Here is a 72,089-nt window from a genome sequence, read left to right as displayed (position 1 = left end):
GAGGAGTTTTTCAAAAAAATTGGTATCTAAAATATTTGATGTTCTTTCAAATGGTAAAAACCCTCTTGAACACTAAGAGGAGAATTTCATTAAGGGGGAGTTTTGTTTAGTCAAAGGAAAAGCATTTGAAACAGGGGGAGAAAATTTCAAATCTTGAAAATGCTTCTCAAAATATTATTCATATACCTCTAACTATTTGCAAAAAGTCTTTGAAAAGAATTTCCAAAAAAATTTGCAAAAACAAAACAAGTGGTGCAAATGTGGTCCAAAATGTTAAAAGAAAGAAAGCAATCCATGCATATCTTATGAAAGTACAAATTGGTTCAATTCCAAACAACCTTTGCACTTATCTTATGCAAACTAGTTCAAATTCTGCACTTATATATTTGCTTTGGTTTGTATTGGCATCAATCACCAAAAAGGGGGAGATTGAAAGGGAAATAGGGTCAAACCTTTTCCTAAATGATTTTGGTGGTTGAATTGGCCAACACAAATAATTGGACTAACTAGTTTGCTCTAGAATATAAGTTCTACAGGTGCCAAAGGTTCAACACAAACCAATAAAAAGATCCGAGTTAGGGTTCAAAAAGAAGGGAGCAAAAGAAACCAAAGAGAACCCTGGTCTGGCGCACCGGACTGTCCAGTGTGCCACCGGACAGTATCTGGTGCACCAGAGAGGATCGACCTCAAACTCTTCACCTTCGGGTTTCTCTAGGCGCACTCCGCTATAATTCACCGGACTGTCTGGTGTGCCACCAGACTGTCCAATGCACCAAGCGGAGCAACGGCTATCAACGCAACGGTCGACTGCACAGTGCCCTGACAGAGCTACAGTTCGCGGTAGAAGTCAGTGCAGCGCCAGAAGGCGCACCGGACAATGAACAGTGCCTATCCAGTGCGGCACCGGACTGTCCGGTGCACCAAGATGTTAGAGCTCCAATGGTCAAAACTGTCAGAACCCTAACGGTTGGGTGACGTTGCTGGCGCACCGGACTGTCCGGTACGCCCATCGACATCAGCCCATCCCCAACGATTGGTTTGGTGGTTGGGGCTATAAATACCCCCAACCACCACCATTCAAGGCATCCAAGTTTTTCAGCCATTGCATTCAATACAAGAGCTCTATACTTCACTCCAAGACACAAACAAGAGATCAAATCCTCTCCCAAGTCCAAAATCACTCCAAACACTTAGTGACTAGTGAGAGAGAGATTTTCGTGTGCATTTGAGTTCTTGTCGCTTGGATCGCTTTTCTTCTTCCCCATTCTTGTTCTCAAGCAACTTGTAATCAACGCAAGAGACACCAAGTTGTGGTGGTCCTTGTGAGGGGTCTAAGTGACTCGTTGATTAAGGAGAAAAGCTCACTCGGTCTAGGTGACCGTTTGAGAGAGGGAAAGGGTTGAAAGAGACCCGGTCTTTGTGACCACCTCAACGGAGGGTAGGTTTGCAAGAACCGAACCTTGGTAAAACAAATCACCGTGTCATCCGCTTTCATTTTGCTTGTGATTTGTTTTCGCCCTCTCTAACAAACTCGGTTTTATTTCTAACGCTAACCCGACTTGTAGTTGTGCTTAAAGTTTATAAATTTCAGATTTGCCTATTCACCCCCCTCTAGGCGACTTTCAAACATCAATAAATATCAAGCCGAAACAATAAAATAGCGTGACAGAAAAGTTCGGTTGAAAAATATTAAGCTAGGACATTTGGTGCTTCGGGGAGTGGCCAATCCGGACACAGTAGGCAAATTGCAGCTGAAGTGGGAAGGACCTTTTCTGGTGGTATCTTCGTCGAGGCCCGGTTCTTACAGATTGAAGGATATGGACGGCAACGACATACCCAGATCTTGGAATGTGGATGAGCTTCGACGATATTATGTGTAATTTGATGTAATCTTTTTTCATTTTTTTCTATGACACCCTTTTCCTTTCCAAAGGGGGAGAAAGATTTTTAATGGGGCCATAGCTTGTAATTTTTCCTTTCTTATTTAGCTCCACGAGAGCCAAATCCCCCAAAAGGATGTAAAATGTAAAATCTGAGCATGCACCATCGAGTGCAGAGATAAAAAAAAGAGGAAAAGCAGGGAGAAGCTCAAAAGTCGTCCCTAAGGGGATGCAGAGCATGACGAAGCTACAAAAAGTCGTTCCTAAGGGAGCGCAGCGTAAGTTTTCTGCTCAAAAGTCGTTCCTAAGGGAATGCAGAGCCAAATACCACCGAAATACAAGGCGAAGAAGTTCAAAAGTCGTTACTAAGGGGATGCAGAACTTATACCACCGAAATAGAAGGTGAAAAAGCTCAAAAGACGTTCCTAAGGGGATGCAGAGCTTAAGACTCAAAAGACGTTCCTAAGGGGATGCAGAGTCTGGGTGTGGCTTCGTGTGCGTGTGTTTGGACATTCATTTGCACATTACATCACATCATTCATTGCAGTCATACACATCATGTAGACATTCATAGGATCATCATCATCATAACATAGAGTACAAACAGATGCTTCGGCTTTGATGACAAGGCTTCGATGAGTATAAAGAAGCAAAGATATGCTTCGTTGTGTACGAAAAGAAGGGAAGGTGTTTTTTTTGCCTTCGGCTCAAAACATATAAGTTTCATCCACATCAAAGCAATTCACACACGGATGAAAAGGTAAAAATATATTACAAGGTATAGACAAATTTACAGAGTAATGTTTGATTCCTAAATTACAATATCTTTTACAAAGATAATTCAAATGTCTCTAAAGCTTTGTGCAGCAGCTTCATCAGTCTCCGTCAAGCTTCAGATCATTGACCTTCAGCATCGTTATCCTGTACACAACAAAGCAGTAATAAGGTAAAAAGTGATCTCAGGAGAAGGTAAACAACATGTACAAGTTTAATACCGGCTTAAGATAACTTCAAGCTTCGTCACCAGCTAAGTCCCGCCCACCCTTCATCCAAATTTGTGTTATAAATCTATTCCCAATACTTCGGGCTAGGCTGAGGATATCAACTAAGTCCGCTGGTGATAGACTGAAGTTCGGCCTGTTTACAATCTTCCCGTGTGTCCAACCAGCCTTCATAAAAGCTACAGCTGTGCCGTGAGAAGCCAGCAGGGCACAGAAGTCGCCGTGCCCAGCTATAACTTCGCCAAGCGCCTCAACTTCGCTTTCAATATGCTCGCAGGTGCTTGGCAAGTCTTCAACCGAAGGTTCAAATTTTTCAGAGCTGGCTCCCACTGAGTTAAAGACTTGCTTTAGCCGTTGCACACAGCGGTTGCCGAAGTTCAAGCAAGCATTCCGAATCTCTTTTAGGGATTCTTGCATTTTTGAGTTCTTCTCGACTTCGGCTCCAAGCCTTGCATCAAAACTTTTCCTTTCTTGCTCGAAGTCTTCTGATTTTTGGAGGAGTTCATCATTTAATCTGGTAATTTCAGCTTGTGCTTCTGCCAATGAACCCTCCATTGTTTGAAGAAGAAAATCTTTCTTTTCTAGAGAAGCTTCATGATCTTTGATTTTACCTTCCAAGCCCTCAATTATAACCTCATTCTTCTTATCTTTGAGGTCCTGTTGCATTCTCAAGGCTTTGCTCAGCAGCATACTCTATGCAAAATAACCTTCATCAGAAATCTTTGCTTCATCACAAAACAGTAAAAGCTGAGGAAAAAACTTTACCTTAAAAATGGAATAGAGTAAGCTACCGACAATATGTTGTCATCGGTATCTGCTAATATCAACTTCAAGCTTCGGAAAACCAATACTCTTCGATAGAGTGCTGATAATCTTCGCCCCAGTGCGATCTCGAATACATCCTAAGGCTTCCTCATTAATTCCACCAAAGAGCATGGCTCCTGGTTGGTAGCCACAAGATATAGCATACTCCTGTAGCTCCTCTTTCTCGGCCTTGGATAATTCTTGATCAACTAGATTTTGGAAGCTGAAGTCTTTTTCTTCCGAAGCATCTTCGGCCATTTCTTTCCCTTGCTCAGGCACTGCGGCCAGGGTTTCTTCTACAGTCGCAACAGTCTCCTCTGCGGCCAAATCCAAGAGCACTTTATCAATAGCGGATAATGTACTCTCCAGATTGGTAGCTTCGGCAGTCGCAGCTTTGACAGAAGAAGCAGCTTCGGCAGCTGGTGTCATTTTTGATGCTGAGGCCGGCGGTGGCATTTCCTCAATGGCTTGCATAACAGTAACAATTCTTCGCTTTTTTGGCCCAACCACCTTTTTCTCTGCCGAAGGCTCGTCCTTCTTCTGTAAAAGCTTTGTTAGTTGTGGCCCCAGAGGACTTAGCAGCTTGATAGGTAAGGATTCAGCCATTACCTTTAAAATTTCTTCTACTTCAGCAGCAGAAGGCGTTGAAGGAGTTTCCTCTTCTATCTCAGCTGCTTTTGGCTCCGGAGTTGCAGCCCTTCTCTTCTTAGAAGTCGCCACCTTCGGCTCAGGACTAGATTTTCTCTTTTTTAGAGCTTCTTCGTCCTCTTTCACCATCCTAGCAGCCTGTCTGCTCAGAACACTGATAACCCTTTTTCTCTTTGTCCCTTCGGCGCCCTTGCTTAGTCGTTCATAATCAGGGTATTCAAAGTTTAAAGCGTCCATTACCCGATTCAACCTTCGTTTTGGTCGGGTGCCGAAGGCTGCAGTCATTAGTTGATCTTCTTTTTTGGTATAATTGCCCAAAATTTCGTTGCACATAGTCTCAATCATCTCTAGCCACTCTTGGCAAGGCTCTTTGAATTGTTTCTCAAGCTTGAAGCGATAGGGCAATCAAACAAGTTCATTTTTCTTCTTTGTTCCTTTCAGCTTCGGCATACTCCATTCACTCAACATTGGAGATACCCTGTTGGCCAAGTATTCTTGCACTAAATCCCTGGCGCTGATATGTTCATCCACCACTCTGAATTCTGCTACGGCCAGCTGGCATGGTGACCCTGGCTTCATGTTGCACAAGGGTCTGGTCATCCCGAAGCTTAAACTCAGTGGGCTCATGACCATCATCTTTAACTTCTCCCTCTTCTTTTCATTGACATTGATATAAAACCACTCGCTCTTCCAGCCAGTTAGCCACTTGGTGCGATAGCTGAGGACCGAAGCCTTCGTATCCTTGCGATACGCGAAGTTATAACAACCAAAATTTTCATGCAGCCCATCTTCTCTGGCTTTTGTTTGGTAATGCAGCTCATGTACTCGGCAAAAAGCTTCAGCATTTAGGTCCATCCCTTGGCTTCGAAGGGCCCAGATGAAAATGCTGAGCCTAACAATGGCGTTAGGGGTCAGCTGATGAAGAAAAATCTCAAAATTATCCAAAACCTCTCCAATCATCTCGTTCAAAGGAAACCTTAATTCTGCCCTGAAAAATCTTTTGAAAACCAATACTTCGTCGTCCTTCGGCTTTGGAGTGGTTTCTTCTCCGGCAAAATGAATAAGCTTCTTTTCAGCTTCTCCGAAGTAACCCAGCTTCATCATCATGGGCATGTCGGCTTCAGACACAATAGATTTTTCAAAATCCAAGTGGCTGGGTTTTGACGGGATCAGAATGCTATAATCCTCTTCTTCTTCATTAGCGTTTTCTTCCTCAACATCAGCTTGTTCAGCTTCGGTAGCAGGTGCACCTTCTTCAAAGGCTCCCTCCGTCACAACTAAGCCCGATTGTCTCATGACCTCGGAGATCGGGGCTGTCTCGGTGGCTTCAGTCTCCTCTTCTTCACGGGTCACCCTCGCAGTCGAGCGTACTCTGGCCATCTGATGATGAATCCTGTACGGTTTTTACGAAGCTGATGTTTTTTTATAGTTTTGACAAAGCTCCCTTTTTTGACAAAGCTAATTCAAAGTGACGGTTTGCTCGAGAATGCGGTGAAAAAGCTTTGGCTATGGTTAAATTTTTCAATAGCACAACAGTGCAATGGTAATGAATGCTGTGGTAACTTCACACCTATCCGTCTGTTTATATAGTGCTGTAGGTGGGAAGGTCAATCGCCAAGTCGCCCGCACCCGCCGAACAGTCACTCGCACCCGCTGAACGGTGGACCATTACCCGCTGTGTGGTCGGCCACCTCGCACCCGGAATACTTTAATCGTTTCTCGGCAACGAGCTCAGGGAAGGTGTTTTTCGGACCTTCGGCATTCCGAAGCCTTGAAGATTTTTCACGGATCAAGCTCGTTACGAAAAATGATCTAGCACCGCGAAGGGGCTACTGTTGGAGGCCTACTTCATCGCCAAAGGTCCTTTAAAAAGAAACACCTTAGGAAGATCAGTACATAAGCAAATACAGCGCGAAGGTGCATGCCGAAGCTACCATCCAGGGAGCTTCGGCATAGTGACATGCCTTGAGACGAAGAGCTGCACCGACTTAAAGAGAAAAAGACCAATCGGTCCACGATAATTTGTGTCATGATTGTAACTAGTTGTCGAGGACATAAATGTAATTTTGATCGGGCTATGTCCCGTGCCTATAAATAGGTGAACAGTACCCCCGTACTGTTCACGCTGGCTTGTATTCGCTCGTGCGTCACGCTTGGACTTTTGCCTTCTGTCAAGCTGAAGGTACAAATGTAATTCAATATTGTTCTTATTCATCCATGATGATATAATAAAGATATATTAATGATGTCATATGATTATTCATGTTATTTCTCATGTTTCATATGCTTCTTCTTTCATTAACATATAATGTGATGATGAAGGTACATCCTTCATGACCTTCATCCGAAGATCGTTATACCTTAAGGGAAATAATGCTTCGAAGGACGAAGTGCATTAACCATTAACCTCTTTTTGTGTTGCCTTGTTCTTAACTCATAGCATTTGAGAACAAGTCCCCAACAATCGTAATATATCGTACTACCATATCGGGCGGCTTAAGACTCATGTTGTAACCTAGCTTGAAAATAACTTATTTTTGTTGCTTATTTTCCTCTATTTTTGTAACAGATTTCGAAAATAGTTGAAAAGTGGGGGTCGAGTTGGTCATATCTATACTACTCCTCATTGACACTGTGAGTTTACACAAACTCAACAATTACTAACCCCTTATTAACTTAAAAAATCTCAACTTCTAATTCTATGTTTTTTATAATAATATCAAGATAAAAGGACGCCAAAGACAAATTGATATGGTATCTTAGCGTAAGGAGTTAAAAGATCACAGGTGGCCAGACCTCCGAGTTGCTTCTTGGCCACTTAGAGAAATAGAAATGGAATATGCAAAGCAAACAGATAGGTACAACATACATTCTTCTTAGTTGCTATTAATATTCATTGCTGTTAATCTTGACATTTTTATCATCTGGTTGATGTAGCTCCTCGTGTGGCCTCTTTCTACTAAACTATATCGAATACTGGATAGGGGATGAATTATATGATAATTTTACCCAGGTATATCATTACTACTATGACATAGTATGCACATCTACAGTCAATGATACATATAATTGCTAAATAAATTGTTTCTTATTTGCAGGATGACATGTCACACTTTAGGAAAAAATTGGCTGCTATATTACTATCTTCAGATATAAACAAGAGAAAGGGGTGTCCGTTATACAAGTATGACAAAGAAGTCGATGCTGGAAGCTCCTCTGATGTTCAGATATTAGATATTCCCACAAATCCTAAGAAGAGGAAACTACTTTGTGTATATGAAGATAGCGAAGTATTGATGGAAGATGATGATGTTCATGATTGGGATAAAAGAACTCCTATAAAAATCTCGACCGATGAGTGCACTAATTAATTTTTACTGAGTGGCCTTTCCACAAAGGACATGCCAATGACCAAAGCCGATTTAATATAGATGTTCTATGTGATTACATCATGACAATCCAAGATGATACGACATTAGAGTAAGTGCTCATTGTTTTATCTATTTTATAGGTACCAACTACGTAGAGTTTTGATATAGACTTTTGTCATGCTACATTACAGGATGACATGGGTGCGAAGTTTCAACCCTTTTAAGATAGAAATATCTGTCAAAGACCTGCAAAACGTATTAAGGGTAAATCTAGATATGACTCTAAAATGTTTTGATATGGCTGTTCGATTGTTGGCCATTAAAGAGTCACATATGTCGAAAGATGAAATGATAAAGGATAAAAACATTATATGGACATGCGCTTCTGGATAAGTTTGTTTCCAATCAATAATGTAGTAATATATAGTATCTATACATATATCCTCATGTGGACATGTATATATATTTATCCAGAGAATGGTTGGTTTTGGTAAACTTCCAAAGTACCACGAGGATCCTACAGCAGAAGAGTTAGCCAAAACACTCGACTGTTGGCCTTCATTGAACTATTATGTCACTGGTTGTAAATATGTAAGTATGTGTTTATTTCAAATGTATTTATAAAAGGCACTTCGTTGCAATCCTAATGACTGATATTTTGTAGGTTCTTATCCCATGGAAATTCAACGGATGCTACACACTTTTCGTGATTGATCATGGTAAAAAGCACGTAACTTTTATAGACTTTACACCCACTCAAGATTGGTGTAAACACATGCCATACAAGAGGTTTGCGGAAGCAATTATCATGGCCTCAAAGAAATATAAGATTGCCTACAACAAGAAATGTTCTAGATGGGTAGAGGATATTTTTAAGTGGGAACATACAATTCGGTCTGGTGTTCCAATTGACTTAAAAGGGTATTTTCTCAATACCATGTTCTCAACAGTTTAAATTTTTTCTATGATAACCATTGTATATAATATAGTTGGCCAAACATTATTCTATAGGGTTAATACCAGTTACTTCGTTCTACAAGCTATGGTCATGTGGAGACATTAGCAATTTTGCCATTATCATTTATGGGCTTCGCCAGTATGCCATCGGACCCACAAATCATAGACACAGATGGTCCCACCAGTCATACATACGTGATGGCATAATAACAGACAAACAAAATTGAGACTGACAAAATCACAAATTTCTCTGGTCATGTGGGGGAGTGCTAGACGAATGGAATTTGATAGGGTGAGTGGAATACATTTGTTTCATGTTCAAACATACATTTCAGTTACATAATATAAATTTGACGTTTTGTTCTCTTATGTCTTTGTGTGTAGGATGCAAAGATTCTTCGAAGGAACTTTGTAATTGATCTGTTAAGTTACGAGGACAATTCATGCCACTATGCCATCCGTACAAACATACAACAACGACTTATCAATATCGCTAAAAAGGATTAGATTAATGTACGGTTGTCGATATATTTGCCAATTATTAAAAATTCGATATTTACTCTTTAAAATAGTTTGTGCGATATTGATAATGTTTGTCACACGGATTCTGTATATTATAGAGACTATGCACGAGGCATGCAAATTAGTAAGACTCATACAAGCGCGGAACAGTGTGTTGATGGGGCACAAGGGTAACTCGTGCTCAGGTCTTAACATGTTTGGCTTCCGAGCAAACTTTCTCCAGACCTCCAAGAAAATATAAGATTCGATCAGATATGTGTCGATGCTCATCCTAGCGTACTCCCGTTGCAACGCACAGTCACTCACCTAGTACTCCTATTAAGACTCTAAAAAAGGCGTCCACAGGACCATGCCCTCGCCTACCCTCGCGCTCGTCCTCGTGATGTCCGCAGCAAGGTCGTCCACAACGACACCACGCCCCTGCCCCATTTTGCCCCACATCCCGCGACAGCCTCCACCCCCGATGACTGTCCCTCATGTGAGGCTCGCCGCGACAGCCGCCCGTGCCCCCGAAGACCGCCCCTTGTGTGATGCTCGCCGCAACAGCCACCCCTGCATAAAAAGGGAGGTATCAGATGAGCTGCTCTACGCGACACCGAGGTCTGGTGAAGAGGGCGAGCTGACGCGACCCACTTCGATGCTGACGGCTTGACGCCACTCATGCACACGGCCGCAGAGGGCACGCCGCTGTTGTGTGCCTCCTCCTCCACTGCAATGCGTGGGAGGGAGAAGAGGTGCTCCAGTCAAAACAACGACTGAGCAGGTTTCACCATGACCCCATTTGATAAGTTGTACTACCTTTTTGTCTGATAAAGAATTGTAGCTACGCTAGATGCAGAATTGAGGAGACTTATTGTTGTAATCCAAGAAATGTATGCGTCAGGTCCTAGCTCTCTAATGGATGAGCCTATTTATGGTTTTTCTTGTCTCTTTGAATAGGATGTGCTTTACTAAAGCACACGAACTGGCTATTGAACTAATACAACTTGGTGGGTAGATTTAGAGTCTATAATAGATTAAAATCACAAAATACATTTGAAGGCATAAAAGTCATTAAAAATGTTGTTGCCATAACTAAACTTCAGGTAAGGACTTCAATGCTGAGGTTCCTCCTATATTTTCTATGTTCGGTTATTGAACCATTGCGAAACTCTCAACCATGAGGTAACACCAATTTTGAATTAGTGATTCATGTGGAAATAGCTAGCATTATTTTATCTGCATTCACTTTATTATGGTTCTCAAGTAGTGTTACTTCAGGGCTACAGGTACTAAAGAAGCCCTTGGAGAAACTCTGCTAATCTGTTCGTGTCCAGTTTTTTACTGTAATTGCAACAATGTAATCACACACTTATACAACATTTTTAGGTGAGATGAGTGGGATGACTAGGAGAGTGATGAGCGTATTCTGTAATTGAGACGGACTCGACCTAGGTAATTGTCTTCTCCCTACCTTCCCTCGATCTGCAGTCCATCCACGCCTCCATACCACTAGGTGTAATTTAACAGCAACACATTTAATGTATTTAGTTATAACATTTATTCACTGTGAAATTTCAAAGAACCTAAAAGAATTATTACAATTTACTCTATACACCGACACTTGTCTCATAGTAATGCTTATGCAATCTACTAAGTTCCACTTTACTCTAAAGGGGTGAGCTGATGATGTGATTCCTCTCCCCATAGAATTGGTTCCTTTCAGAAGAAGTACAACATTGAGAATATGTTGTGGTCTCCCAGACTATTTCCCTATCTATTTTTGCATCTGGTTGTCATGTCCATGTACATTAGCAATGTGCTCATGGCGATGTGAGATTATGAAACATATGCTCTATATCTGGAGTTTTAGTTATCTTTAAAATTAATAGCTCAAGATTAATAGTTTCATGATTCGTATAATATGTTCTATGACTTTCATGCAGTGATGTTGGGGTTTCTTCTTTTGCTTTCTGCCTAATACAAAATATGGTTGTTAGCTCTTCTTTACTAGAGAAAATTGCATCTTTACTAGAGAACTAGGGAGCTTCAAAGCACATTTGTGTGCTATCCTGGGTGAGATAATGGTGAATTTTCATGCATTCGTACATGATCTGCGCTATAGTCTGGTTGGTGGATGGCATGAATTGCATGAGAACAGTGGCATCTCTTTTTTTCTTTTGCCGCTACCCTGCTGTAAGAAAATGGACCCCGGGCCATTTGGCTTAATAGATTTTGGTGTTTGATGATCAACATAACCTGTGGACTAATGTGTTTGCTAGTGTTTGTGTTTGTAGTTCATAGGATGCTAAAGTTACTTGGACCAAGGCATTAAGGAAAGCAACACATCAAAAGAATACATTATGAAGATCAAGTAAAGTCCAAGAAACGAAGAAGTGTTGCCTGCAGACTATCTATGCGAGGAGCACCGGACTGTCCAGTGCCACACGCCGGACTGTCCAGTGCACCAGGAACAGTAGCCCTAACGGCTAGTTCCAGGTGGCACCGTAGAGGGAAGACCATTGGACTGTCCGGTGTGAAGTCCAGACTATCTGGTGCATAAAGCCTGTGCGCCAACGGTTACCTGCTCTGACAGACCCAACGGCTAGACACACCAGACAGGGGCACCGGACTGTACGGTGCACCACAGAAAGCAACAACTTTCCTCCAACGACTAGTTTTGTGTTGGGGGCTATAAATACACCCCAACTGGCCATTTCCAAGTGTGGGAGCACAAGAGACATACCAAGGCATATAGTAGACATTCCCAAGTGCTCTTACATCCAAGTGCTTAATAGAATCACTCGGTGATTAGCATAGGTGCTTTGCGAAGTGTTTAGGTTAGTTAGACCGCTTTAGCGCTTGCTCTAGGTGAAACCTAGTTAGTTGAGTGAGTTTAGATAAACCACCAACCCCTCAGCTCTTGCGTGAGCCATTGTAATTGTACCGAGTGGGGCAAGAGTCTTGCGAGACCTTGACAACTGTGTTTGTGTCACGACCGCCACCATGTACCAGAGGGAACGAGGCCTGCGGCGTTTTCAGCTGGAAGCTCGATAGTGGAGACGACGGGGAGCATCCGAGAGGAGCCGGAAGCGGAGCACCACTTGCGCGTAGAGAAGGCCCGTGGCTCTCTACGGAGTTACTCGACCGAGGTTCTTGGCCCTCGCGTGGGCTTCCCTTTGCGTAGGGACACCAACGAGGATTAGTCGGGACCTTGCGTGGTTCCGTATACCTCGGTAAAAATACCAGCGTCATCTACGAGAGTTTGCATCTCTACCTTTCTCTTTAAGTTTCCACATTTATATTAAGCATTTAAGTTTCAATCTTGTATTCATACTTATATAGTGTAGATTGAAACTTAGCCATTGCGGTAGAGATAGCAACACTTAGACAAAACGTAGTTTGCACACTCTAGTTTGATTATTTGCATAGGTTTTGCTCTAGGGAATTATTTGTGGCCTAGTTTAGTCAAAGTTTTAGAAGTCCTAATTCACTCCCCTCTTAGGCGTCACCCATTTCCTTCACCTGCCACAAAAAACTGCTTCTTTACTAGAGAACTAGGGAGCTCCAAAGCACATTTATGTGCTGTCCTAGGTGAGATAGTGGTGATTTTTCATGCATTGATACATGATCTGTTGTGGTGCTATAGTCTGGCTAGTTGATGGATGGCGTGAATTGCTTAAGAACAATAAGTGGCATCTCTGTTTTTCTTTTGTCGCTACCCTATCATAGAAAACTAATTCGTGGTTAAATGGGGACTTCAGAATTGACCTAAATTTTTAGTTTGATTTAGGCAAGGCATCATTTAATGGTGTCACTACTACAAATCATGTTATATGAGACGGTTAATTTTGACTTATTAAGACGTTTCTCAAGTGTCCAAATTTGATGGAGTCGCAAAAGATGTTCCACATTTAAGGCGGTTGCAAACCGTCTTAAAAAGATATTATATAAGATGTTTTTAGTTTATAACCGTCTAAAAAAGCTATTTGTTTAAGTCATTTTGCCCAATAACCTGCCTTAAATTTTGTTTTATTTAAGACACTTTTTCTAAACAACCATTGAGTATATGAACATTTTAAGTCACAAGTTATTTAGTAAACAGTCTAAAATATTCTATAATAATAAATGCTTGCGATATGAAAACCGTCTTATTTAGGTGACTGATATTGGACGTTTTGGAAATCGTCTTATTTAGAAGACCGATATTGGACATTTTTGGAACCGTCTTAATAAGATTTAAACAAATTGACTTAAATGACAATATATTCTTCAATTTATATTATTTTTGAGATACCACATTATAATAATTTGAAAGAGAAATACACACATATATATTTAATAATAATATAATTAATATAATATAGATGAGTACCAATCAATATTTTATACATAAGTGTACTCTAAATCCAAACCAAAACACTGAGATAATCTTGTAATTAGCCAAACAATTTATGCAAGTGCAAAATATAGTGTACACCAGATTGATTTGCATCTTGTCATAACAAGATTGTTAAAGGGATACATTGGTTGCCGCTGTTGCACCCCTCCTGCCGATGTTCCATGACTCCATTCTTGCTGGTCTCTTTCTCCCAAGCATTTCACCAAATAGTTCAAGTGCAAATGTTAGCTGTGTGATGACTCCAACTATAGAAATCAAGCAACATTACTACCAAGAACGCCATTGTATCTTCTCAGAATGTCACTAATATGCCACGGTAGTTGCATACACACTTTGCTGCAAGTCAAAACCAGCAAACAAAAGTAATAATCATGCAAAAAAAGTTGCAGTACTGTGAGGAAAGCACTTGCTTGTAACAAACTTACAATAATGGGAAAACCCTGACACCAGTCAGCATCTATAGACTTTTGAAGCATTGAATGTTAAAAAATTATAAGTAGTACATTTATGTAGTACTTATATTAATGCCTTTTATGACTCTATATATGTTTCTCCTGCAAGAAAAGGGTTTGATAATATGAAGATGCATGAAAAAAACATCATTAAGGAAGCATATGCTAGCTATTAATTCTCCAACTAACAGAACAAGATATAAAATTACCTCACAATAATTCCAGATTGGTTCTAGTGGCGTCTATATGCTAAGTGCCAAGCTCTCATTTGAGTTACAATGATCTCAGTTTCCACAACCTGCAGATATTAAAAGACCATAAACATGTCGGTAAAAAATTCTATGTTGAGATTAATTTTTTTTCCAAAACAAAAAAAATTCTATGTCATCCAGCCAAAAAATGTTCTACACTTATGAAACTGTTGATAGGCTACCAATTATCAAAGCATTATTTCTTACACATATCGTAAGGCCAAATGATTCATCTCATTATATATAGTATTGTATATAAAATTAATCCTCCTTATAATATTACTATGTAAAGAATGTTGATTAGGTTAGTCTCAAGAATATGAATCTATACAAATATAATAATGAGAAACTAATGTAGAGGGAAAACAAATGCTAACCACCAGATCAGAGTTGAATCAATGTAATCTCTTAGAACTATATTAGGGTTTATGGGGTCTCCCTTGTACATTTACCATTTCACCCCTCTGTTTGTAATGGGCCAAGCCCAACTCAGTCTATTAATATACAGGCCCACCCTAGTGTAGGGTTAGGGTTTCCTATTCTAACTTGGTACCAGAGCCACACTGTTTTTTCTCTCTCCCTCCAAGCAGCCGCCACCCCTCTCCCTCCCTTCCAGCCGCCGGTCATCACTCCCCTCTCCGGCGACCCCGCCCCCTGGCCACGGCCCGCAACTGCCCTGTGCTAGCCCCAACCCTGCCAGGATCCCGCCGCGCGCCCTCTCTACCAGCCTCGCCCCCCCGGACCACGGTCGCTCTGTGTCGGTCCCGGTACCGCGCCCTCTCTGCCGGCCTCGCTCCAGCCGCCCGCGCCAGGAACTCGTCGGGCCGGCCTCGCTTGCCCCTGCGTCCAGGAGCCGCCGGAGCGAGCTCGCGCCAGCCGCCAGCCGTTGCTTGGAGAAGGCGCGCCAGGGCCGTGCCGTCCTTGCCAGGTCACCGGCCCCATCTGCCGCGGCCTCTACTGCCGGTCCCCTCCCAGCAGCAGAAGCGCTGCCCTGCTCGTCGTCTCCACCTCCCTCATCGTCTATGCGCAGGCGCACACTGTCGGCGTGCCCGCCCAGGCTCCGCTCCCCGGGGTGCTGGTGCCTGAGGTCCTCCTGGGCTCCGACGCCGGCCACCCTTGCCACCCTTGCGACACCTACAAGCGCCTAGAGGAGCACTCCCCCGCAGTGCGCTTCGACTCGCTGTTGTGCGGCAGCGGAGGAGGGTTGACGGCGCCACGCCCGCTGCCCGAGGGCTGCTGTGTCTGTTAGGCGACTTCCATGCCACCGACGAGGTGCGCCGTGCCCGGGGCTGTCGCCACGCCTTCCACCAAGCCTGCCTCGACCACTGGGCCGTGCACGACCACCGCACCTGCCCGCTCTGCCGGACGCCGCTCCTCCAGCCGCGCCGCCCGACCCAATCCCGGCGGCTGCGCGCTCGCCTTTTCTTGACGGCCTCACCTAGCGGTCGTCCCCTCACCATCCCTCCTCGCTACTCGCGCTATTGCGCTTCTCCCACCAGTGTTGCCTTCACCCTCACCGGTTCCATGATGTCACCCCACCATACATGAGCTTTACCTCACCCGCTGCTCTCGTGACTGTGCGTGCCCTCCTCCACGACGGCCAGCTCATCCGGGGCATGTTCGTGACCTTCGATCTAGCCTGGAACCCTATTCTCCGGGACTGCATCGAGCTCCACCCTCAGGCGGGCCGTCACGTGCCTGGACCGCTTGTCTTCCCACGTTCTGTGATCACCTCCCTAGCGGTCGAGCCCGTGTCGTCTCCCCCCTTCCTAGTGCCTCTATCGGGGCACCTTCTTTGGCCCTCTCTGCTCACGCCGTACCTTCACCGCCGCCACCTCCCCCTCCCCCCATAGATTGGGTGGTCGACTCTGGCGCCTCCTTCCACACTACTCCTACTGTTAGCTCGTTATCTCACTCCCATCTTCCACATCCCTCACACCCTCAGTCTATCGTCGTGGGCAACAGTTCCACTCTTCCGGTCACCTCAGTCGGTGCATCGGTTCTTCCGGGACCATTCCACCTTAATGACATTCTTGTTGCCCCTGGCCTGACTCATCCCCTTCTCTCAATTCGTCGCTTCACTAGTGACAACCACTGTTCGATGGAGTTCGATCCCTGGGGACTCACCATATGCCACCTTCCCTCGCGTGCCGTGCTCACTCGCTATGACAGCTCCGGCCCTCTCTACTCTCTTCACTCACCCTCCACTAGCCTCACCAGCGTAGCCCCCCATGCCCTCGCTACTACCACCACCTCCGCCGTCTGGCATCATCGTCTCAAACACCCTGGACCTGACGTGATGTCTCAGCTTTCCAGCCACTCCGATATCTCCTATTCCCGGGGCTCCTCTGACCGCCTCTGTCATGCCTGTCAACTCGGTCGTTACTCTCGTCTTCCCTTTTCCACCTCCACATCCAGGGCTGCTTAGCCCTTTGACCTTGTCCATTGTGATCTCTGGACCTCTCCTGTCCCCAGCCTCTCTGGTTACAAATACTATCTGGTCATTCTGGACGACTTCTCTCACTTTCTTTGGACTTTCCCCCTTCGGCTGAAGTCCGACACATTTGAAAGGGAAATGTGCCCTTGGGCCATTTCTAAGTATTTTGGTGATTGAGTGCCAACACAAGTGCTTAAGTGTTAATCTATGCTAATTGATGGACAAAGTGCAAATCAAGTGTAAAGGTATGTTTCTAAAGACTTAGTACATTGTTTTGGATACTAATGTATTGTGTCTAAGTGCTAGAAACAGGAAAAGACCAATTTGGAAAAGACTTGGCTATGCAGCCAAGACTCTGCGCAGTCTGGGTGCACCGGACAGTGTCTGGTGCGCCAGGCTGGCGACTGCCAACTGGCTACTCTCGGGAAGTGATCAACGGCGTACAACTATAAATCACCGGACTGTCCGGTGGTGCACCGGACTGTCCGGTGAGCCATTCACAGGCGAAGTCGTCGCTCTCGGGAAGCGATTAACAGCGTACGACTATAAATCACCGGACTGTCCGGTGGTGCACCGAACTGTCCGGTGGTGCATGAGAGCACCTAGAGGGGGGGGGGTGAATAGGTGATCCTGTAAACTTCAAAAACTTAAGCCACAAAACTTTGGTTAAGTGTTAGCACAGTTAATGCCAAGTGGCTAGAGAGAAGATCTTGCACAATATGATAATCACAAGGAGTTCAACACAGAGAAGACACAGTGATTTATCCCGTGGTTCGGCCAAGTACAAACTTGCCTACTCCACGTTGTGGCGTCCCAACGGACGAGAGTTGCACTCAACTCCTCTCAAGTGATCCAATGATCAACTTGAATACCACAGTGTTATGCTTTTCCTTTCAATATCCCGTTTGCGAGGAATCTCCACAACTTGGAGTCTCTCGCCCTTACACTTGAGATTCACAAGGAAATACGGAGTAAGGGAGGGAAGCAACACACACAAATCCACAGCAAAAATGCGCACACACACGGCCAAGAATCGAGCTCAAAAGACTATCTCAAAGTTCTCACTAGAACGGAGCTCGAATCACTTAGAATGACAAACGAATGCGCAAAGAATGAGTGTGGATGATCAAGAATGCTCTTAGGTTGTTTTTTTTGTGTCACCCTCCATGCGCCTAGGGGTCCCTTTTATAGCCCCAAGGCAGCTAGGAGCCGTTGAGAACAAATCTGGAAGGCCATCTTTGCCTTCTGTCGTCGGGCGCACCGGACAGTCCGGTGCACACCGGACAGTGTCCGGTGCCCGATTCCTTTCCTTAAATGGCGAAGCCGACCGTTGCAGATGCGGGAGCCGTTGGCGCACCGGACAGTCCGGTGCCCCCTTCCGACCGTTGGCTCGGCCACGTGTCCCGCGCAGATCGCGCGGCCGACCGTTGGCCCGGCCGACCGTTGGCTCACCGGACAGTCCGGTGCACACCGGACAGTCCGGTGAATTTTAGCCGTACGCCGTCAGCAAATTCCCGAGAGCGACCTCTTCGGCCGAGGCAGCCTGGCGCACCGGACACTGTCCGGTGCACCACCGGACAGTCCGGTGCCCCAGACCGAAACAACCTCTTGGCTGTACACAGCCAACTCTCTTCTTTTCTTCTTCTTCCTGTTTCTAATACTTAGACAAGTATATTAGTACCCAAAACCAATGTACTAAGACTTAGAAACATAGCTTTGCTCTAGATTTGCACTTTGTTCATCCATGGGCATTGATTCACATTTAAGCACTTGTGTTGACACTCAATCACCAAAATACTTAGAAATGGCCCAAGGGCACATTTCCCTTTCAATCTCCCCCTTTTTGGTGATTTATGCCAACACAACATAAAGCACTAGAACAAGTGCAAAATCACTTCAAATAAAACTCAAATTGATTTTGATTCAATTTTGGCATATATGGATCATCCTTTGCCACCACTTGGTTTGTTTTTGCAAATCAAACTTAAATCTCTATCTTTAAGTCAAACACACATGTTGAAGCATAAAGAGAGTCATTCCAAAAGAGATTGATCAAAGATTTCAAAAACTCCCCCTATTTCCCATAATCAACACTTCTCCCCACAAGAAGCCAACTTTTGACAAGAGAGACAATAAGAGACAATAAAAGAGTTTGACAAAAACTCTATTCTACTATTTTTAAAATCTCTCAAGTGGTAGCAAGAGAGACAATAAGAGACAATAAAAGAGTTTGACAAAAACTCTATTCTACTATTTTCAAAATCTCTCAAGTGGTAGCTGATCCATTTATCGCTTTGGCCTTTATTTTCTCCCCCTTTGGCATCAAGCACCAAAACGGGATCAATCTTGGCCTTTTAACCCCATTGCCTCACCAAAATCTTCAATAAGAATACAAAGGCAATAAGAGTCTAAAGATGAACTTGGAATAAGTTACCCTCTCATCGGAGTGCAGTGGAAGTCTTTCATGGTCCAAGTCCACCTTTTCCCTTTCAATCCTCCTTCGAGACTAAATCATCAAACTCAAGCACATGGTTAGTCTCAAAGGGTCAAGTTGTAACACATCTCCCCCTAAACATGTGCATCATTTTGCAACGGACTTGTGAGGTCCAGGGAGTGTTTGTACAACTTGAGCACCATAATAAGCAACAAAATGCAAAAAGGAACATGATCAAAAGCATAAATACATGTATGCTACAATTCAATCCAGGTTCCGCGAATCTAAGACATTTAGCTCACTACGCAACCTGCAAAAGGTCTTCTCATCTAGAGGCTTGGTGAAGATATCGGCTAGCTGGTTCTCGGTGCTAACATGAAACACTTCGATATCCCCCTTTTGCTGGTGGTCTCTCAAAAAGTGATGCCGGATGTCTATGTGCTTTGTGCGGCTGTGCTCAACAGGATTCTCCGCCATGCGGATAGCACTCTCATTATCACATAGGAGTGGGACTTTGCTCAGATTGTAGCCAAAGTCCCGGAGGGTTTGCCTCATCCAAAGCAGTTGCACGCAACACTGACCTGCGGCAACGTACTCGGCCTCAGCGGTGGATAGGGCAACGGAGGTTTGTTTCTTAGAGTTCCATGACACCAGGGACCTTCCTAAGAATTGGCACGTCCCTGATGTACTCTTCCTATCGACCTTACATCCAGCATAGTCGGAGTCTGAGTATCCAACTAAGTCAAAGGTAGACCCCTTTGGATACCAGAGCCCGAAGCAAGGCGTAGCAACCAAATATCTAAGAATTTGCTTCACCGCCACTAAGTGACACTCCTTAGGATCGGATTGAAATCTAGCACACATGCATACGCTAAGCATAATATCCGGTCTACTAGCACATAAGTAAAGCAAAGAACCTATCATTGACCGGTATGCTTTTTGATCAACGGACTTACCTCCTTTGTTGAGGTCGGTGTGTCCGTCGGTCCCCATCGGAGTCTTTGCGGGCTTGGCATCCTTCATCCCAAACCGCTTTAGCAGATCTTGCGTGTACTTTGTTTGGGAGATGAAGGTGCCGTCCTTGAGTTGCTTCACTTGGAACCCAAGGAAGTAGTTCAACTCGCCCATCATCGACATCTCGAATTTCTGCGTCATCACCCTGCTAAACTCTTCACAAGACTTTTGGTTAGTAGAACCAAATATTATGTCATCGACATAAATTTGGCACACAAACAAATCACCATTACAAGTCTTAGTAAAAAGAGTTGGATCGGCTTTCCCAACCTTGAAAGCATTAGCAACTAAGAAATCTCTAAGGCATTCATACCATGCTCTTGGGGCTTGCTTAAGTCCATAGAGCGCCTTAGAGAGCTTACACACATGGTCGGGGAACCGATCATCCTCGAAGCCAAGGGGTTGCTCTACGTACACCTCCTCCTTGATCGGCCCGTTGAGGAAAGCACTCTTCACATCCATTTGGAACAACCTGAAAGAATGGTGAGCGGCATATGCTAGCAAGATACGAATTGATTCTAGCCTAGCCACAGGAGCAAATGTCTCCTCAAAGTCCAAACCTGCGACTTGGGCATAACCTTTTGCCACAAGTCTAGCCTTGTTCCTTGTCACCACCCCGTGCTCGTCTTGTTTGTTGCGGAACACCCACTTGGTTCCCACAACATTTTGCTTGGGACGAGGCACCAGTGTCCAAACTTCATTTCTCTTGAAATTGTTGAGTTCTTCCTGCATGGCCAATACCCAGTCCGGATCTAGCAAGGCCTCCTCTACCCTGAAAGGCTCCATAGAAGAGACAAAGGAGTAATGCTCACAAAAGTTAACTAATCGAGATCGAGTAGTTACTCCCTTGCTAATGTCACCCAGAATTTGGTCGACGGGATGATCCCTTTGAATCATCGCTCGAACTTGGGTTGGAGGTGCCGGTTGCGCTTCTTCCTCCATCACATGATCATCTTCTGCTCCCCCTTGATCACACGCCTCCTGTTGATGAACCTGTTCATCGTCTTGAGTTGGGGGATGCACCGTTGTTGAGGAAGAAGGTTGATCACGTTCATCTTGTTCCTGTGGCCGTACTTCTCCAATCGCCATGGTTCGTATAGCGGCCGTCGGAACATCTTCTTCATCTACATCATCACAATCAACAACTTGCTCTCTTGGAGAGCCATTAGTCTCATCAAATACAACGTCGCTAGAGACTTCAACCAAACCCGATGATTTGTTGAAGACTCTATACGCCTTTGTATTTGAGTCATAACCTAACAAAAACCCTTCTACAGCTTTGGGAGCAAACTTAGAATTTCTACCCTTCTTCACTAGAATGTAGCATTTGCTCCCAAATACACGAAAGTAAGATACATTGGGTTTGTTACCGGTTAGAAGCTCATACGACGTCTTCTTGAGGAGGCGATGAAGGTAGACCCTGTTGATGGCGTGGCAAGCCGTGTTCACGGCTTCCGACCAAAAGCGCTCGGGGGTCTTGAATTCTCCAAGCATAGTCCTCGCCATGTCGATTAGCGTCCTGTTCTTCCTCTCTACCACACCATTTTGCTGTGGTGTGTAGGGAGCGGAGAACTCATGCTTGATCCCTTCCTCCTCAAGGAACTCCTCCACTTGAAGGTTCTTGAACTCGGACCCGTTGTCGCTTCTTATCTTCTTCACCTTGAGCTCAAACTCATTTTGAGCTCTCCTGAGGAAGCGCTTGAGGGTCCCTTGGGTTTCAGACTTATCCTGCAAAAAGAACACCCAAGTGAAGCGGGAAAAGTCATCAACAATAACTAAACCATACTTACTCCCTCCTATGCTCAGATAGGCGACGGGTCCGAAGAGGTCCATATGCAGCAGCTCCAGTGGTCTTGAAGTGGTCATCACATTCTTGCTGTGATGTGCTCCTCCCACTTGTTTACCTGCTTGACAAGCTGCACAAGGTCTATCTTTTTCGAATTGCACGTTAGTCAAACCTATTACGTGTTCTCCCTTTAGAAGCTTGTGAAGGTTCTTCATCCCCACATGTGCTAAGCGGCGATGCCATAGCCAACCCATGCTAGTCTCAGCTATTAAGCATGCATCTAGACCGACCTCTTCTTTTGCAAAATCAACTAAATAAAGTTTGCCGTCTAATACACCCTTAAAAGCTAGTGAACCATCACTTCTTCTAAAGACAGACACATCTACATTTGTAAATAGACAGTTATACCCCATGTTGCATAATTGACTAACAGATAGCAAATTATAACCAAGAGACTCAACTAAAAACACATTAGAGATAGAGTGCTCATTAGAAATTGCAATTTTACCTAACCCTTTTACCTTGCCTTGATTCCCATCACCGAATATAATTGAATCTTGGGAATCCTTATTCTTGACGTAGGAGGTGAACATTTTCTTCTCCCCCGTCATATGGTTTGTGCATCCGCTGTCGATAATCCAGCTTGAACCCCCGGATGCATAAACCTGCAAGGCAAATTTAGGCTTGGGACTTAGGTACCCAACTCTTGTTGGGTCCTACAAGGTTAGTGCAAATATCCTTAGGGACCCAAATGCAAGTTTTGTCTCCCTTGCATTTTGCCCCTAACTTCCTAGCAACTATCTTCCTATCCTTTCTACAAATGGCAAAGGAAGCATTTAAAGCACAATAAATTGTAGAAGGTTCATTTACTACTTTCCTAGGAGCATGAATAGTATTCTTTCTAGGCACGTGATGAATAGCATTTCTCCTAGTCATACTTCTACCATGCATATAGGAAGAACTAGAAGCAGTCATGGCATAAGAATCATAAGCATGTGAATCAAAAGCATCATAACTTCTAAAAGCATTTCTATAATTTTTCCTATCATGATACAAAAAGGCATGGTTCTTTTTAGCACTAGTAGCCATAGGGGCCTTCCCTTTCTCCTTAGCGGGAATGGGAGCCTTATGGCTTGTTAAGTTCTTGGCTTCCCTTTTGAAACCAAGTCCATCCTTAATTGAGGGGTGTCTACCGATCGTGTAGGCATCCCTTGCAAATTTTAGTTTATCAAATTCATTCTTGCTAGTCTTAAGTTGGGCGTTAAGACTAGCCAATTCCTCAGTTAATTTGGATATTGAAACTAAATGATCGCTACAAGCATCAACATCGAAATCTTTACACCTAGTGCAAATCTTAACATGTTCTACACAAGATGTTGATTTACTAGATTTTTCTAGTTTAGCATTTAAATCATCATTTATGCTCTTTAAACTAGCAATTGAATCATGACATGTAGACAACTCATAAGAAAGCATTTCATTTCTCTTAATCTCTAATGCAAGTGATTTTTGTGCTTCTACAAACTTGTCATGTTCTTCATACAACAAATCTTCTTGCTTTTCTAAAAGCACATTCTTATCATTCAAGGCATCAATCAATTCATTGATTTTGTCTATCTTAGATCTATCTAAGCCCTTGAATAAGCATGAATAGTCTATGTCATCATCATCACTAGACTCATTATCACTAGAAGAAGCATAAGTGGAGTCTCGAGTACTCACCTTCTTCTCCCTTGCCATAAGGCATGTGTGACGCTCGTTGGGGAAGAGGGATGACTTGTTGAAGGCGGTGGCGGCGAGTCCTTCATTGTCGGAGTCGGAGGAGCAATCCGAATCCCACTCCTTTCCGATGTGTGCCTCGCCCTTGGCCTTCTTGTAATTCTTCTTCTTTTCCCTCTTGTTCCCCTGTTCCTGGTCACTATCGTTATCGGGGCAGTTAGCGATAAAATGACCAATCTTACCGCACTTGAAGCATGAGCGCTTCCCCTTTGTCTTGGTCTTGCTTGGCTGCCCCTTGTGACCTTTTAGCACCGTCTTGAAGCGTTTGATGATGAGAGCCATCTCTTCATCATTAAGTCCGGCCGCCTCAATTTGTGCCACCTTGCTAGGTAGCGCCTCCTTGCTTCTTGTTGCCTTGAGAGCAAGGGGTTGATGCTCGTTGATTGGTCCATTCAAGGCGTCGTCCACGTATCTTGCCTCCTTGATCATCATCCGCCCGCTTACGAATTTTCCGAGTACCTCCTCGAGCGTCATCTTCGTGTACCTGGGATTCTCACGAACATTGTTCACGAGATGAGGATCAAGAATGGTAAATGACCTTAGCATTAGGCGGACGACGTCGTGATCCGTCCATCGTGTGCTTCCGTAGCTCCTTATTTTGTTGATAAGGGTCTTGAGCCGGTTGTATGTTTGGGTTGGCTCCTCGCCCCTTATCATTGCAAACCTTCCAAGCTCGCCCTCCACCAACTCCATTTTAGTGAGCATGGTGATGTCGTTCCCCTCGTGAGAAATCTTGAGGGTGTCCCATATCTGCTTGGCATTGTCCAAGCCGCTCACCTTATTGTACTCGTCCCTGCACAAAGAGGCTAGCAACACAGTAGTAGCTTGTGCATTTTTATGAATTTGTTCATTAATAAGCATAGGGCTATCCGAGCTATCAAATTTCATTCCATTCTCTACAATTTCCCATATGCTTGGATGAAGAGAGAATAAGTGACTACGCATTTTGTGACTCCAAAATCCGTAGTCTTCCCCATCGAAGTGTGGAGGTTTGCCAAGAGGAATGGAAAGCAAATGCGAATTCGAACTATGTGGAATACGAGAATAATCAAATGAAAAGTTTGAATTGACCGTCTTCCTGTAGTCGTGGTCGTCGTCCTTTTGGGAAGAAGTCGACTCATCGCTATCGTCGTAGTAGACGATCTCCTTGATGCGCCTTGTCTTCTTCTTCTTCCCATCTTTACGCTTGTGGCCCGAGCCCGAGTCAGTAGGCTTGTCATCCTTCGGCTCGTTGACGAAGGACTCCTTCTCCTTGTCGTTGATCACGATTCCCTTCCCCTTAGGATCCATCTCTTCGGGCGATTAGTCCCTTCATGAAGAGAACGACTCTGATACCAATTGAGAGCACCTAGAGGGGGGGGGGTGAATAGGTGATCCTGTAAACTTCAAAAACTTAAGCCACAAAACTTTGGTTAAGTGTTAGCACAGTTAATGCCAAGTGGCTAGAGAGAAGATCTTGCACAATATGATAATCACAAGGAGTTCAACACAGAGAAGACACAGTGATTTATCCCGTGGTTCGGCCAAGTACAAACTTGCCTACTCCACGTTGTGGCGTCCCAACGGACGAGAGTTGCACTCAACTCCTCTCAAGTGATCCAATGATCAACTTGAATACCACAGTGTTATGCTTTTCCTTTCAATATCCCGTTTGCGAGGAATCTCCACAACTTGGAGTCTCTCGCCCTTACACTTGAGATTCACAAGGAAATACAGAGTAAGGGAGGGAAGCAACACACACAAATCCACAGCAAAAATGCGCACACACACGGCCAAGAATCGAGCTCAAAAGACTATCTCAAAGTTCTCACTAGAACGGAGCTCGAATCACTTAGAATGACAAACGAATGCGCAAAGAATGAGTGTGGATGATCAAGAATGCTCTTAGGTTGCTTTTTTTGTGTCACCCTCCATGCGCCTAGGGGTCCCTTTTATAGCCCCAAGGCAGCTAGGAGCCGTTGAGAACAAATCTGGAAGGCCATCTTTGCCTTCTGTCGTCGGGCGCACCGGATAGTCCGGTGCACACCGGACAGTGTCCGGTGCCCGATTCCTTTCCTTAAATGGCGAAGCCGACCGTTGCAGATGCGGGAGCCGTTGGCGCACCGGACATGTCCGGTGCACACCGGACAGTCCGGTGCCCCCTTCCGACCGTTGGCTCGGCCACGTGTCCCGCGCAGATCGCGCGGCCGACCGTTGGCCCGGCCGACCGTTGGCTCACCGGACAGTCCGGTGCACACCGGACAGTCCGGTGCACACCGGACAGTCCGGTGAATTTTAGCCGTACGCCGTCAGCAAATTCCCGAGAGCGACCTCTTCGGCCGAGGCAGCCTGGCGCACCGGACACTGTCCGGTGCACCACCGGACAGTCCGGTGCCCCAGACCGAAACAGCCTCTTGGCTGTACACAGCCAACTCTCTTCTTTTCTTCTTCTTCCTGTTTCTAATACTTAGACAAGTATATTAGTACCCAAAACCAATGTACTAAGACTTAGAAACATACCTTTGCTCTAGATTTGCACTTTGTTCATCCATGGGCATTGATTCACATTTAAGCACTTGTGTTGACACTCAATCACCAAAATACTTAGAAATGGCCCAAGGGCACATTTCCCTTTCAGTGCACCGGACTGTCCGATGAGCCAACGGTCGGCCGGGCCAACGGTCGGCCACGTAATCCGCGCGCGACGCGTGGCTGAGCCAACGGTCAGAAGGGGGCACCGGACTGTCCGGTGTGCACCGGACAGTGTCCGATGCGCCAACGGCTCTGAATCTGCAACGGTCGGCTTCGCCAAATAAGGAAAGAGATCCGCACCGGACAGTGTCCGGTGGTGCACCGGACTGTCCGGTGCGCCAGGCGACAGAAGGCAAGAATTGCCTTCCTGGAATGCTCTCAACGGATCCTAGCTGCCTTGGGGCTATAAAAGGGACCCCTAGGCGCATGGAGGAGCACACCAATCATTCTCTAAGCATTCCTAAGCACCAAGACTTCAATTCCGTGCATTCGATTCTTTGTGATAACAACTAGAGCTCCGTTTGAGTAGAGAACTCTTTGAGTTGTGTTGAGAGCTCGTGTTGTGACTTGTGTGCGTGTGTTGCTCTAATTTTGTTTCTTGTGTGCATTGCTCATCCCATCCTTACTTTCGTGCTTCTTTGTGAACATCTTTGTAAGGGCGAGAGGCTCCAAGTTGTGGAGATTCCTCGCAAGCGGGATATAGTAAAGTGAAAGCAAAACACCGTGGTATTCAAGTGGGTCTTTGGACCGCTTGAGAGGGGTTGAGTGCAACCCTCGTCCGTTGGGACACCACAACGTGGAGTAGGCAAGTATTGGACTTGGCCGAACCACGGGATAAACCACTGTGCCATCTCTGTGTTGATCTCTTTGTGGTTATTGTGTTTTGCTAAGACTCCTCTCTAGCCACTTGGCCTTATTGTGCTAACTCCTAATCAAGTTTTTGTGGCACTAAGTTTCAAGTTTTATAGGATCACCTATTCACCCCCCCTCTAGGTGCTCTCAATTGGTATCGGAGCAGTTCTCTTCAAGAAAGGGACTAATCGCCCGAAGAGATGGATCCTAAGGGCAAGGGGATGGTGGTCAATGATAAGGAGAAGGAGTCCTTCGTCAATGATCCAAAGGATGACAAGCCTACTGACTCGGGGTCGGGCCATAAAAGAAAAGACGGGAAGAAGAGGAAAACGAGGTGCATCAAGGAGATCATCTACTACGACGACAGCGACGAGTCCTCTTCTTCCCAAAAGGACAACGACGACAACGACTACGAGAAAAAGAAAACGGTCAATTCGAACTTTTCTTTTGATTACTCTCATATTCCGCAAAGTACCAATGCTCATTTACTCTCCATTCCACTTGGTAAACCACCTCACTTTGATGGAGAGGACTATGGATTTTGGAGCCACAAAATGCGTAGTCACTTGTTCTCTCTCCATTCAAGCATATGGGAGATAGTAGAGAGTGGAATGAAATTTGATAGTACTGATAGTCCCATGTTCATTAATGAGCAAATTCACAAAAATGCACAAGCTACTACTGTTCTTCTAGCTTCATTGTGCAGGGACGAATACCATAAGGCGAGCGGCTTGGATAACGCCAAGCAGATTTGGGACACCCTCAAGATCTCACATGAGGGGAACGACGTCACCATGCTCACCAAGATGAAGTTGGTGGAGGGCGAACTTGGGAGATTCGCAATGATCAGGGGCAAGGAGCCAACCCAAACATACAACCGGCTCAAGACCCTCGTCAACAAAATAAGGAGCTATGGAAGCACGCGATGGACGGACCACGACGTCGTCCGCCTAATGCTAAGGTCTTTTACCGTCCTTGATCCACATCTTGTGAACAATATTCATGAGAATCCTAGGTACACCAAGATGACGCCCGAGGAGATACTTGGAAAGTTTGTAAGCGGGCGGATGATGATCAAGGAGGCAAGATACGTTGACGATGCATTGAACGACCCTATCCACGAGCCTCAAACCGTTGCTCTCAAAGCAACGAGGAGCAAGGAAGTACTACCTAGCAAAGTGGCACAAGTTGAGGCGGCAGGACTCAATGAGGAAGAGATGGCCCTCATCATCAAGCGTTTCAAGATAGCGCTAAGGGGTCGCAAGGAGCATCCCAACAAGACCAAGACGAAGGATAAGCGCTCATGCTTCAAATGTGGTAAGATTGGTCATTTTATCGCTAATTGTCCCGATAATGATAGTGACCAGGAACAAGGGAACAAGAGGGAAAAGAAAAAGGCATACAAGAAGGCTAAGGGCGAGGCACACCTTGGCAAGGAGTGGGACTCGGATTGTTCGTCGTCCGACTCCGACAACGAAGGACTCGCCGCCACCGCCTTCAACAAGTCATCCCTCTTCCCCAACGAGCATCACACTTGCCTCATGGCAAGGGAAAAGAAGGTAAGCACTCGTAATACTAGTACTTACGCTTCCTCAAGTGATGAAGAATCTAGCGATGATGAAATAGACTATTCATGTTTATTCAAGGGCCTAGATAGAACTAAGGTTGATAAGATTAATGAATTAATTGACACCTTGAATGATAAGAATAGGTTATTAGAAAAGCAAGAGGATCTTTTGTATGAAGAACATGATAAGTTTGTAGAGGCACAAAAATCCCTTGCTTTAGAAGTTAAAAGGAATGAAATGCTCTCTTGTGAATTGTCTACATGCCATGACTCTATTTCTAGCTTAAAGAGCATAAATGATGAATTGAATGCTAAGTTAGAAATAGCTAATAAATCAACATCTTGTGTAGAACATGTTGCAATTTGCAATAGGTGTAAAGATTTTAATGTTGATGCTTGTAGTGAACACCTAGTTTCAATTTCTAAATTGAATGATGAAGTGGCTAGTCTTAATGCCCAACTTAAGAATAGCAAGAGTGAATTTGACAAAATAAAATTTGCAAGGGATGCCTACACGATTGGTAGACACCCCTCAATTAAGGATGGTCTTGGCTTCAAGAGGGAAGTCAAGAACTTAACAAGCCATAAGGCTTCCATCTCCGCCAAGGAGAAAGGGAAGGCCCCTATGGCTAGTAGTGCTCAAAAGAACCATGCTTTCATGTATCATGATAGGAGACATTCTAGGAATGCTTATAGAAGTTATGATGCTTTTGATTCTCATGCCACGTTTGCTTCTAGTTCTTCTATTATGCATGATAGAAATTTGGCTAGGAAAAATGCTATGCCTAGAAGAAATGTTGTTCATGGTCCTAGGAAAGTAAACAATGAACCTTCAACAATTTTTCATACTTGCAATGCTTCCTTTGTAATTTGTAGAAAGGATAGAAAGGTGATTGCTAGGAAATTAGGGGCAAAATGCAAGGGAGATAAAACTTGCATTTGGGTCCCTAAAGATATTGTCACTAACCTTGTAGGACCCAACAAGAGTTGGGTACCTAAGACCCAAGCCTAACTTTGCCTTGCAGGTTTATGCATCTGGGGGATCAAGCTGGATTATCGACAGCGGATGCACAAACCATATGACGGGGGAGAAGAAGATGTTCACCTCCTACGTCAAGAACAAAGATTCCCAAGATTCAATCATTTTCGGTGATGGGAATCAAGGCAAGGTGAAAGGGTTAGGAAAAATAGCTATTTCATCCGAGCACTCCTTTTCCAATGTGTTTTTAGTTGAGTCGCTTGGATATAACTTGTTGTCTGTGAGTCAGCTTTGTAATATGGGATATAACTGCTTATTCACAAATGTAGATGTGTCTGTCTTTAGAAGGAGTGATGGTTCATTAGCTTTTAAGGGTGTATTAGACGACAAATTCTATTTAGTTGATTTTGCAAAAGAGGAGGCCGGTCTAGATGCATGCTTAATTGCTAAGACTAGCATGGCCTGGCTGTGGCATCGCCGCTTAGCACATGTGGGGATGAAGAACCTTCACAAACTTCTAAAGGGAGAACACGTGATAGGTCTAACAAATGTGCATTTCGAAAAAGATAGACCTTGTGCAGCTTGTCAAGCAGGTAAACAAGTGGGAAGCTTTCATCATACCAAAAATGTGATGACCACATCAAGACCTTTGGAGTTGCTTCATATGGACCTCTTCGGACCCGTCGCCTATCTAAGTATAGGAGGAAGTAAGTATGGTCTTGTGATAGTTGATGATTTTTCCCGCTTCACTTGGGTATTCTTTTTGCAGGATAAATCTGAAACCCAAGGGACCCTCAAGCGCTTCCTAAGGAGAGCTCAAAATGAGTTTGAGCTCAAGGTGAAGAAGATAAGAAGCGACAATGGATCCGAGTTCAAGAACCTTCAAGTGGAGGAGTACCTTGAGGAGGAAGGGATCAAGCACGAGTTCTCCGCTCCCTACACACCACAGCAAAATGGTGTGGTAGAGAGGAAGAACAGGACGCTCATTGACATGGCGAGGACAATGCTTGGAGAATTCAAGACGCCAGAGCGATTTTGGTCAGAAGCCATGAACATGGCTTGTCACGCCATAAACCGGGTGTACCTTCATCGTCTCCTCAAGAAAACTTCGTATGAGCTTCTAACCGGTAACAAACCCAATGTGTCTTACTTTCGTGTATTTGGGAGCAAATGTTATATTCTAGTAAAGAAAGGTAGATATTCTAAGTTTGCTCCCAAAGCTGTAGAAGGGTTTTTGTTAGGTTATGACTCAAATACAAAAGCGTATAGAGTCTTCAACAAATCATCGGGTTTGGTTGAAGTCTCTAGCGATGTTGTATTTGATGAGACTAATGGCTCTCCAAGAGAGCAAGTTGTTGATCTTGATGATGTAGATGAAGAAGACGTTCCAACGGACGCGATTCGTACCATGGCGATTGGAGACGTGCGACCACAGGAACAAAAGGAGCAAGATCAACCCTCTTCCTCAACAATGGTGCATCCCCCAACTCAAGATGATGAACAGGTTCATCAAGAGGAGGTGCGTGATCAAGGGGGAGCACAAGATGATCATGTGATGGAGGAAGAAGCACAACCGGCACCTCCAACCCAAGTTCGAGCGACGATTCAAAGGAATCATCCCGTCGACCAAATTTTGGGTGACATTAGTGAAAGGAAAATGTGCCCTTGGGCCATTTCTAAGTATTTTGGTGATTGAGTGCAAACACAAGGGCTTAAATGTGAAAATATGCTCATGGATGAACAAAGTGCAAATCACAAGTAAAGGTATGTTTCTAAGCCTTAGTACATTAGTTTTGTGTACTAACATCTTGTCTAAGTGTTAGAAACAGGAGAAAGAAGAAAAGAAAAGAAGTGGAGAGTGGCTGTGTACAGCCAAAGGCTGTTTCGGGCTGGGGCACCGGACTGTCCGGTGTGCACCGGACAGTGTCCGGTGCGCCAGACCAGCGCGGAGCAAACCAGCCGCTCTCGGGTTTTTCTCCGGCGACTTCGGCTAAAATTCACCGGACTGTCCGGTGTGCACCGGACTGTCCGGTGAGCCAACGGTCGGCCGGGCCAACGGTCGGCCGCGCGATCGGCGCGCGACACGTGGCCGAGCCAACGGTCGGAAGGAAGCACCGGACTGTCCGGTGTGCACCGGACATGTCCGGTGCGCCAACTGTGCGCAGATCTGCATCAGAAAGCAACGGTCGGATGAGCTTTTTATGGAAATAAATCGGGCACCGGACTGTCCGGTGCGCCCGACGACAGAAGGCAAGGATAGCCTTCCAGATGTGTTCTCAACGGCTCCTAGCTGCCTTGGGGCTATAAAAGGGACCCCTAGGCGCATGGAGGAGGACACCAAGCATTCCTTGAGCACTCTTGATCACTCACACATCAATCTTGCGCACTTGTTCGACATTCTAGTGATTTGAGCTCCGTTCTAGTGTGCTAGTCTTTTGAGCTCAAGTCTGGGTCTTGTGTGTGCGTATTCGCTGTGATCTTTGTGTCGTGTGTGAGTTGCTAATCTCTCCCTTGCTCTGTGATTCTCTGTGAACATCTTTTGTAAGGGCGAGAGGCTCCAAGTTGTGGAGATTCCTCGCAAACGGGATTGAGAAAAGAAAAGCAAGAACACCGTGGTATTCAAGTTGATCATTGGATCACTTGAGAGGAGTTGAGTGCAACTCTCGTCCGTTGGGACGCCACAACGTGGAGTAGGCAAGTTTTGTACTTGGCCGAACCACGGGATAACCACTGTGTCATCTCTGTGATTGGATTCTTGTGGTTATTGTGTTTTGACTCCTCTCTAGCCACTTGGCATAAACTGTGCTAACGCCTAATCAAGTTTTGTGGCTATAAGTTTAAGTTTTTACAGGATCACCTATTCACCCCCCCCTCTAGGTGCTCTCAATTGGTATCGGAGCCGTTCTCTTCAAGAAAGGGACTAACCGCCCGAAGAGATGGATCCTAAGGGGAAGGGAATTGTGATCAACGACAAGGAGAAGGAGTCCTTCGTCAACGAGCCAAGGGATGACAAGTCCAATGACTCAGGCTCGGGCCACAAGCGAAAAGATGGGAAGAAGAAGAAGACAAGACGCATCAAGGAGATCGTCTACTACGACAGCGATGAGTCCTCTTCTTCCCAAAAGGACGACGACCACGACAAACAAAAGACGGTTAACTCAAACTTTTCTTTTGATTATTCGCGCATTCCATATAGCTCAAATGCTCATTTGCTCCCCATTCCACTTGGCAAGCCTCCTCACTTTGATGGAGAGGACTACGGATTTTGGAGTCACATAATGCGTACTCACCTATTTTCTCTCCATCCAAGCATTTGGGAGATTGTGGAAAGTGGAATGAAATTTGATAGCTCGGATAGCCCTTCATTCATTAATGAGCAAATCCATAAGAATGCACAAGCTACCACTGTTCTTCTAGCTTCATTGTGCAGGGATGAATATAACAAAGTGAGCGGCTTGGATAACGCCAAGCAGATCTGGGACACCCTCAAGATTTCTCATGAGGGGAATGACGTTACCTTGCTCACCAAAATGGAGTTGGTGGAAGGCGAGCTTGGACGATTCACGATGATAAAGGGCGAGGCGCATCTAGGCAAGGAGTGGGATTCGGATTGCTCCTCCTCCGACTCCGACAATGAGGGACTCGCCGCCACCGCCTTCAACAAATCGACCCTCTTCCCCAACGAGCGTCACACGTGTCTCATGGCTAAGGAGAAGAAAGTAAGTACTCGAAACTCTACTTATGCTTCTTCTAGTGATAATGATTCTAGTGACGATGATGAAATAGACTATTCTAGTGTATTTAAAGGTCTAGATAGAATTACAATTGGCAAAATTAATGAATTAATTGATGCATTGAATGAGAAGGATAAACTCTTAGAGAAACAAGAGGATTTATTGTATGAAGAGCATGATAAATTTTTAGAAGCTCAAAAATCTCATGCTCTAGAAGTTAAAAGAAATGAGATGCTTACTTGTGAATTATCCTCATGCCATGAAACAATTTCAAAATTAAAGAGCATTAACGATGAGTTGAATGTTAAGATAGAAATAGCTAGTAAATCAACAACTTGTGTAGAAAATGTTGCTATTTGCAATAGATGTAAAGAATTTGATATTGATGCTTGTAGTGAACACATAGCCTCTATTGCAAAGCTAAATAATGAAGTGGCTAGTCTTAATGTCCAACTTAAGACTAGCAAAAGTGAATTTGATAAGTTAAAATTTGCAAGGGATGCCTACACAATAGGAAGACATCCCTCAATTAAGGATGGGCTTGGCTTCAAGAGGGAAGCCAAGAACTTAACAAGCCATAAGGATCCCATTCCCGCCAAGGAGAAAGGGAAGGCCCCTATGGCTACTAGTGCTAAAAGGAACCATGCATTTTTGTATCATGATAGAAGACAAACTAGAAATGTAAGTCATGATGCTTTTGATTCATATGTTTATGATTCTCATGCCATGTTTGCTCCTAGTTCCTCTTATGTGTATGATAGAAATGTTACTAGGAGAAATGTTGTTCCTAAAAGAAATGCTATTCATCATGTGCCTAGAAGGAATGTTATTCATGCTCCTAGGAAAATAGCAAATGAACCTTCTACAATTTATTGTGCTTTGAATGCTTCATTTGCAATTTGTAGAAAGGATAGAAAAGTAATTGCTAGGAAGTTAGGGGCAAAATGCAAAGGTGATAAAACTTGCATTTGGGTCCCTAAGGATATATGTGCTAACCTTGTAGGACCCAACATGAGTTGGGTACCTAAGACCCAAGCCTAAATTTGCCTTGCAGGTTTATGCATCCGGGGGTTCAAGCTGGATTATCGACAGCGGATGCACAAACCATATGACGGGGGAGAAGAAGATGTTCACCTCCTACGTCAAGAATAAAGATTCCCAAGATTCAATTGTATTCGGTGATGGGAATCAAGGCAAGGTAAAAGGTTTAGGTAAAATTGCAATTTCTAATGAGCACTCCATATCTAATGTGTTTTTAGTAGAGTCTCTTGGATATAATCTGCTATCTGTTAGTCAATTATGCAATATGGGGTATAACTGTCTATTTACAAATGTAGATGTGTCTGTCTTTAGAAGAAGTGATGGTTCACTAGCTTTTAAGGGTGTATTAGACGGCAAACTTTATTTAGTTGATTTTGCAAAAGAAGAGGCCGGTCTAGATGCATGCTTAATAGCTAAGACTAGCATGGGCTGGCTGTGGCATCGCCGCTTAGCACATGTGGGGATGAAGAACCTTCACAAGCTTCTAAAGGGAGAACACGTGATAGGTTTGACTAACGTGCATTTCGAAAAAGATAGACCTTGTGCAGCTTGTCAAGCAGGTAAACAAGTGGGAGGAGCGCATCACAGCAAGAACGTGATGACCACTTCAAGACCCCTGGAGCTGCTGCATATGGACCTCTTCGGACCTGTCGCCTATCTGAGCATAGGAGGGAGTAAGTATGGTTTAGTTATTGTTGATGATTTTTCCCGCTTCACTTGGGTGTTCTTTTTGCAGGATAAGTCTGAAACCCAAGGGACCCTCAAGCGCTTCCTCAGGAGAGCTCAAAATGAGTTTGAGCTCAAAGTGAAGAAGATAAGGAGCGACAACGGATCCGAGTTCAAGAACCTTCAAGTGGAGGAGTTCCTTGAAGAGGAAGGGATCAAGCACGAGTTCTCCGCTCCCTACACACCACAACAAAATGGTGTGGTAGAGAGGAAGAACAGGACGCTCATCGATATGGCGAGGACGATGCTAGGAGAGTTCAAGACCCCCGAGTGCTTTTGGACGGAAGCCGTTAACACTGCTTGCCACGCCATCAACAGGATGAAGAAGATGTTCCGACGGCCGCTATACGGACCATGGCGATTGGAGAAGTACGGCCACAGGAACAAGATGAACGAGATCAACCTTCTTCCTCAACTATGGTGCATCCCCCAACCAAAGATGACGAACAGGTACCTCAAGTGGAGGCGCTTGATCAAGGGGGAGCACAAGATGATCAAGTGATGGAGGAAGAAGCGCAACCGGCACCTCCAACCCAAGTTCGAGCGATGATTCAAAGGGATCATCCCATCGACCAAATTCTGGGTGACATTAGCAAGGGAGTAACTACTCGATCTCGATTAGTTAATTTTTGTGAGCATTACTCCTTTGTCTCTTCTATTGAGCCTTTCAGGGTAGAAGAGGCCTTGCTAGATCCGGACTGGGTGTTGGCCATGCAAGAGGAGTTAAACAACTTCAAGCGCAATGAAGTTTGGACACTGGTGCCTCGTCCGAAGCAAAATGTTGTGGGAACCAAGTGGGTGTTCCGCAACAAACAGGACGAGCACGGGGTGGTGACGAGGAACAAGGCTCGACTTGTGGCAAAAGGTTATGCCCAAGTCGCAGGTTTGGATTTCGAGGAGACCTTTGCTCCTGTGGCTAGGCTAGAGTCAATTCGAATCTTGCTAGCATATGCCGCTCACCATTCTTTCAGGTTGTACCAAATGGATGTGAAGAGCGCTTTCCTCAACGGGCCAATCAAGGAGGAGGTATACGTGGAGCAACCCCCTGGCTTCGAGGATGAACGGTACCCCGACCATGTGTGTAAGCGCTCTAAGGCGCTCTATGGACTTAAGCAAGCCCCAAGAGCATGGTATGAATGCCTTAGAGACTTTTTACTTGCTAATGCTTTCAAGGTTGGGAAGGCCGATCCAACTCTTTTTACAAAGACATGTGATGGTGATTTGTTTGTGTGCCAAATTTATGTCGATGACATAATATTTGGTTCTACTAACCAAAAGTCTTGTGAAGAGTTTAGCAGGGTGATGACGCAGAAATTCGAGATGTCGATGATGGGCGAGTTGAACTACTTCCTTGGGTTCCAAGTGAAGCAACTCAAGGACGGCACCTTCATCTCCCAAACGAAGTACACGCAAGATCTGCTAAAGCGGTTTGGGATGAAGGACGCCAAGCCCGCAAAGACTCCGATGGGGACCGACGGACACACCGACCTCAACAAAGGAGGTAAGTCCGTTGATCAAAAAGCATACCGGTCAATGATAGGTTCTTTGCTTTACTTATGTGCTAGTAGACCGGATATTATGCTTAGCGTATGCATGTGTGCTAGATTTCAATCCGATCCTAAGGAGTGTCACTTAGTGGCGGTGAAGCGAATTCTTAGATATTTGGTTGCTACGCCTTGCTTCGGGCTCTGGTATCCAAAGGGGTCTACCTTTGACTTAGTTGGATACTCAGACTCCGACTATGCTGGATGTAAGGTCGATAGGAAGAGTACATCGGGGACGTGCCAATTCTTAGGAAGGTCCCTGGTGTCATGGAACTCTAAGAAACGAACATCCGTTGCCCTATCCACCGCTGAGGCCGAGTATGTTGCCGCAGGACAGTGTTGCGCGCAACTACTTTGGATGAGGCAAACTCTCCGGGACTTTGGCTACAATCTGAGCAAAGTCCCACTCCTATGTGACAATGAGAGTGCTATCCGCATGGCGGAAAATCCTGTTGAACACAGCCGCACAAAGCACATAGACATCCGGCATCACTTTTTGAGAGACCACCAGCAAAAGGGAGATATCGAAGTGTTTCATGTTAGCACCGAGAACCAGCTAGCCGATATCTTCACCAAACCTCTAGATGAGAAGACCTTTTGCAGGTTGCGTAGTGAGCTAAATGTCATAGATTCGCGGAACCTGGATTGAATTGTAGCATACATGTGTTTATGCATTTGATCAGGTTCTTTTTGCATTTTGTTGCGTATTATGGTGCTCAAGTTGTACAAACACTCCCTGGACCTCACAAGTCCGTTGCAAAGTGATGCACATGTTTAGGGGGAGATGTGTTACAACTTGACCCTTTGAGACTAACCATTTGCTTGAGTTTGCTTGATTGAGTCTCGAAGGAGGATTGAAAGGGAAAAGGTGGACTTGGACCATGAAAGACTTCCACTGCACTCCGATGAGAGGGTAACTAATTCCAAGTTCATCTCATGAAATCTTATTGCCATTTGCTCTTAATTGAAGACTTTGGTGAGGCAATGGGGTTAAAAGGCCAAGATTAATCCCGTTTTGGTGCTTGATGCCAAAGGGGGAGAAAATAAAGGCCAAAGTGATAAATGGATCAGCTACCACTTGAGAGATTTTGAAAATAGTAGAATAGAGTTTTTGTTTTGTCAAAAGCTTTTATTGTCTCTTATTGTCTCTATTGTCAAAAGTTGGCTTCTTGTGGGGAGAAGTGTTGATTATGGGAAATAGGGGGAGTTTTTGAAATCGTTGATCAATCTCTTTTGGAATGACTCTCTTTATGCTTCAACATGTGTGTTTGACTTAGAGATAGAGATTTGAGTTTGATTTGCAAAAACAAACCAAGTGGTGGCAAAGGATGATCCATATATGCCAAAATTGAATCAAAACCAATTTGAGTTTTTATTTGAAATGATTTTGCACTTGTTCTAGTTGCTTTATGTTGTGTTGGCATAAATCACCAAAAAGGGGGAGATTGAAAGGAAAATGTGCCCTTGGGCCATTTCTAAGTATTTTGGTGATTGAGTGCAAACACAAGGGCTTAAATGTGAAAATATGCTCATGGATGAACAAAGTGCAAATCACAAGTAAAGGTATGTTTCTAAGCCTTAGTACATTAGTTTTGTGTACTAACATCTTGTCTAAGTGTTAGAAACAGGAGAAAGAAGAAAAGAAAAGAAGTGGAGAGTGGCTGTGTACAGCCAAAGGCTGTTTCGGGCTGGGGCACCGGACTGTCCGGTGTGCACCGGACAGTGTCCGGTGCGCCAGACCAGCGCGGAGCAAACCAGCCGCTCTCGGGTTTTTCTCCGGCGACTTCGGCTAAAATTCACCGGACTGTCCGGTGTGCACCGGACTGTCCGGTGAGCCAACGGTCGACCGGGCCAACGGTCGGCCGCGCGATCGGCGCGCGACACGTGGCCGAGCCAACGGTCGGAAGGAAGCACCGGACTGTCCGGTGTGCACCGGACATGTCCGGTGCGCCAACTGTGCGCAGATCTGCATCAGAAAGCAACGGTTGGATGAGCTTTTTATGGAAATAAATCGGGCACCGGACAGTGTCCGGTGTGCACCGGACTGTCCGGTGCGCCCGACGACAGAAGGCAAGGATAGCCTTCCAGATGTGTTCTCAACGGCTCCTAGCTGCCTTGGGGCTATAAAAGGGACCCCTAGGCGCATGGAGGAGGACACCAAGCATTCCTTGAGCACTCTTGATCACTCACACATCAATCTTGCGCACTTGTTCGACATTCTAGTGATTTGAGCTCCGTTCTAGTGTGCTAGTCTTTTGAGCTCAAGTCTGGGTCTTGTGTGTGCGTATTCGCTGTGATCTTTGTGTCGTGTGTGAGTTGCTAATCTCTCCCTTGCTCTGTGATTCTCTGTGAACATCTTTTGTAAGGGCGAGAGGCTCCAAGTTGTGGAGATTCCTCGCAAACGGGATTGAGAAAAGAAAAGCAAGAACACCGTGGTATTCAAGTTGATCATTGGATCACTTGAGAGGAGTTGAGTGCAACTCTCGTCCGTTGGGACGCCACAACGTGGAGTAGGCAAGTTTTGTACTTGGCCGAACCACGGGATAACCACTGTGTCATCTCTGTGATTGGATTCTTGTGGTTATTGTGTTTTGACTCCTCTCTAGCCACTTGGCATAAACTGTGCTAACGCCTAATCAAGTTTTGTGGCTATAAGTTTAAGTTTTTACAGGATCACCTATTCACCCCCCCCTCTAGGTGCTCTCAATTGGTATCGGAGCCGTTCTCTTCAAGAAAGGGACTAACCGCCCGAAGAGATGGATCCTAAGGGGAAGGGAATTGTGATCAACGACAAGGAGAAGGAGTCCTTCGTCAACGAGCCAAGGGATGACAAGTCCAATGACTCGGGCTCGGGCCACAAGCGAAAAGATGGGAAGAAGAAGAAGACAAGACGCATCAAGGAGATCGTCTACTACGACAGCGATGAGTCCTCTTCTTCCCAAAAGGACGACGACCACGACAAACAAAAGACGGTTAACTCAAACTTTTCTTTTGATTATTCGCGCATTCCATATAGCTCAAATGCTCATTTGCTCCCCATTCCACTTGGCAAGCCTCCTCACTTTGATGGAGAGGACTACGGATTTTGGAGTCATATAATGCGTACTCACCTATTTTCTCTCCATCCAAGCATTTGGGAGATTGTGGAAAGTGGAATGAAATTTGATAGCTCGGATAGCCCTTCATTCATTAATGAGCAAATCCATAAGAATGCACAAGCTACCACTGTTCTTCTAGCTTCATTGTGCAGGGATGAATATAACAAAGTGAGCGGCTTGGATAACGCCAAGCAGATCTGGGACACCCTCAAGATTTCTCATGAGGGGAATGACGTTACCTTGCTCACCAAAATGGAGTTGGTGGAAGGCGAGCTTGGACGATTCACGATGATAAAGGGCGAGGCGCATCTAGGCAAGGAGTGGGATTCGGATTGCTCCTCCTCCGACTCCGACAATGAGGGACTCGCCGCCACCGCCTTCAACAAATCGGCCCTCTTCCCCAACGAGCGTCACACGTGTCTCATGGCTAAGGAGAAGAAAGTAAGTACTCGAAACTCTACTTATGCTTCTTCTAGTGATAATGATTCTAGTGACGATGATGAAATAGACTATTCTAGTGTATTTAAAGGTCTAGATAGAATTACAATTGGCAAAATTAATGAATTAATTGATGCATTGAATGAGAAGGATAAACTCTTAGAGAAACAAGAGGATTTATTGTATGAAGAGCATGATAAATTTTTAGAAGCTCAAAAATCTCATGCTCTAGAAGTTAAAAGAAATGAGATGCTTACTTGTGAATTATCCTCATGCCATGAAACAATTTCAAAATTAAAGAGCATTAACGATGAGTTGAATGTTAAGATAGAAATAGCTAGTAAATCAACAACTTGTGTAGAAAATGTTGCTATTTGCAATAGATGTAAAGAATTTGATATTGATGCTTGTAGTGAACACATAGCCTCTATTGCAAAGCTAAATAATGAAGTGGCTAGTCTTAATGTCCAACTTAAGACTAGCAAAAGTGAATTTGATAAGTTAAAATTTGCAAGGGATGCCTACACAATAGGAAGACATCCCTCAATTAAGGATGGGCTTGGCTTCAAGAGGGAAGCCAAGAACTTAACAAGCCATAAGGATCCCATTCCCGCCAAGGAGAAAGGGAAGGCCCCTATGGCTACTAGTGCTAAAAGGAACCATGCATTTTTGTATCATGATAGAAGACAAACTAGAAATGTAAGTCATGATGCTTTTGATTCATATGTTTATGATTCTCATGCCATGTTTGCTCCTAGTTCCTCTTATGTGTATGATAGAAATGTTACTAGGAGAAATGTTGTTCCTAAAAGAAATGCTATTCATCATGTGCCTAGAAGGAATGTTATTCATGCTCCTAGGAAAATAGCAAATGAACCTTCTACAATTTATTGTGCTTTGAATGCTTCATTTGCAATTTGTAGAAAGGATAGAAAAGTAATTGCTAGGAAGTTAGGGGCAAAATGCAAAGGTGATAAAACTTGCATTTGGGTCCCTAAGGATATATGTGCTAACCTTGTAGGACCCAACATGAGTTGGGTACCTAAGACCCAAGCCTAAATTTGCCTTGCAGGTTTATGCATCCGGGGGTTCAAGCTGGATTATCGACAGCGGATGCACAAACCATATGACGGGGGAGAAGAAGATGTTCACCTCCTACGTCAAGAATAAAGATTCCCAAGATTCAATTGTATTCGGTGATGGGAATCAAGGCAAGGTAAAAGGTTTAGGTAAAATTGCAATTTCTAATGAGCACTCCATATCTAATGTGTTTTTAGTAGAGTCTCTTGGATATAATCTGCTATCTGTTAGTCAATTATGCAATATGGGGTATAACTGTCTATTTACAAATGTAGATGTGTCTGTCTTTAGAAGAAGTGATGGTTCACTAGCTTTTAAGGGTGTATTAGACGGCAAACTTTATTTAGTTGATTTTGCAAAAGAAGAGGCCGGTCTAGATGCATGCTTAATAGCTAAGACTAGCATGGGCTGGCTGTGGCATCGCCGCTTAGCACATGTGGGGATGAAGAACCTTCACAAGCTTCTAAAGGGAGAACACGTGATAGGTTTGACTAACGTGCATTTCGAAAAAGATAGACCTTGTGCAGCTTGTCAAGCAGGTAAACAAGTGGGAGGAGCGCATCACAGCAAGAACGTGATGACCACTTCAAGACCCCTGGAGCTGCTGCATATGGACCTCTTCGGACCTGTCGCCTATCTGAGCATAGGAGGGAGTAAGTATGGTTTAGTTATTGTTGATGATTTTTCCCGCTTCACTTGGGTGTTCTTTTTGCAGGATAAGTCTGAAACCCAAGGGACCCTCAAGCGCTTCCTCAGGAGAGCTCAAAATGAGTTTGAGCTCAAAGTGAAGAAGATAAGGAGCGACAACGGATCCGAGTTCAAGAACCTTCAAGTGGAGGAGTTCCTTGAAGAGGAAGGGATCAAGCACGAGTTCTCCGCTCCCTACACACCACAACAAAATGGTGTGGTAGAGAGGAAGAACAGGACGCTCATCGATATGGCGAGGACGATGCTAGGAGAGTTCAAGACCCCCGAGTGCTTTTGGACGGAAGCCGTTAACACTGCTTGCCACGCCATCAACAGGATGAAGAAGATGTTCCGACGGCCGCTATACGGACCACGGCGATTGGAGAAGTACGGCCACAGGAACAAGATGAACGAGATCAACCTTCTTCCTCAACTATGGTGCATCCCCCAACCAAAGATGACGAACAGGTACCTCAAGTGGAGGCGCTTGATCAAGGGGGAGCACAAGATGATCAAGTGATGGAGGAAGAAGCGCAACCGGCACCTCCAACCCAAGTTCGAGCGATGATTCAAAGGGATCATCCCGTCGACCAAATTCTGGGTGACATTAGCAAGGGAGTAACTACTCGATCTCGATTAGTTAATTTTTGTGAGCATTACTCCTTTGTCTCTTCTATTGAGCCTTTCAGGGTAGAAGAGGCCTTGCTAGATCCGGACTTGGTGTTGGCCATGCAAGAGGAGTTAAACAACTTCAAGCGCAATGAAGTTTGGACACTGGTGCCTCGTCCGAAGCAAAATGTTGTGGGAACCAAGTGGGTGTTCCGCAACAAACAGGACGAGCACGGGGTGGTGACGAGGAACAAGGCTCGACTTGTGGCAAAAGGTTATGCCCAAGTCGCAGGTTTGGATTTCGAGGAGACCTTTGCTCCTGTGGCTAGGCTAGAGTCAATTCGAATCTTGCTAGCATATGCCGCTCACCATTCTTTCAGGTTGTACCAAATGGATGTGAAGAGCGCTTTCCTCAACGGGCCAATCAAGGAGGAGGTATACGTGGAGCAACCCCCTGGCTTCGAGGATGAACGGTACCCCGACCATGTGTGTAAGCGCTCTAAGGCGCTCTATGGACTTAAGCAAGCCCCAAGAGCATGGTATGAATGCCTTAGAGACTTTTTACTTGCTAATGCTTTCAAGGTTGGGAAGGCCGATCCAACTCTTTTTACAAAGACATGTGATGGTGATTTGTTTGTGTGCCAAATTTATGTCGATGACATAATATTTGGTTCTACTAACCAAAAGTCTTGTGAAGAGTTTAGCAGGGTGATGACGCAGAAATTCGAGATGTCGATGATGGGCGAGTTGAACTACTTCCTTGGGTTCCAAGTGAAGCAACTCAAGGACGGCACCTTCATCTCCCAAACGAAGTACACGCAAGATCTGCTAAAGCGGTTTGGGATGAAGGACGCCAAGCCCGCAAAGACTCCGATGGGGACCGACGGACACACCGACCTCAACAAAGGAGGTAAGTCCGTTGATCAAAAAGCATACCGGTCAATGATAGGTTCTTTGCTTTACTTATGTGCTAGTAGACCGGATATTATGCTTAGCGTATGCATGTGTGCTAGATTTCAATCCGATCCTAAGGAGTGTCACTTAGTGGCGGTGAAGCGAATTCTTAGATATTTGGTTGCTACGCCTTGCTTCGGGCTCTGGTATCCAAAGGGGTCTACCTTTGACTTAGTTGGATACTCAGACTCCGACTATGCTGGATGTAAGGTCGATAGGAAGAGTACATCGGGGACGTGCCAATTCTTAGGAAGGTCCCTGGTGTCATGGAACTCTAAGAAACGAACATCCGTTGCCCTATCCACCGCTGAGGCCGAGTATGTTGCCGCAGGACAGTGTTGCGCGCAACTACTTTGGATGAGGCAAACTCTCCGGGACTTTGGCTACAATCTGAGCAAAGTCCCACTCCTATGTGACAATGAGAGTGCTATCCGCATGGCGGAAAATCCTGTTGAACACAGCCGCACAAAGCACATAGACATCCGGCATCACTTTTTGAGAGACCACCAGCAAAAGGGAGATATCGAAGTGTTTCATGTTAGCACCGAGAACCAGCTAGCCGATATCTTCACTAAACCTCTAGATGAGAAGACCTTTTGCAGGTTGCGTAGTGAGCTAAATGTCATAGATTCGCGGAACCTGGATTGAATTGTAGCATACATGTGTTTATGCATTTGATCAAGTTCTTTTTGCATTTTGTTGCGTATTATGGTGCTCAAGTTGTACAAACACTCCCTGGACCTCACAAGTCCGTTGCAAAGTGATGCACATGTTTAGGGGGAGATGTGTTACAACTTGACCCTTTGAGACTAACCATTTGCTTGAGTTTGCTTGATTGAGTCTCGAAGGAGGATTGAAAGGGAAAAGGTGGACTTGGACCATGAAAGACTTCCACTGCACTCCGATGAGAGGGTAACTAATTCCAAGTTCATCTCATGAAATCTTATTGCCATTTGCTCTTAATTGAAGACTTTGGTGAGGCAATGGGGTTAAAAGGCCAAGATTAATCCCGTTTTGGTGCTTGATGCCAAAGGGGGAGAAAATAAAGGCCAAAGTGATAAATGGATCAGCTACCACTTGAGAGATTTTGAAAATAGTAGAATAGAGTTTTTGTTTTGTCAAAAGCTTTTATTGTCTCTTATTGTCTCTATTGTCAAAAGTTGGCTTCTTGTGGGGAGAAGTGTTGATTATGGGAAATAGGGGGAGTTTTTGAAATCGTTGATCAATCTCTTTTGGAATGACTCTCTTTATGCTTCAACATGTGTGTTTGACTTAGAGATAGAGATTTGAGTTTGATTTGCAAAAACAAACCAAGTGGTGGCAAAGGATGATCCATATATGCCAAAATTGAATCAAAACCAATTTGAGTTTTTATTTGAAATGATTTTGCACTTGTTCTAGTTGCTTTATGTTGTGTTGGCATAAATCACCAAAAAGGGGGAGATTGAAAGGAAAATGTGCCCTTGGGCCATTTCTAAGTATTTTGGTGATTGAGTGCAAACACAAGGGCTTAAATGTGAAAATATGCTCATGGATGAACAAAGTGCAAATCACAAGTAAAGGTATGTTTCTAAGCCTTAGTACATTAGTTTTGTGTACTAACATCTTGTCTAAGTGTTAGAAACAGGAGAAAGAAGAAAAGAAAAGAAGTGGAGAGTGGCTGTGTACAGCCAAAGGCTGTTTCGGGCTGGGGCACCGGACTGTCCGGTGTGCACCGGACAGTGTCCGGTGCGCCAGACCAGCGCGGAGCAAACCAGCCGCTCTCGGGTTTTTCTCCGGCGACTTCGGCTAAAATTCACCGGACTGTCCGGTGTGCACCGGACTGTCCGGTGAGCCAACGGTCGGCCGGGCCAACGGTCGGCCGCGCGATCGGCGCGCGACACGTGGCCGAGCCAACGGTCGGAAGGAAGCACCGGACTGTCCGGTGTGCACCGGACATGTCCGGTGCGCCAACTGTGCGCAGATCTGCATCAGAAAGCAACGGTTGGATGAGCTTTTTATGGAAATAAATCGGGCACCGGACAGTGTCCGGTGTGCACCGGACTGTCCGGTGCGCCCGACGACAGAAGGCAAGGATAGCCTTCCAGATGTGTTCTCAACGGCTCCTAGCTGCCTTGGGGCTATAAAAGGGACCCCTAGGCGCATGGAGGAGGACACCAAGCATTCCTTGAGCACTCTTGATCACTCACACATCAATCTTGCGCACTTGTTCGACATTCTAGTGATTTGAGCTCCGTTCTAGTGTGCTAGTCTTTTGAGCTCAAGTCTGGGTCTTGTGTGTGCGTATTCGCTGTGATCTTTGTGTCGTGTGTGAGTTGCTAATCTCTCCCTTGCTCTGTGATTCTCTGTGAACATCTTTTGTAAGGGCGAGAGGCTCCAAGTTGTGGAGATTCCTCGCAAACGGGATTGAGAAAAGAAAAGCAAGAACACCGTGGTATTCAAGTTGATCATTGGATCACTTGAGAGGAGTTGAGTGCAACTCTCGTCCGTTGGGACGCCACAACGTGGAGTAGGCAAGTTTTGTACTTGGCCGAACCACGGGATAACCACTGTGTCATCTCTGTGATTGGATTCTTGTGGTTATTGTGTTTTGACTCCTCTCTAGCCACTTGGCATAAACTGTGCTAACGCCTAATCAAGTTTTGTGGCTATAAGTTTAAGTTTTTACAGGATCACCTATTCACCCCCCCCTCTAGGTGCTCTCAATTAGCAAGGGAGTAACTACTCGTTCTAGATTAGTTAATTTTTGTGAGTATTACTCCTTTGTCTCTTCTATTGAGCCTTTCAGGTTAGAAGAGGCCTTGCTAGATCCGGACTGGGTGTTGGCCATGCAAGAGGAGCTCAATAATTTCAAGAGAAATGAAGTTTGGACACTGGTGCCTCGTCCCAAGCAAAATGTTGTGGGAACCAAGTGGGTGTTCCGCAACAAACAAGACGAGCACGGGGTGGTGACAAGGAACAAGGCTCGACTTGTGGCAAAAGGTTATGCCCAAGTCGCAGGTTTGGACTTTGAGGAGACTTTTGCTCCTGTGGCTAGGCTAGAGTCCATTCGTATTTTGCTAGCATATGCCGCTCACCATTCTTTCAGGTTGTTCCAAATGGATGTGAAGAGCGCTTTCCTCAACGGGCCAATCAAGGAGGAGGTGTACGTAGAGCAACCCTCTGGCTTCGAGGATGAACGGTACCCCGACCACCAGGGTGATGACTCAAAAGTTTGAGATGTCGATGATGGGCGAGTTGAACTACTTCCTTGGGTTCCAAGTGAAGCAACTCAAGGACGACACCTTCATCTCCCAAACGAAGTACACACAAGACTTGCTAAAGCAGTTTGGGATGAAGGACGCCAAGCCCGCAAAGACTCCAATGGGAACTGACGGACACGTCGACCTCAACAGAGGAGGTAAGTCCGTTGATCAAAAAGCATACCGGTCTATGATAGGTTCCTTGCTTTATCTATGTGCTAGTAGACCTGATATTATGCTTAGTGTATGCATGTGTGCTAGATTTCAATCTGATCCAAGGGAGTGTCACTTAGTGGCCGTGAAGCGAATTCTTAGATATTTAGTCGCTACGCCTTGCTTCGTGATCTGGTATCCAAAAGGGTCTACCTTTGACTTAATTGGATATTCAGACTTCGATTATGCTGGATGTAAGGTCGATAGGAAGAGTACATCAGGGACGTGCCAATTCTTAGGAAGGTCCTTGGTGTCATGGAGTTCGAAGAAACAAACTTCCGTTGCCCTATCCACCGCTGAGGCTGAGTACGCTGCCGTAGGACAGTATTGCGCGCAACTACTTTGGATGAGGCAAACCCTCCGGGACTTTGGCTACAATCTGAGCAAAGTCCCACTCCTATGTGACAATGAGAGTGCTATCCGCATTGCGGACAATCCTGTTGAGCACAGCCGCACAAAGCACATTGACATCCGGCATCACTTTTTGAGAGACCACCAGCAAAAGGGAGATATCGAAGTGTTTTATATTAGCACCGAGAACCAGCTAGCCGATATCTTTACCAAGCCTTTAGATGAGAAGACCTTTTGCAGGCTACGTAGTGAGCTAAATGTCTTAGATTCGCGGAACTTGGATTGATGTGTAGCATACATGTGTCTATGCTTTTGATCATGTTACCTTTATGCATATTGTTGTTTATTTATGGTGCTCAAGTTGTACTCATGATCCCCGGACCTCACAAGTCCATGTGTGAGTAATGCACATATTTAGGGGGAGATGTGCTACAACTTGACCCTTTGAGACTAACCGTGTGCTTGAGTTTGCTTGATTTAGTCTCAAAGGTGGATTGAAAGGGAAAGGTGGACTTGGACCATGAATGACTTCCACTGCACTCCGATGAGAGGGTAACTCACTCCAAGTTCATCCCCATCTTCTTATTGCTTTTGTACTCTTATGTGAAGATTTTGGTGAGGCAATGAGGTTTAAGGGCCAAGATTGATCCCGTTTTGGTGCTTGATGCCAAAGGGGGAGAAAATAAGGCCAAAGCAAGAAATGGATCAGCTACCACTTGAGAATTTTGAAAACAGTAGAATAGAGCTTTTGTTTTGTCAAAATCCTTTTATTGTCTCTCTTTGGCAAAAGTTGGTCTCCTGTGGGGAGAATGGTTGATTATGGGAAAAAGGGGGAGATTTTGAAATCTTTGATCAATTTCTCTTGGAACAACTCTCTTTATGTCTCAACAAGTGTGTTTGACTTAGAGATAGGAAATTGAGGTTGATTTGCAAAAACAAAACCAAGTGGTGGCAAAGAATGATCCAAATATGCCAAATTTGAATCAAAACAAATTTGTGTTCTCATTTGCATTGATATTGCACTTCCTTAGTTGCTTTTTGTTGTGTTGGCATAAATCACCAAAAAGGGGGAGATTGAAAGGGAAATGTGCCCTTGGGCCATTTCTAAGTATTTTGGTGATTGAGTGCCAACACAAATGCTTAAGTGTTAATCTATGCTAATTGATGGACAAAGTGCAAATCAAGTGTAAAGGTATGTTTCTAAAGACTTAGTACATTGTTTTGGAGACTAATGTATTGTGTCTAAGTGCTAGAAACAGGAAAAGACCAATTTGGAAAAGACTTGGCTATGCAGCCAAGACTCTGCGCAGTCTGGGTGCACCGGACAGTGTCTGGTGGTGCACCGGACAGTGTCCGGTGCGCCAGGCTGGCGACTGCCAACTGGCTGCTCTCGGGAAGCGATCAACGGCGTACGGCTATAAATCACCGGACTGTCCGTTGGTGCACCGGACTGTCCGGTGAGCCATTCACAGGCGAAGTCGTCACTCTCGGGAAGCGATTAACGGCGTACGGCTATAAATCACCGGACTGTCCGGTGGTGCACCGGACTGTCCGATGAGCCAACGGTCGGCCGAGCCAATGGTCGGCCGCGTAATCCGCGCGCGATGCGTGGCCGAGCCAACGGTCAGAAGGGGGCACCGGACTGTCCGGTGTGCACCGGATAGTGTCCGGTGCGCCAACGGCTCTGAATCTGCAACGGTCGGCTTCGCCAAATAAGGAAAGAGATCCACACCGGACAGTGTCCGGTGGTGCACCGGACTGTCCGGTGCGCCAGGCGACAGAAGGCAAGAATTGCCTTCCTGGAATGCTCTCAACGGCTCCTAGCTGCCTTGGGGCTATAAAAGGGACCCCTAGGCGCATGGAGGAGCACACCAATCATTCTCTAAGCATTCCTAAGCACCAAGACTTCAATTCCGCGCATTCGATTCTTTATGATAGCAACTAGAGCTCCGTTTGAGTAGAGAACTCTTTGAGTTGTGTTGAGAGCTCGTGTTGTGACTTGTGTGCGTGTGTTGCTCTGATTTTGTGTCTTGTGTGCATTGCTCATCCCATCCTTACTTCTGTGCTTCTTTGTGAACATCTTTGTAAGGGCGAGAGGCTCCAAGTTGTGGAGATTCCTCGCAAGCGGAATATAGTAAAGTGAAAGCAAAACACCGTGGTATTCAAGTGGGTCTTTGGACCGCTTGAGAGGGGTTGAGTGCAACCCTCGTCCGTTGGGACGCCACAACGTGGAGTAGGCAAGTATTGGACTTGGCCGAACCACGGGATAAACCACTGTGCCATCTCTGTGTTGATCTCTTTGTGGTTATTGTGTTTTGCTAAGACTCCTCTCTAGCCACTTGACCTTATTGTGCTAACTCCTAATCAAGTTTTTGTGGCACTAAGTTTCAAGTTTTACAGGATCACCTATTCACCCCCCGTCTAGGCGCTCTCAACATTCACCACCCTCACCCACTTTTTCACCTGGGTCTTCACCCAGTTTCGCCGCCCTGTCCGTGCCCTGTAGTGTGACAACGACCGCGAGTTCGACAACCACGCCTCCCGCTCTTTCTTTCTCACTCATGGCGTCCAGTTGCGTCTCTCGTGCCCTTACACCTCTACCCAAAACGGCCATGCCGAACGCATGATTCGCACCACCACCAATATGATCCGCTGCCTTCTCTTCTAGGCGTCTCTCCCCGCCAGCTACTGGGCAGAGGCCTTGCACACCGCCACACACCTTCTCAACCATCTTCCCTCCAAGGCGGTGAGACACCCTACTCCCTACTTCGCCCTGTATGGCACAACCCCCACCTATGACCACCTTCACATGTTCGGCTATGCCTGCTACACTAACACTTCCGCTACTGTCCCTCATAAGCTTTCTCCTTGCTCCACCCGCTGCCTCTTCCTTGGCTACTCCTCTGACCACAAGGGGTATCGGTGTCTGGACCTCGCCTCCCACCGCATCATCATCTCACGTCACGTCATCTTCGACGAGGATGTGTTTCCCCTTGCTGGCCCCTCCCCACCCACCGATCTTGACTTCCTCCTCGAGTCTGATCCGGTCTCCCCCTCCTCCCAGGCGCCCCGCCTTGCGCTGTTACCCGCACACCGTGCGGCCTTGACGCCATGGCTCGTGCCTATTCCCGCGCCACGAGCGGCCCTGGCCCCGTCGACCACATCTGCGCCACGCGTGGCCCTGTCGACCATGCCTGCACCTATTCCCACGCCACGCGCGGCCCCGTCAATCACGCCTGTGCCACACGCGGCCCCGTCGATCACGCCTGCGCCACGCGCGGCCCCGTCGACCACGCCTGCGCCACGCGGGGCCCCACCGACCCCTCCTGCACCATGCACGGCCCCGTCAACACCCACGCCTCGCTTTGCCGACCCCGCACTCGTCTACCATCGCCGCCGCCACGTCACCACCTTGGCTCCTGCTGACCCGGCCCCATCGACGAGCCCGGTGTGCTTCGCTGACCCCTCCATCGTCTATCACCGCCGCGAGTCGACCACGCCCATGGCCCCAGACGTCCCGGTAGACCGGCCCAAGCCACCGGTGTACCGCCCGGTCGCCATCCATCGCAACCCCAAGCACGTCCACCCGATGGTGACCCGACGCGCCGCCGGCGTTCTTCGACCTATCGACCGGCTGATCTTAGCAGCTGATACGACTTCCACTCCACCTGACGCCTCCCCGATCCCCTCCTCCGTTCGCACCACTCTCGCCGACCCACACTGGCGACACACTATGGAGGAGGAGTACGCGGCCCTCCTGGCCAACCACACCTGGGACCTGGTGCCGTGTCCACCAGGCACCAACGTGGTCACTAGCAAGTGGCTATTTTGCCACAAGCTTACCTCGGACGGCTCCCTCGCCCGCTACAAGGCCCGTTGGGTCCTTCAGGGCTTCACCCAACGCCTTGGAGTGGACTACGATGAGACCTTCAACCCCGTCATCAAGTTCGCCACTGTTCGCACCATCCTCACCCTCGTCCTCTCCCGGGACTGGGCGATCCATCAGCTCGACGTCAAGAATGCCTTCCTCCACGGCACTCTGATGGAGACTGTCTACTGTAGCCAGCCCACCGGCTTCGTCGACGAAGCTCATCCGGATCTGGTTTGCCGGCTGAACCGCTCCCTCTATGGCCTCAAGCAGGCGCCGCGGGCCTGGTACAGTCGCTTCACTTCCTACTTGGCCTCCATCGGCATCGTCAAGGCCAAGTCAGACATGTCCCTCTTCATCTACCGCCACGGCGATGACACTGTCTTCCTTCTGCTCTACATCGACGACATTGTGCTCACGGCATCCACCACCGACCTTCTACATCGCACGATCGTCACCCTGCAGTGAGAGTTCGCGATGAAGGACCTGGGGCCCCTCCACCACTTCCTCGACATCACCGCTGAGCGCCAGCCCCAGGGTCTCTTCCTCCATTAGTGCCAGTACGCCATCGACATACTGGAGCAGGCTGGCATGTCCGACTGCAAGCCCTGCTCCACGCCTGTCGACACTCAGGCGAAGCTCTCAGAGGACGACGTGCCCCCGGTCATCGATGCAACGTCCTACCGGAGCCTGACCAGAGCGCTCTAGTACCTCACCTTCTCCAAGCCTGACATCGCCTACGCCGTCCAGCAGGTGTGCCTGCATATGCACACCCCGCGGGAGCCTCATCTCATCGCTCTCAAGCGGATCCTGCTCTACCTCCGTGGCTCCCTCGACCACGGCCTCCTACTTCGACCATCCCCGACGTCGGAACTTGTGGTCTACACTGACGCTGACTGGGCTGGCTATCCAGACACACGTTGATCCACCTCCGGTTACGCCGTGTTCCTAGGTGCCAACCTCGTCTTCTGGGCTGCCAAGCGGCAACCTGTCGTCTCTCGCTCCAGTGCTGAGGCCGAGTACCACGCCGTGGCCAACGACGTGGCAGAGGCCTCCTAGCTGCGACAGCTCCTCCATGAGCTCCACAGTCCCCTCCAGCGCGCCACCCTTGTCTACTGCGACATTGTCAGCGCGGTCTACCTCTCCACCAACCCCGTGCAGCATCAGCGCACGAAGCACGTGGAGATCGACCTACACTTCGTCTACGAGCATGTCGCCACCGGTGACGTTCAGGTTCTTAGCGTTCCCACCACGCTGCAGTTCGCCGACATCTTCACCAAGGGGTTACCGTCGAGTGTATTTTTAGACTTTCGCTCCAGTCTCAATATCTATAGAGGATAGAGTTGCGACTGCGGGGGGGGGGGGGGGGGGTGTTAGAACTGTATTAGGGTTTATGGGGTCTCCCTTGTACATTTACCATTTCACCCCTCTGTTTGTAATGGGCCAGGCCCAACTCAGTCTATTAATATACTGGCCCACCCTAGTGTAGGGTTAGGGTTTCCTATTCTAACTTAATCCATGGTAAATATCTAACAAACTAATCAGCTCAAATGATCCAATAGGTGGCTATTGGAAGGGAGGGGGGAGATGGCTCACCGTCAGTGCTGCACCCTGTCACTGCATAACCACCGCAACTCATCTAGAAAGGTACCTCACCGCCGCAGTGGATCTGGGACATGAACACATCTATTGTAACACTATAAAAACATCAAATAAAAGTTGTGCAGTTAGTTTATTAATGGAATTTATGGTAATAAATTTTATTTTAAGTGCTTGTTAATTATTTGCATGTGGAATGATTTTTGAGTGCTCATAATTGATTTTGGATATTTAATAGCATTTCTTCGTAAATGGAAATTCAAATAAAAAATATAATAATTATTATTAGCCCAAAAATAAATATTTTATTTATAAATAATTTTGGTTTAATTATTATGAATTTTAGGGTTATTTAAAATATGATTTTGAATTTAGAAAAGGAAATAGAAAAAAGAAAAACCTAATTAACCCTAACCCTAAAGCCCACTAGGGGCCCAACTAGAAGCAGCCGCCGCCCCTACCTCCTCCCTGGTCTCCAGCCGCCGCCATCTTCTCTTCCTCTTCCCATTTCTACGCGTGGGCCCCACCCGGCTCTCTCCTCTCTCCTTGCTTTCTTCTCCAAGCCGCGCAGCCGCCTGGCCGAGCCCCGCATGCGCCGCGCTCGCCCCGAGCCAGCAGCGCCCACTAGTAGCCGCGCCCTACTCCTAGACATCCACGAGCCCGACGCCCGACGCTCCGTCCGCGCCCATGGAGCCGGCCAACCCCGACGCCCTCCCCCGCCCGCAGGAACACGCGCGACGCGACCCGAGCTCCTGCCCAGCCGCTCGCAGGACGACGTGCCCTGCTCATCCGCCGAGCAGCTCCCAGGGCCCGACACAGACGACCGACCAAAGACCCCACGACCAAGCAGCCTGCGCACCCGACCACGCCATGCGCACAACCGCCGAGCCGCAAACCGAGCAACCCATGCGCAGCCGTCCATTCGTTTCGCGTTAATAGAGTTCAATGCGTCTGTTTCCACTCTCCCCTATTACTCCCTCTCATCAATGGTAGCCATGAAGCACCCCGACCGCCCTTTCCTCTCCCTCCCTCTTCTCTATAAATTGGACGCCGAGCTCCTCTCTTCTCCCTCCCACAGCCGAGCTCTCTTCCTTCCCGAGCTCTGTCACACCTGGTATTGGAAGGTAAACCGAATGCGAACCATGTATGTGCCAGGATCAGAACTCACATACACAGCGGTTATATAATTGGACATCATCACACAATGCTTGAATTAAATAACGGAAAGGTACTTAGTTACATCAAGATGTCTAAGATATCCATAGAGTCTATTACATAATCATAGTGTTTAACAATAACATCAAAGTGCGGAGTAACGAAATGTAGAATGTAAGCCAACACAGGCAGCTGACTGGGGGTTTGCCACTAAAGTAAACTAAAACTCGTCGTAGTCCTGGAACTCCTCAAAGTCATCCATGTTGCTAGCTTCACCTCCTGAACACTGAGTACAGTGGGGACAACCTGGGGTGGGGTGGTTTGTAAAGCAAGGGTGAGTACACATCAACGTACTCAGCAAATGTCCCGTTTGGCTAAAGTGGACTAGCTATATGTGGAGTTAAGGTTAAGCAGTTGCTTTTAGTTGGTCAAGTTTTATTACTATAAGTAGAGCCAAGTTTTAGTAATAACCCAGTTATTACCCAGAGGCACTTCCTCCAAGAGAAAATACCAGAGGTCAAAATTATAATCACCATTGCTTAATTATCATCATATAAGTAACCAAAGTTCTTCTAATCGAAGAGGATCCCAAGGCTACTCGTAACCGTGAGCACGACTGATATACCAGTTTCTAACCCTCCGCAGAGGTTGCACACTTTACCCACAAGCCGTGATTCCCATTCTGCCCGAAGTTCTAGCCTCCCTATTGATCACTACCAAGGTGACCTAGCAGGGTCTCACTACGTAGCCTTTACAAAGATTTCCTAGAGGTCATAGCCGTCCATTAGGTTTCTCCAGTTTGATAAACACAATACATCTCCCCAAAGGAAGGGTGACTAACAAAACCAAATCAAGAACCTCTGCAACCAGCCCTGGCCGAGCAAGTACTGTGCCTAGACCCCATTGATGGCCCTACGACGAAGCCAACTACTCCTCTGGTTCCTCTAATTAATCAGCTAAGAGCGTCCCATTCCACCCTCATGGTTGCACTGTTATCCCGGAATGTCACTCCCTAAACAGGTCCTTACGAAGAGGCACTCAGGAAACAGCCTAAGCCCCCTAAAGTAATCATAAGAACCTCATCGGGATAAAATCATCGTATCATAAAAGATCACATCATGTTCATTGATTAAGTTAAAGTAATAGCATAAGCTAACCATGATTAACCCAAAAAGGTAAACAAGGGTAAGGAAAATACAGACTAGTCAAATCTTAAGTTTCAATAATGCAATGCGGGACAGTGAATTATAAAGTAAAGTAGGACAAGATAGGTCTGAGGACACTTTCCTTCACCAGGTTGTTGCTCAGAGGGATCTTCGGCAACACACTCAAGAACCACGAGCTGCTCGTTTTCTAAGTAAAGCGAGCATACATTCAATACATTTGGTAGGTAAAAATGAACATCACATCAAACATGTACAAACATTGGAACACAACTTAAAAAGAGGTAACAATAAATAAAGGAGAATAAGATCAAGTTGTAACATGAACTAATCCTAATTAGGAGTTGATTACTCTCTAAGTGTTTAGAACATAGCTCAAAAAGGTTAAGTAGTAGTTAAACAAGAAAAGATTAAATTATAAGATGAACTACTCTTATTTAGGAATTTGATTATCCTTTAAGTGTTATCCATAATTACATACCTAATTCTATTTATGTCATTAAGACCTAAAGGTTAAACCAACAATGAATTCATGTAATGCATGTCACTAATCCCACAAGATTAAATACATTTTAACTCTAGGGCTTTCATTTTATTTATTTTATTAAATAAATAAACTAACATAAACATGAATCCTATATTCTAAGTGTAAAATTAAGGTATACAGATTATAGTTGGTCATATTTTATTTGAATAGAGAATTATCTTGTGAACATTTTGCAATTTGAACCACTAAATTTGGAGTTCATATGAAAAAGATATGAAATAAACAAGTTCTGAAGTTTGAAATATGAAATTAGGGCTAAATCTGTAATTAAATAAAAGTCTAGGGGGCTATTCTAAAGAAACCAGGGACCAATGCGCTAAAACAGAGGACGACGGGTTGATTTCCTAAAACAGGGGGTTCTTAAGCAAAACTCACACGCGAAGGGGTACAGGGTAATCTCAACCGCTGGATCAGAGATCAACGACCCAGATTAGATGGCGCGGGCGCGCGAGCATGGCTGACAAGCGGGGCCAGGGTGCCATCGAGCCAGGGCAGGCTGACCGGCCGAGCCCAGGGGCAGAGACGCGGGTGAGGGGGAGAGGGGGGCTGATGAGGACATCACTTCTATACATACAATGAATGGACCGATAACACGATCGCGTGCATGACAACTAAATCTCCAGGTACGTTCTACCTTAGTTAATTGTGTTTCAGAGCTTATGCTTGGGACCATGGATGTTTTGATGATTAGGAACCTTGGAGAGGACCAGCAAGGACTTGGGAAAGGCCTAGGTGTTGAGGAGGAGCAGCAAGGGCGCCCAGAACAGGAAGGGGATCAAATCCGACTCGGCTGCGACTCCATCTCGGGTTCCAGGACCAGTCTGCACTAAAATGGACGCCCAAGATGCATCCGGACTCCGATTGTGACAGACTTGATATGGTTGGAAAGATAAGGAGATTATCTAACCAACCCAACTGGTTCCACCCTAAAATTCATCCGGAGTCAAAGGGAATCGTCGAAACAAGTCAGCGTTTAGATTCTATTTTGGTGCTGCGACACTGTCTGTTGGGCCGTTGGGCCGTGTATCGCAACAGAGCCCATTAGGGGCGAGTCCAGGGGTCACGCACGCCTTAATACTCTATTTATTCAGCAGCTGCCACCATATTAGGTTTGGGTTTTGCTTAGATCAATTCTGTCATCGAATAGTGTTGCCGTCATCGGTTTGTGAGACCCCATCCCGTGATCAATACAATTTTGGTTGCGTTTCTTTCCTGTTCTTGCTCGTGTTCTTGATTACGCTTGCAGGGATAAGCTTTGGTGGCGAGGTCATTCTTGTGTCATGGGTGATAATCAACAGAGCCGTGGTGTAGTGATTGCGAGGGACCGTTCGCTCGGAGCCTTGGATCATGAACGTCGAGATCTCCATTCAATCAAATTATCGCATCTCACAGAAGATCGGGCCGCGTCTACTATCAATTGGTATCAGATTTCCAGGTTGCTCATGAGGTATAATCCTACCTTTAGATTAGTTTTGTTTCGTCCCATAGTCCACAAAAAGCCAAAAAAATAATTACAATCAGTTTATTGCGACCTAAAACCATCGCCATAGCCTTTGCACAATTCAGTTTTAGAGTCCGCAGTTATGAGTTCATGTTCTAGGTTGAGTTTGGTTGCTGGTTTAGATTTGTTTTGGTTCAGTTTGATTGTGTCCATCCGCTTCCATCCTACAAAACCTACCATATCTACAAAACATATCCTATCTCTAAAACCGACCCTATCCACAAGATAGATCCTATCTCTAAAACCGACCCTATCCACAAAACAGATCCTGTATCTAAACCGACCATATCCACAAAATAAATCTTATCTCTAAAATCGACCCTATCCACAAAATAGATCCTATCTCTACAACCGACCCTATCCATAAAATAGATCCTATCTCTAAAACCGACCCTATCCAAACAAATCCGAACCCCCACCCTTCCAACACCTTGCCAGAAACCCTGATTCGGAGTCCAAACTTAAAACGACCATAACTTTCGCCTCAGAACTCGAATTGGGCCCATTTTTTTTTTCAAATCGTACAAAATTAAATTTTGCATCCGATTCTTTCCCGCTTCACCAGATTCGCTGTTTTTAAAATTCCCAAATTTGACTTGGAAATAGGACTTCTCATTTTCCAAACATTTATTCCGATTTTAGGCCAAACTTGAAGAAATTCCAGAGGACGCGTCATTGCACAAAAAAAAATCTGAAACTTGGTGTGTTATCTTCTTATGTGCTGCTGCAAAATAGAAAAATATAAAAAATATTTGAAAAAATCGCAAAAAAAGAAGGGTAGCACATAACCAGAAACGCTAGTGTTCTGTGCACCTCTGTGATTATTTTGCCCCAAGCTTGTTTTCTTGCTGCACCCATATACTTGTACCTCCTTTCTTGTGCCTTGGTCGAACTATTCTATTTCATTTTCTAGGCCAGTGAAAGGGAAATAGGCTTACACCTTTTCCTAAATAGATTTTGGTGGTTGAATTGCCCAACACAAATAATTGGACTAACTAGTTTGCTCTAGTCTATAAATTCTACAGGTGCCAAAGGTTCACAACAAGCCAATAAAAAGACCAAAGATGGGTTCAAATAAAGAGAGCTAAAGAAATCCCAAAGGCACCCTGGTCTGGCGCACCGGACTGTCCGGTGTGCCACCAGACAGTGTCCGGTGCACCAGGGAACTCGAAGCTGAACTCGCTACCTTCAGGAAAATGGAGGCCGCTCCTCTATAATTCACCGGACCGTCTGGTGTATGCACCGGATAGTGTCCGGTGGCATACCGGACTGTCCGGTGTGCCAGCGGAGCAACGGCTACTTCAGCGCCAACGGTCGACTGCAACGCATTTAATGCGCGCCTGCGCGCGCAGAGGTCAGAGCACGCGCAGTTGGCGCACCGGACAGTCTACAGGACTTGTCCGGTGCACCACCGGACAGCCCAGAGGCCCCACCAGTCAGAGCTCCAACGGTCGAACCCTAACGGCCGGGTGACGTGGCTGGCGCACCGGACAGTGTCCGGTGGCGCACCGGACTGTCCGGTGCGCCCGTCGACAGCAGCCTCCACCAAACGGCTAGTTTGGTGGTTGGGGCTATAAATACCCCAACCACCTCACATTCAATGGCATCCAAGTTTTTAGCATTCACACCTCATACAAGAGCTATAGCATTCAATTCTAGACACAACCAAAGAGATCAAATCCTCTCCCAAGTCTCTAGTTCAATTCCAATCAATAGTGACTAGTGAGAGAGTGACTTGTGTTCATTTGAGCTCTTGTGCTTGGATTGCTTCTTTTCTTTCTCATTCTTTCTTGAGATTCACTCAATTGTTACCAAGGCAAGAGACACCAATTGTGTGGTGGTCCTTGCGGGGACTTAGTGTTCCGTGTGATTGAGAAGATTAGCTCACTCGGTCTAAGTGACCGATTGAGAGATGGAAAGGGTTGAAAGAGACCCGGTCTTTGTGACCACCTCAACGGAGAGTAGGTTTGCAAGAACTGAACCTCGGTAAAATAAATCCTTGTGTCTCACTCTTTATTTGCTTGCGATTTGTTTTTCACCCTCTCTCTCGGACTCGCTTATATTTCTGACGCTAACCCAGCTTGTAGTTGTGATTAACTTTGTAAATTTCAGTTTCGCCCTATTCACCCCCCTCTAGGCGACTTTCAATTGGTATCGGAGCCTGGTTCTTCATTAGAGCCTAACCGCTCGAAGTGATGTCGGGAGATCACGCCAAGAAGGAGATGGTGACCGGCGACAAGCCCGCTACAAGCCACGGGAAGGCTCTATCGGGAGAGTCCCGCAACAAAGGGAAGGAGAAGGAATCCTCTTCCCACAAGTCGCATCGGAGTGGCGACAAGAAAAAGAAGATGAGGAAGGTGGTCTTCTACGAGACCGATTCTTCATCGCCATCCACCTCCGGCTCCGACGCGCCGTCCATAACTTCTAAGCGCCATGAGCGCAAGAAGTATAGTAAGATTCCCCTACGCTACCCTCGTATTTCAAAGCGTACTCCTTTACTCTCTGTTCCATTAGGCAAACCACCAGTTTTTGACGGTGAAGATTATAATATGTGGAGTGACAAAATGAGGCATCATCTAACCTCACTCCACACAAGCATTTGGAATGTTTTTGAGTTTGGTGTACAGGTACCATCCGTAGGGATGAAGACTATGACTCGGACGAAGTGGCCCAAATCCACCACTTCAACTCCCAAGCCACTACTATACTCCTTGCCTCTCTAAGTCAAGAGGAGTATAATAAGGTGCAAGGGTTGAAGAGCGCAAAGGAAATTTGGGACGTGCTCAAGACCGCGCACGAAGGAGACGAGGTGACAGAGATCACCAAGAGGGAGACGATCGAGGGGGAGCTCGGTCGCTTCATGCTTCACCAAGGGGAGGATCCGCAAGCTATGTACAACCGCTTGAAGACCTTGGTGAACCAAGTGCGCAACCTCGGGAGCACAAAATGGGATGACCATGAGATGGTCAAGGTTATTCTTAGATCCCTCGTTTTTCTTAACCCTACACAAGTTCAATTAATTCGAGGTGATCCTAGATACAAGCTAATGTCTCCCGAGGAAGTTATAGGGAAGTTTGTAAGTTTTGAGCTAATGATCAAAGGCTCAAAGAAAATCATCGAGCAAGGCACCTCCTCCACGCCCGAAGCACAACCCGTTGCATTCAAGGCAACAGAGGAGAAGAAGGAAGAGTCTACACCAAGTAGGCTCCCCATCGACGCCTCAAAGCTCGACAATGAGGAGATGGCTTTAATCATTAAAAGCTTTCGACAAATCCTCAAGCAAAGGAGGGGGAAGGACTACAAGCTCCGCTCCAAGAAGGTTTGCTACAAGTGTGGTAAGCCCAGTCACTTTATTGCAAAATGTCCTATCTCTAGTGACAGTGACAGGGGCGACGACAAGAAGGGGAGAAGAAAGGAGAAGAAGAGGTACCACAAGAAGAAGGGCGGCGATGCCCATGTTTGCCGGGAGTGGGACTCCGACAAGAGCTCCACCGACTCCTCCTCCAACGAGGACGCCGCCAACATCGCCGTCAACAAGGGACTCCTCTTCCCCAACGTCAGCCACAAGTGCCTCATGGCAAAGGACGGCAAAAGGAAGAAGGTTAAATCTAAATCCTCCACTAAATATGCATCCTCTAGTGATGAAGACAATTCTAGTAATGAGGAGGATAATTTGTTTACTCTTTTTGCCAACCTTAACATGGAACAAAAAGAAAAGTTAAATGAATTGATTAGCGCTATTCATGATAAGGATGAACTCTTGGATAGCCAAGAGGACTTCCTAATTAAGGAAAATAAGAAACATGTTAAGGTTAAAAATGCTTATGCTCTAGAAATGGAAAAATGTGAAAAATTAACTAGTGAGCTAAGCACTTGTCATGATTTGATTGCCAACCTTAGAAATGAAAATGCTAGATTAATTGCTAAGGTTGATTCAAATGTTTGTGATGATTTATATGCCAATCTTAGAAATGATCATGCTATTTCTATTGCTAAGATTGAGAAATTGAATGCCTCTCTTGCTAGCCTTAAATTTGAAAATGAAAAATTGATTGCTAAGGCTAAAGACTTAGATGTTTGCAATGCTTCCATTTCCGATCTTAGAAGTGAAAATGACATTTTGCATGCTAAGATTGTTGAACTAAAAACTTGCAAATCCTCTACATCTACCGTTGAGCATGTTTCTATTTGCACTAGATGTAGAGATGTTGACATTGATGCTATTCATGATCACATGATTTTAATTAAACAACAAAATGATCATATAGCAAAATTAGATGCTAAAATTGCCGAGCATGAACTAGAAAAAGAAAATTTTAAATTTGCTCATAGTATGCTTTATAGTGGGAGACGCCCTGGCATCAAGGATGGCATTGGCTTCCAAAAGGGAGACAATGTCAAACTTAATACCCCTCCTAAAAAATTATCTAACTTTGTTAAGGGCAAGGCTCCCATGCCTCAGGATAACAAGGGTTACATTTTGTACCCTGCCGGTTATCCCGAGCACAAAATTAGGAGAATTCATTCTAGGAAGTCTCACTCTGGCCCTAATCATGCTTTTATGTATAAGGGCGAGACATCTAGCTCTAGGCAATCAAATCGTGCTAAATTGCCTAAGAAGAAAACTCCTAGTGCATCAAATGAACCTAGCATTTCATTTAAAACTTTTGATGCATCTTATGTTTTGACTAACAAATCCGGCAAAGTAGTTGCCAAGTATGTTGGGGACAAACACAAGGGAGCAAAGACTTGTGTTTGGGTACCCAAAGTTCTTGTATCTAATGTCAAAGGACCCAAAACTATTTGGGTACCTAAAATCAAGAACTAAATTTGTTTTGTAGGTTTATGCATCCGGGGGCTCAAGTTGGATCATCGATAGCGGGTGCACAAACCACATGACAGGGGAGAAAAGGATGTTCTCCTCCTACGAGAAAAATCAAGATCCCCAACGAGCTATCACATTCGGGGATGGAAACCAAGGTTTGGTCAAAGGTTTGGGTAAAATAGCTATATCTCCTGACCATTCTATTTCCAATGTTTTTCTTGTTGATTCATTAGATTACAATTTGCTTTCTGTTTCTCAATTAGACTGACCGCAAAGGCTGCCCCTACGCAGCCCCCTCCCCTTGCATGGCGCGTGCAGGGGGCGCTCCACGCGCGCAGCGGTGCCCCCTGCACCGCCCCCTAGCCCGCCGTCCTCCTCTCTCTCCCCCTCAATCTAGTGTGTCACTGTTCATCACCCTAAACACTGTGCTGTGGGTCCACGAGTAATTGTTAGTAGATAAAAAATTGATAGTTGGTATAGAAAATGATATTTTATAGTGGTAGTGGGGTATAGGGGGAGTATTTAGGGGGAACCACTGTGGGAGATGGAAAAATAGGGGGAAAAATAGGGGGGAAAAGTGATATAGGGGGAAAAATTTAGGGGTAACGGTTGCGGATAGCCTTATGCAAAATGGGCTACAACTGTCTATTTACTGATGTAGGTGTCACTGTCTTTAGAAGAAGTGATGATTCAGTAGCATTTAAGGGAGTGTTAGAGGGTCAGCTATACTTAGTTGATTTCAATAGAGCTGAACTCGATACTTGCTTAATTGCTAAGACTAACATGGGTTGGCTCTGGCATCGCCGACTAGCCCATGTTGGGATGAAGAATCTTCACAAGCTTCTAAAGGGAAAGCACATTTTGGGACTAACAAATGTGCATTTTGAGAAAGACAGGATCTGTAGCGCATGCCAAGCAGGAAAGCAAGTTGGCGCTCATCATCCAGATAAGAACATCTTGACGACTGACAGGCCACTTGAGCTCCTCCACATGGACCTATTCGACCCGATCGCTTACATAAGCATCGGTGGGAGTAAGTACTGTCTTGTTATTGTGGATGACTATTCTCGCTTCACTTGGGTATTCTTTTTACAGGAAAAATCTCAAACCCAAGAGACCTTAAAGGGATTCTTAAGACGGGCTCAAAATGAGTTCGGCTTGAGGATCAAGAAAATTAGAAGCGATAATGGGACAGAGTTCAAGAATTCACAAATTGAAGGCTTCCTTGAGGAGGAGGGCATCAAGCATGAGTTCTCTTCTCCCTACACGCCTCAACAAAATGGTGTAGTAGAGAGGAAGAATAGAACTCTATTCGACATGGCAAGAACCATGCTTGATGAGTACAAGACTTCGGATCGGTTTTGGGCCGAGGCGGTCAACACCGCTTGCTACGCCATCAACCGGTTGTATCTACACCGAATCCTCAAGAAGACATCTTACGAACTCCTCACCGGTAAAAAGCCCAATGTTTCATATTTTAGAGTCTTTGGTAGCAAATGTTTTATTCTTGTTAAAAGAGGTAGAAAATCCAAATTTGCTCCTAAGGCTGTAGAAGGCTTTTTACTAGGATATGATTCAAACACAAGGGCATATAGAGTCTTTAACAAGTCCACTGGACTAGTTGAAGTTTCTTGTGACATTGTGTTTGATGAGACTAACGGCTCTCAAGTAGAGCAAGTTGATCTTGATGAATTAGATGATGAAGAGGCTCCATGCGTCGCGCTAAGGAACATGTCCATTGGGGATGTGTGTCCTAAAGAATCCAAAGAGCCCATTCAAGCACAAGATCAACCATCCTCCTCCATGCAAGCATCTCCACCAACCCAAGATGAGGATGAGGCTCAAGATGATGAAGAAGAAAATCAAGAAGATGAGCCACCTCAAGACAACGACAATGATCAAGGGGGAGATGCAAATGATCAAGACAAGGAGGATGAGCAAGTTGCAAGGCCACCACACCCAAGAGTACACCAAGCAATCCAACGAGATCACCCCGTGAACACCATCCTCGGCGACATTCATAAGGGGGTAACCAATAGATCTCGTGTTGCACATTTTTGTGAGCATTACTATTTTGTTTCCTCTATTGAGCCACACAAGGTAGAGGAAGCACTTCAAGATTCGGATTGGGTGATGGCGATGCAAGAGGAGCTCAACAACTTCACGAGGAATGAGGTATGACATTTAGTTCCACGTCCTAACCAAAATGTTGTAGGAACCAAGTGGGTCTTCCGCAACAAACAAGACGAGCATGGTGTGGTGACAAGGAACAAAGCCCGACTTGTGGCCAAGGGATATTCACAAGTCGAAGGTTTGGATTTTGGTGAAACCTATGCACCCGTAGCGAGGCTTGAGTCAATTCGCATTTTACTTGCCTATGCTACTTACCATGGCTTCAAGCTTTATCAAATGGACATGAAAAGTGCCTTCCTCAATGGACCTATCAAGGAAGAGGTCTATGTTGAGCAACCTCTCGGCTTTGAAGACAGTGAGTATCCTAATCATGTTTATAGACTCTCTAAGGCGCTTTATGGGCTCAAGCAAGCCCCAAGAGCATGGTATGAATGCCTAAGAGATTTTCTTATTGCTAATGGCTTCAAAGTCGGAAAGGCCGATCCTACATTATTTACTAAAACTCTTGCAAATGATTTGTTTGTATGCCAAATTTATGTTGATGATATTATATTTGGGTCTACTAACGAATCTACATGTGAGGAATTTAGTAGGATCATGACACAAAAATTCAAGATGTCAATGATGGAGGAGTTGAAGTATTTTATAGGATTCCAAGTCAAGCAACTCCAAGAGGGCACCTTCATTAGCCAAACTAAGTACATTCAAGACATTCTAACTAAGTTTGGGATGAAGGACGCCAAGCCCATCAAGACACCCATGGGAACAAATGGGCATCTCGACCTCGACACAGGAGGTAAATCCGTAGATCAAAAGGTATACCGGTCGATGATAGGTTCTTTACTCTATTTATGTGCTTCACGACCGGATATTATGCTTTCCGTATGCATGTGTGCAAGATTCCAAGCCGATCCTAAGGAAGCTCACCTTAGGGCCGTAAAACAAATCTTGAGATATTTAGTTTATACTCCTAAGTTTGGCCTTTGGTACCCCAGGGGATCCATATTTGATTTAATTGGTTATTCCGATGCCGATTGGGCAGGGTGCAAAATTAATAGAAAGAGCACATCGGGGACTTGCCAGTTCTTGGGAAGATCTCTGGTGTCTTGGGCTTCAAAGAAGCAAAATTCTGTGGCTCTTTCAACCGCCGAGGCCGAGTATATTGCCGTAGGCCATTGCTGCGCGCAATTGCTTTGGATGAGGCAAACCCTTAGGGACTATGGTTACAAATTAACCAAAGTTCCTCTTCTATGTGATAATGAGAGTGCAATCCGCATGGCGGATAATCCCGTTGAGCATAGCCGCACTAAACACATAGCCATTCGGTATCATTTTCTAAGGGATCACCAACAAAAGGGGCATATCGAGATTGCATATGTTAGCACCAAAGAACAATTAGCCGATATCTTTACCAAGCCATTAGATGAACAAACTTTTACCAAACTTAGGCATGAACTAAATATTCTTGATTCTCGAAACTTTTATTGATGTTTTTGCACACATAGCTCATATGTATACCTTTGATCATCTCTTTCATGTGCTATGACTAATGTGTTCTTTCAAGTCCTTTTCATGCTATGTCATAGATTGAAAGGGAAAAGGAGTCTTCGGCGAAGACAAGGCTTCCACTCCGCTCCATCGAATCATTCATCCTTCGCCGTCGCTCCGCACTAACTCTCCAACTTTGGTATAATCTTCACTCCTTTACTTCCATCCAAAGGGGGAGAGAGTAGTTTCAAAGGGCTTATATTTCACTCACATATCCGTTTTTGGCGATTCATGCCAAAGGGGGAGAGAGTATTAGATCAAAGCAAAAGGACCGCACCACCACCAATTTCAAAAAAATGTAGTCTTTTATTTGGTATTAAAAGAAGTTTTTCAATTGATATCTTATTTTGATTGGTATACCCTCTTCAAAATTAATATCTAAAACCCTCTTGAACACTAAGAGGAGGATTTAATTAAGGGGGAGTTTTGTTTAGTCAAAGGAAAAACATTTGAAACAGGGGGAGAAAATTTCAAAACTTGAAAATGCTTCTCAAAATCTTATTCATTTACCTTTGACTATTTGCAAAAGAACTTTGAAAAGAATTTCCAAAACATTTTGCAAAACAAAACATGTGGTGCAAGCGTGGTCCAAAATGTTAATAAAAAGAAAAGCCATCCATGCGCATCTAGTAAGTAATATTTATTGGTTTCATTCCAAGCAACCTTTGCACTTACATTATACAAACTAGTTCAATTCTGCACTTCTATATTTGCTTTGGTTTGTGTTGGCATCAATCACCAAAAAGGGGGAGATTGAAAGGGAAATAGGCTTACACCTTTTCCTAAATAGATTTTGGTGGTTGAATTGCCCAACACAAATAATTGGACTAACTAGTTTGCTCTAGTCTATAAGTTCTACAGGTGCCAAAGGTTCACAACAAGCCAATAAAAAGACCAAAGATGGGTTCAAATAAAGAGAGCTAAAGAAATCCCAAAGGCACCCTGGTCTGGCGCACCGGACTGTCCGGTGTGCCACCGGACAGTGTCCGGTGCACCAGGGAACTCGAAGCTGAACTCGCTACCTTCGGGAAAATGGAGGCCGCTCCGCTATAATTCACCGGACTGTCCGGTGTGCCAGCGGAGCAACGGCTACTTCGACGCCAACAGTCGACTGTAACGCATTTAATGCACGCCTGCGCGCGCAGAGGTCAGAGCACGCGCAGTTGGCGCACCGGACAGTCTACAGGACTTGTCCGGTGCACCACCAGACAGCCCAAAGGCCCCACCAGTCAGAGCTCCAACGGTCGAACCCTAACGGCTGGGTGACGTGGCTGGCGCACCGGACAGTGTCCGGTGCGCCCGTCGACAGCAGCCTCCACCAAACGGCTAGTTTGGTGGTTGGGGCTATAAATACCCCAACCACCCCACATTCAATGACATCCAAGTTTTCAGCATTCACACCTCATACAAGAGCTATAGTATTCAATTCTAGACACAACCAAAGAGATCAAATACTCTCCCAAGTCTCTAGTTCAATTCCAATCAATAGTGACTAGTGAGAGAGTGAATTGTGTTCATTTGAGCTCTTGTGCTTGGATTGCTTCTTTTCTTTCTCATTCTTTCTGAGATTCACTCAATTGTAACCAAGGCAAGAGACACCAATTGTGTGGTGGTCCTCGCGGGGACTTAGTGTCCCGTGTGATTGAGAAGAGAAGCTCACTCTGTCTAAGTGACCGATTGAGAGAGGGAAAGGGTTGAAAGAGACCCGGTCTTTGTGACCACCTCAACGAGGAGTAGGTTTGCAAGAACCGAAGCTCGGTAAAACAAATCCTTGTGTCTCACTCTTTATTTGCTTGCGATTTGTTTTTCACCCTCTCTCTCGGACTCGCTTATATTTCTAACGCTAACCCGACTTGTAGTTGTGATTAACTTTGTAAATTTCAGTTTCGCCCTATTCACCCCCCTCTAGGCGACTTTCAACCAGCAACTAGGATGAGTACTTGGAACACTTATTCAGCATTGCTATCTGTTACTGACTTGTGTGCCACATATATATATTTAGTCAGCCTTCCCAGAACTCCAGCTTTCTCTCGAGCACAACAGGTACTCCTTTGCAATCACACCCACGCTCATTGGACAGTCACACCGGTCACCATTTGTCACCTGTAGTGCTGGTAAGAACGTTGTAAGAGCGGGGTAAGACACTTCATAATTTTTATTCCACCACCACCACCACTCTGAGAGATAGTTGTAGGGTTCACATTGTTTGTTGCCTTTTTGTCTCTGTTTTGTGCTAACAATGACAGGACCAAAGAATCAAATGGACAAGGACAAGGGGCCTAAGCTTAACGATAATGTGTATGTCTCTCAGCTAGAATTGAAGGAGATGATGCGTGCGATGACTGATGCTTTTAAAAAATACCAGGACTCTGCGGCGACATCCTATGAGCAGCTTGATCAACGAGTTGCTGAACTTGTTACACGCATGGACGTACTGGAGGCTCGTCCCCCACCACCAACTTCAGCCCCAGCTCACTCTCCTGTGGACGACGACGACGACGATGATGACAATGTTTATGCACCGCTGCGACAATGCCTCGCACGTAATCGACAAGGTATGGGAGGTAATGGTAGATGTCGTCATCATAATCTTGAACCAGACCATGATCCATTTGCTAAGATTAAGTTCTCTATTCTACTGTTCATGGGTTCTTATGATGCTGAAGCTTACTTAGACTGGGAGATGACGGTAGAACAAAAATTTAATTCCCATCTTGTTCCTGAGCAGCATAGGGTTAGACAAGCCACTAGTGAATTTAAAGATTTTGCTATCATTTGGTGGAATGAACTTGTTAACACACGTGCTGCACCACAAACATGGAATGCGTTAAAAGAGGAGATGCGAGCTCGCTTTTTCCCCCTTCTTATAGACGTGATCTTCGAAAAAATTGCAAAGCTTAGATCAGGGAGACATGTCGGTACAGGAACACTACCAAGAGCTTCAGAAAGGTATGCTACGATGTGGGGTAGTTGAGGATCCGGAGGATCAAATGGTTAGGTTTTATGGGGGATTGAGGCGGGAGATTCAGGATATTGTTGATTATAAAGAATATCATTCTATACAATGATTGTTCCATCTTTCTATGTTGGCAGAAAAAGAATTGCAGGGTCATCAACAGCGGAGGAGCAGCACTTTCACGCCACGCCAGTCACCGGCGCCAGCCAAGACGTCATCCTCTTCGGGCATATGGACGTCCACATCTTCCGCCACCAGCGGCACACGCAGCACCGCACCTTCGGCATCACAGGGACACGACAACAGCAAGTCCTTGGTGCCTTCGGGTGTTGCAGCAAAACCTACTATGACCACCTCTTCCACAGGCCGCTCCTCCGACATCAAGTGCCACCGCTGCCAGGGACTTGGCCATATTCAGTGAGATTGCCCCAGCAAACGGGCATACATTGCTACCGGTGATGGTGGGTATGTTAGTGCTTCTGACGTTGAAGATGAAGATACTGTTGGAGCTAACATTGCAGAGACTTATGATGGTGATGAAGAGGTTCTTGGTACAACAACGACCGAGACCTATAAGGCCTTGATTGTGCAACGAGCTTTGAGTGCCATGGCTAGTGACGACGACAACAGACAGCGCCACAACCTCTTCAACATGTTCCTCGTCGTCAAGGGCTGCCGTGTACATACCATCATTGACGGTGGTAGCTGCAACAACTTGGTGAACGTTGAGGAGGTCAAGAAGCTTGGCTTGACCACACGAGAGCATCCCCACCCTTATCACATTCAATGGTTTAACAACAGCGATAAGTTCAAGGTAACAAAAACAGCAAGGGTGCATTTTTCTATTGGCTCTTACCATGACTTTGCTGATTTCGATGTGGTGACTATGGATGCTTGCTCTCTTTTACTGGGACGTCCTTGGGAGTTTGATACTGATGCTATTCACCATGGTAGATCTAATAACTATACTTTCATGCATAAGGGAAAGAAAATTGTGTTGCTTCCTATGACTCCCACTGAAATTGTCCACTTTGAACATGAGAAAAAGACTAATGCTAAGCAAAAAGGTGTTTTGAACTCCGAAAATCAGCAACCTATTAAGTTAAAAACTCCTACTTTGCTAGCCACTAAATCTGATCTTGATGAGTTACATGCCTCTGTTGGACTTTGCTATGCCTTAGTGTGCAAAAATGCTTTCTATTCCATTGATGATACATCTATTGCTTTGCCATCGGCTATTGCTAACCTTTTGCAAGAGTATATGGATGTGTTTCCCTCTGAGATACCCCCTGGATTACAAACTGTGCGAGGCATTGAGCACAAGATTGATTTAATTCCAGGGGCAAGCTTGCCCAACCGTGCTGCCGATAGGACCAACCCCGAGGAGACTAAGGAGATTCAGCGTCGGGTCCAGGACCTTCTGGACCGTGGGTACATTCGTGAGAGCCTTAGTCCTTGTTCTATTCCTGTTCTTTTGGTTCCTAAGAAAGATGGCACTTGGCACATGTGTGTTGATTGTAGATCCATTAATAACATCACAATTCAGTACAAATATCCTATTCCTAGATTGGATGACATGCTTGATGAATTAAGTGGTTCTATTGTTTTCTCTAAAATTGACTTGCGTAGTGGATACCACCAGATTCGTATGTCTTTAGGTGATGAATGGAAAACTGCATTTAAAACTAAGTTCAGTCTTTATGAGTGGTTAGTCATGCCTTTTGGGTTAACTAATGCACCTAGCACTTTCATGAGATTGATGAACGAGGTTTTACGTGCTTTCATTGGTAAATTTGTGGTGGTATATTTTGATGATATTCTTATCTATAATAAGTCTCATGATGATCATATTGAACATTTACGTGCTGTTTTTGATGTTTTGCGTGATGCACGTTTATTTGGTAACCTTGAGAAGTGCACCTTCAACACCGATCGTGTGTCTTTTTTTGGATATGTTGTGACATCGCAGGGCATTGAGATGGATGAGGCAAAAATTGTTGCCATCACGAGCTGGCCACTTCCAACCACGGTCACGCAGGTTTGAAGTTTTCTTGGTGTTGCAGGATTCTACAGGCGATTTGTGCGGGATTTCAGCACCATTGCAGCACCTCTCCACGAGTTGACAAAGAATGGAGTGCCGTTTCGTTGGGGACCATCACAACAACAAGCTTTTGATGCCCTCAAGTTGAAGCTCACACAAGCACCACTGCTGCAACTTCCTGATTTTGATAAGACATTCGAGCTTGAGTGTGATGCGAGCGGCATTGGGATTGGAGGAGTGCTCATTCAAGGAGGTAAACCTGTTGCTTTCTTTAGTGAAAAATTGCATGGTCCAACTCTGAATTATTCTACATATGACAAAGAATTATATACTTTAGTACGAGTTTTACAAACTTGGCAACATTATCTATGGTCTAAAGAATTTGTCATACATTCAGATCATGAATCTTTGAAGTATCTTAAGGGACAATCTAATCTAAACAAACGACATGCTAAATGGATTGAATTCATAGAATCATTTCCTTACATTATTAAGCATAAAAAAGGAAAGGATAATGTGATTGCTGATGCTTTATCTAGACGTTATACTATGCTGTCCCAACTTAATCATAAATATTTGGTTTGGAGACTATAAAGAAATTATATGCTGCTGATTTGCACTTCAAAGATGCTTTTGAAAATTGCAGAGAGGGAAGAACGTGGCAAAATTTATGCTGTGTGAAGGCCTTCTCTACCGTGCTAACAAGTTATGTGTTCCAGCTAGCTCCGTTCGTCTTCTACTCTTGTAGGAAGCACATGGAGGTGGCTTGATGGGACATTTTGGTGTTAAGAAGACCGAGGATGTGTTGTTACTCATTTCTATTGGCCTCGGATGCGGCGTGATGTTGAGCGCTACGTCTCTCGTTGCACCACGTGCAACAAAGCTAAGTCCTGACTTAACCCCCATGGTCTTTATTTGCCTCTTCCTGTTCCTCGTGCACCTTGGGAGGATATTTCTATGGATTTTGTTTTGGGATTGCCTAGAACAAAGAGGGGGAGTGATAGTGTTTTTGTCATTGTCGATCGTTTTTCAAAGATGACACATTTTATACCCTGTCACAAAACTGATAATGCTTCACATGTTGCTGATTTGTTCTTCACTAAGATTGTGCGTTTGCATGGTGTGCCAAATACTATTGTTTCTGATAGGGATGCTGTTGGGGACTTGTTCTCAAATGCTATGAATTAAGAACAAGGCAACACAGAATGTTAAATGTTAATGCCCTTCGTCTTTCGAAGTATTATTTCCCTTAGGATATAATGATCTTCAGACGAAGGTCATGAAGGACATACCTTCAGCAACGCGGTATATGTTAATAAAAGAAGAAGCATATGAAATATAAGAGACAACATAAACAATCATATAACATTATTCGTTCTCATTATATTATCATGGAAAGACAGAAACAAT

This window comes from Zea mays, chromosome 6 (genome assembly GCF_902167145.1).
Source record: "Zea mays cultivar B73 chromosome 6, Zm-B73-REFERENCE-NAM-5.0, whole genome shotgun sequence".
Lineage (NCBI taxonomy): Eukaryota > Viridiplantae > Streptophyta > Magnoliopsida > Poales > Poaceae > Zea > Zea mays.
Note: the sequence above shows the minus strand (reverse complement) of the source record.